This window comes from Pecten maximus, chromosome 8 (assembly GCF_902652985.1).
Source record: "Pecten maximus chromosome 8, xPecMax1.1, whole genome shotgun sequence".
Classification (NCBI taxonomy): domain Eukaryota; kingdom Metazoa; phylum Mollusca; class Bivalvia; order Pectinida; family Pectinidae; genus Pecten; species Pecten maximus.
Genome location: NC_047022.1, coordinates 29,986,179 through 30,044,623, shown reverse-complemented (window position 1 = coordinate 30,044,623; position 58,445 = coordinate 29,986,179). Strand labels below are relative to the sequence as shown.

The 58,445-nt window shown below is 35.3% G+C and overlaps 5 protein-coding genes across 7 annotated transcripts; 4 read left to right on the top strand and 1 right to left on the bottom strand.

Moving 5' to 3' along the window:
* The first annotated feature begins 701 nt into the window (after positions 1–701).
* On the top strand, positions 702–10,090 carry LOC117333156 (anti-sigma-I factor RsgI6-like). Of its 2 annotated transcripts, XM_033892309.1 has the most exons (12): positions 702–938; positions 3,012–3,169; positions 3,613–3,702; positions 4,028–4,184; positions 4,753–4,798; positions 5,066–5,230; positions 5,672–5,727; positions 6,065–6,206; positions 7,490–7,661; positions 8,023–8,130; positions 8,843–9,061; positions 9,228–9,432. In XM_033892309.1, the coding sequence occupies exons 1-8, from the start codon at positions 748–750 to the stop codon at positions 6,177–6,179; spliced, it is 978 nt and encodes a 325-aa protein (XP_033748200.1). In that variant the 5' UTR covers positions 702–747; the 3' UTR covers positions 6,180–6,206; positions 7,490–7,661; positions 8,023–8,130; positions 8,843–9,061; positions 9,228–9,432. The 2 variants fall into 2 exon arrangements, with proteins under 2 accessions (XP_033748200.1, XP_033748201.1); XM_033892310.1 differs by lacking the exons at positions 702–938; positions 3,012–3,169; positions 3,613–3,702; ... (1 more) ...; positions 4,753–4,798; positions 5,066–5,230 and adding an exon at positions 9,905–10,090.
* A 2,292-nt stretch (positions 10,091–12,382) lies between these two features.
* Positions 12,383–17,232, top strand: LOC117332262 (endo-1,4-beta-xylanase 1-like). Its single transcript, XM_033891147.1, has 7 exons — positions 12,383–12,435; positions 13,235–13,392; positions 13,769–13,858; positions 14,245–14,401; positions 15,942–15,987; positions 16,831–16,995; positions 17,151–17,232. Exons 1-7 carry the CDS (start codon positions 12,383–12,385, stop codon positions 17,208–17,210), a joined length of 729 nt encoding a protein of 242 aa, XP_033747038.1. The 3' UTR covers positions 17,211–17,232.
* A 1,096-nt stretch (positions 17,233–18,328) lies between these two features.
* Positions 18,329–20,714, top strand: LOC117332261 (anti-sigma-I factor RsgI6-like). The gene is made up of 4 exons (XM_033891146.1): positions 18,329–18,475; positions 18,822–19,031; positions 19,922–20,131; positions 20,581–20,714. The coding sequence occupies exons 1-3, from the start codon at positions 18,329–18,331 to the stop codon at positions 20,078–20,080; spliced, it is 516 nt and encodes a 171-aa protein (XP_033747037.1). The 3' UTR covers positions 20,081–20,131; positions 20,581–20,714.
* Positions 20,715–25,073: 4,359 nt separating this feature from the next.
* On the bottom strand, positions 25,074–32,060 carry LOC117333155 (glyoxalase domain-containing protein 4-like). 2 transcript variants are annotated; one of them, XM_033892308.1, is made up of 11 exons: positions 31,874–32,060; positions 31,219–31,268; positions 30,556–30,676; positions 30,236–30,374; positions 29,694–29,744; positions 27,200–27,279; positions 26,942–27,028; positions 26,669–26,782; positions 26,196–26,282; positions 25,629–25,689; positions 25,074–25,588 (listed from the first exon to the last, which is right to left on the bottom strand). In XM_033892308.1, exons 1-11 carry the CDS (start codon positions 31,961–31,963, stop codon positions 25,584–25,586), a joined length of 885 nt encoding a protein of 294 aa, XP_033748199.1. In that variant the 5' UTR covers positions 31,964–32,060; the 3' UTR covers positions 25,074–25,583. The 2 variants fall into 2 exon arrangements, with proteins under 2 accessions (XP_033748199.1, XP_033748197.1); XM_033892306.1 differs by having other exon boundaries at positions 25,074–25,689.
* A 49-nt stretch (positions 32,061–32,109) lies between these two features.
* On the top strand, positions 32,110–55,563 carry LOC117333154 (rRNA methyltransferase 3, mitochondrial-like). The gene is made up of 4 exons (XM_033892305.1): positions 32,110–32,696; positions 33,434–33,678; positions 52,494–52,652; positions 54,812–55,563. The coding sequence occupies exons 1-4, from the start codon at positions 32,134–32,136 to the stop codon at positions 55,459–55,461; spliced, it is 1,617 nt and encodes a 538-aa protein (XP_033748196.1). The 5' UTR covers positions 32,110–32,133; the 3' UTR covers positions 55,462–55,563.
* The last annotated feature ends 2,882 nt before the right edge of the window (positions 55,564–58,445 follow it).

The following is a 58,445-nucleotide window of genomic DNA, read 5'->3' as shown; positions in this document are numbered from 1 at the left end:
TTAAAATTAGTATAGGCAGTTCAAATCCAAAATAAATTACATCAGAATGGTACATCGTTCGCATTGCTCCGTCTACCTTAGAAACACTCATGTTAGTCAGTATACGTGTAACTTTAAAGTAAGCCTATATTTAACCACGCGGCCAAGCTGCCCTTAAGATAGGATTATTCTCGGTGAAATTTTTTAATGGTGGAAATACTATACTGCCCTTCTAAGTTCTTGTGAGATCTTATTATTCAACTCTCAAAATATGCCGAATTCACTTGATAATATGGTTTGATTATAGTCCAGTATGATTAACCAACCTTGTTACAGTTTTATTGATAATTTATTCAGCATTTTATATTTAGACGTGCTTTTAGTTGGTCCGTTTGAGTACTGTCCGTCTTTTAATTCTAGTTTTTATGTTGGTTATAGAGTATAAAATGAAAATATTTTCAGGAATTGCTTACACAAACTACGGATTTGTTGCAATGCTGTATTGTGCTGGGCGACACGCATGATTCTTATGACGTACATTATCTTAATGGTACTAAGATATATGCCAATTTATTTTACTTTGCCCCCGAGGTCAAATGTATTTATTATGTGTGTATCCATTATTGTAAGAATGACCTATAACAGAGTTTACAATTATCAGTGAACCAATCAAAATTTAAACACGATGAGAAAGAATGTTAGGGTCAAATAAAAGGACGAGTCCTAGTGATATATAATCACATCACTGTCCGGTGGCAGGTTAGATCTATGGCGTCTTTACCTGCCTTCCTCCTCCTGTTGGGGACCTTCGTCCTGGGCGCGGCTGGGACTAACATACTAGGGAATGGAGACCTAGAGGATGTTACCCTAGGGACCTACTGGAGTAAATCGGGATGTTCCTGGACCATCAGTACCACGGAGAAACATGGCGGGGCGCAGAGTGTCCACATCACAGGGAGGTACAATGTACTACGTAATATCAATATGTTATAATTGAATACACGAACACATCTTAATGGAATAGAAAAGTATCGATATAAAAACCAGACAGGCAACAAATACAGAATGAGATCATAGATTCTGATTTAACACCTCCTCCGTTGGCACGTTAAATGTATCGGTCCAGAACATTACTACTGAACAAATGAATGGTAACTCATGTTAATTGATATACATGTACACACCATTCTTGCGTATGTGTATTTGGTACCATAGCGAGCAATAGTAATTGGACAATAGTACAGGTGGATGTCTACGAATGAACAGATCACGTTTCTATATGTATACGTTTCCTAACATTTAAAGATGCTACACCTCCGACAGAATGTAATAGATTGTTATTATTTTAACAATAAATGATATTTAGTCCAGATATGTATACCTTTTAGAGACCTACAAATAAAAAAACTATTTTATAACGTCAAATATTGTCGTAATGAAGCCAAGAAGTTACGAACTTTTAAACATTATAATCTACTTTGCATACACTTGATCTTGATCTCAGTGCATTCTGGGAGAGATTTACATACAGAAGAAAACAAATGTGATGGACTTATTGTTTTAGATTCACTGGGCTGGGGCAACTATACATTGCATGTCGCCTATCATAACTACAAATTTTAAATGCTGAGGTTTGGATGCAAACAGAAAATAAAAATTAAATAAACATTTCAATAATATCCGTTGCGAAAAATCACGATCCTCTGCAGCATGTTGCCGCCCACGAACCGAAACGCTTTCTTAGCGTTACCCCCTTCGGCCCCATTTCGTTGGTTTGATACACGTGTGATGTATCAACAGGTTTAACCTGGTAAGTATTATAATAGTGAATCTGCAATCACTACATATTACAAAAGAATCTTAGCCATTGATTCAATCGCATCATATGCTTACGGTTTTTAGTAAAGATGACAACAGACCGAACGTTCAACTACGTACGTGTGTACGTTACACACTTGCCTCTCCGACAAAAACTCAACTGTGTCATTTCCGCATGTGTTCCGATTCCATTCTCGTTTATAATCCCACCTGTCTGTGCAGTCTGCGATTGAAATCCTTCACTTGCTTTAATTTATGCTTCCTTCTTTATAGGAGATGTTAGGCTAGCACATGTTGCCTTCCTCGCTTCGCCATTTGGTTCCTGCTCGTTTGTGTTTGTTTTCGGCGCATGTGCAATCAGTATTTCATTCAATATGGAGGCGGAGCGAAGTGGAATTTCTTCGGGACGCAATTAATTATTTATATTTTTTGAATTTTAAAGATAAATAAGAAGAAGAAACTTTCCGAGGGTGGTAATAATGTGTGTAACTTTCATTGCTGAATAAAAAATACATACGAGACTATTCGTGTTTTTAATTGATAATAAATACTATCTGTTGGAGGTGTAGCACCTTTAAGTTCTTACCTGCTTTTAAACGAAGCAAATGCCAAGAAAACCTTCATGTAAATAGCAAATATTGTATTATTACGGGTAAAATCCTATATTACTACATTTTGTGTTATAAAATGTATTGTGTATATGAAGTTTAGATAGGTTGCAATGATACGATCGTGCATATATTAGTAACTTAATTTCCAGTAATTTCTTTGTATTATTTTTGTGCTATGAATATAAGATACTGAATAAATTTATCTATAGAGCTGCTAATAAAACATGCCAGGGCCATGTTTCTTTACCGTTGCTCGTTCTATACAGAATCATCATTGGTTTAAAGGAAACATTCTTGCTTAAGGATCTTTGTTAGGTTCTGTAATGCATTGCTATGGAAAACTGTAAGATAAGGATCCTTCTTAAGTTAAGTAATATTGATGGAAGCTGACGCAGTAATCAAGTAAAAACGAATGAAAACACAGGTTTTGGAAGCTCATACAGTCACCATGGAAAATGTCTGATTTTTATACGAAAGTGTACACTCGATCTCAATTCTCATACATCAAAATCTTTAAGGTAATTTGTTGTATAATTATGCTGAAATGAATGTTTGTTCTATCGAACTTAGCTGCTTCTTATTTTGTCTTTCTTTTGCCTTCAGATCAGCTAATTGGGCAGGACTTGGTTATTTGATTGGTTCACCCGATGTCACTTCCGGTAAAATGTACGCTTTTGTTGGTTACATCAAGTTACAAAACTTAGCGGCTGGCCACTTGTATCATGACGTGATTGTGAAGCTTAGGACAGAAACACTCGACGGTAGGTTCCGATCATTTGTTATGATACATCAGCACTTCGTATACGATGTATTTATAAGAATGTTTGTTTGATTGTTTTTTTTTGAATATTCTTTACTATCATAATTATTTATTTATTCATTTATTTATTGATTCTAATGTTCATGTTCTGAAATTTTACAAATCCGTATCATAGCACGTGACGATAGATGAACCAATCATAAACATACAACACTATATAACTAACGTTAGTGATGACAAGTGTATCAATTTCATAATTTTTTTATAGGTGACCTAACGATTACATCACGTGATGGTAGGTGAACAAATCACATACATGTTCTGGTAATAGTACTGTAGAAAGCAAAATCTACACACAGAAATCTGTACATTAAGATACTTACGTATATATTTTAAAGAATTCATAGACTATATTTAAGCTACTTTAATTAACACTTCTCGCAGGGACTAAGAAATACTCCAACATTGCTATTCATCCTCGTCTTCGACCGGGATCATGGCAGGAGGTAGGCGGAGACTTCAAACTCCCGGAAAGTAAGTAGGCTATCATTTCATAAAGGGTATAATGTGGGCGGGTACTTCAAACTCCCGGAAAGTAAGTAGGCTATCATTTCATAAAGGGAAAAATGTGAGTGGGGACTTCAAACTCCCAAAAAGTCGATACATAAAAATCTCTTGTGGAGCAACTATATTAACATGAATGCAATTTCTTTAAATTAAAATGTTTTGCTTTCTTGGCTCTTTTTGGGGTTGGCTAATAGTAAACGTATTAAACTTTCCTCTATATTCCAAACTTTCACTTCGACTTGAAATATACAGAATATGTATGCATTGCTCTTTCTGATTTGTGCATTTTCAGATATCAAAGAGATCAAAATTTATATTCAGATTGAGGAAAAGGATGTAAACTATTTTTTCGATGACGGAAGCCTTGTAGAACTCGTTCCGGACCCAAATTGGCGATCAAAGGCTGAATCCAATATTGATCTCTATCGCAAGGCCAAATTAAATATCATGTAAGATCAGATCAACGTTGAAATACGATACAATAAAATAATTTCATCGAGAATTGAATTTGAATATCTTATCTTGTTTTAATGTTACCCTTTATATTGATAAACGACTTTACCTCATCTATAATGGCGTCATTAATTTCACGTTGTCTTCGGTGACGTAATTAATCCATCATTCATGTATATGATTATAGGCTAGGACTAAATATTCATGTCGTCATTATTCATTTGATATGTATTTTTCATTCATTGCTAGATATTAAAATTTACTTGACCTCAACGTTTTCACAAACGACTAGACTTTCAATGTTCATCATGCTGTGTTCGAATTGTGGCTTATTGCGTCTGAGTAGTATGAATGCAATTGGGCACGGATATATTATATGGATTGAAGCGTTATTACTAGAAAATGTCTGTATCATTAAAACTACCGTAGATGCACTTAGGCCGCTGTTTAGTAGTTAATTTTATCATTAATAATTCGTTTTGTGATCGTTCTAACAGACATTTGCTGAGAGGAGCTTCTGTTTGTTTCTTTGTTGTTGACAATGTTTTCGTTTACTGTTTCAAGAGTACGAAAAGTCAAAGGAATTAAATTGAAGACTTTTACAATAGAGGTAAGAATGAATACGTTACTAAAACTTACAATAATTAAACACGAGGGAGGCTACTCTGGCACTGAAAATAAAACGAGCGCTATTTTATGGAAAACGTTGCAATGAGGAAAAGGCTGAATATAAACGTTAGCTTGACCCGAGTCCCTTAACATTGTCAGACAAGCTTTCTAAGCCTGCCAGAACTATAGTTTAATGGCAAACAACAAACATTTTACATGCAAGTCTTAAAGGATGCAATAATAAAATGAATTGTCGTTTTGTGTTCAGGTTGAGCAGAAGCGTAGCGAGTTCGCACACGGTACTGCAGTAAAGGCCAAACTTTGGACCAATTCAAGTTATTCTTTCTACAACGACTTTGTATACAATACTCTTAAACCAGAATGGGCCGTACTGGCAAACGCCCTCAAGTGGAAAGGCATGAGATGGACCGAGGTAGCTTTATAATAAAAACGTTATTTCTCCTTGTACATTTCCAGCAGTAACAGCATGTGTGGTTTATTTGATTTTGGAACTATTGTTTTTTTGTTTTTTTTTTATATTTATTTGATTTTTGCAAGAATTTTAACATAATACATAATAATGACATGACACCCACTTTCACCATACATTATCTAACACTTACATGTAATGTGTTTTTCTCTTTCATCATCAATCATGATTATTCATCATCACAAATATCAATATGTCCAAAAATAATTAATATTTTTTGGAACTTATATCTCCATTGCTATAGATAAATATATGGTCGATACATAGCCCCTTTTCCGTCATAATGCAATAATACAGTCAATAATCCTTATTACATAATGATCATTAACAAAGTATTATCAGCACCTTTGATATCATGAGTTTTTTTTATGATTATACCAACAGGGTAAATTAAGGTTTGACGATGCTAACGCAACGATCAATGACCTATTGGATAACGGGTATGTATATAAATTCTTATGGTCTCAAGAGCTTAACAATGTTATTTTAAACCAAATCGAATACGAGTATTCATCTGAATTATATTAACATAAAACAAGACATGAAATCAAATTTGCTTTATATTTTGTAATTTTACCTAGCAAACATAAGGAACGTTACCTACAACTATTGTTTCGGTTAAAACGGACTATAGGTGTGTTACTTGGGATATCTGAACGGGGAAATCCTCACCCAAATAAACGTGAGTGTGAAGTAAGCAACCCTTGAATAGTGGTGCCAATTTAGGTTCATTCCGATCCTCACATATATTAATCATGTTGTTTAATTGGATCTCAGATTGTCATTACGTGGACACAACGTCTTCTGGGGTGTAGAAGAATGGGTTCCTGATTGGGTAAAGAGTATTACCGGATCCGGCGGAGATGTTGACCAAGATCAAAGAGAGGATTAATGAAGCCGTCACACTCACAAAAGGGAGGTAATGCATTTTTATGTGTTTGTTTGTTTTCTAGGTTTATCGACCAGTGAACAACTAGGGAAAATTTTAAGGAGAAGATTCCTTGTAGTAGTTGGTGACTACTTCACTGAACAACATACGGGGGTCCCGTCGCATGCCATCCGGGGCGATTATGGTCAAGGGTCTGGCCAAAGGACCCAACCGCGGCAGCATCCCGAAAAACACAAGCCGACAACGGTAAGGAGCGTCCGACCTCGGATCTCCATTTGATATTAGGTGGCCGGGGTTCTAACTAACTGAGCTATCACGGCTAATGTGATACCTTTAAAACAATAAACAGAGATAAAACACAAGTCATTCTTGAAATGACGGGAATTACAAATTCACAATACTGATCTGCAGACTACTTGTCAATCAGATTGATTAGCTTGGTGAGTTAGGCATAAGTTAACTACAAGGGCTGATTTTAAGTTGTGAGCCTTGAATTAGGTGTTCAAGGATGTTCCTTTTCAAGTCCTACTATTCTCTGACTATATAGGGCTGTGTACCATGGACTTGTCTTATTTGGTTATTTTTATCGACGAGGTAGCACTCTAAAGTAAACAAGACAAGCGGCTTTTGCAAAATGGACAAAATCGGTTAGGGTTAGGGTGAAAGAGTCTATCATTGCCATGGCTGCCATTAACGATTGGCTTTTAATTGATTGAGCAGCCGCCTTATTACCTGATCTCGCTTCATCAGACTTTCATCTATTTCCAAAACTGAAAACAGCTGTTTCAGGCACCCTAATCCTAACCCTAGCCCTAGCATGCAATGGATGACTTTCTGAACAGCCAAAAAAGAAGTACTATAAAAGTGGCATTGAGGCCCTTAAACACCACTGGAAAAGTGTATAGATACTGAAGGGGACTATGTTGAAAAATAATACATAATGTTCGACAAAATTCAAATCCTTCAATAGGAGTCTCACAACTGATCAATCATCCCTCGTATAATGATAATGTTTTGATGTAAATAAAAGACGAAACATGTTTACTCTCATGAATAAATATAGCATAAATGGTGTAATACTCACGACATCAAGACTTCAGCATTTTTATCATTTTCATGTCACTGTGAAACAGTATTTGCCTTTACACGGTTGTGATTACTTTTATTTTTTTTATTATATTGGATCAGTGATTTTTCAATATGTATACCTTGTCAAAGAACACAGGACTATCATGAAATAATTATTTATAAGATGTGAGGCTATTCGAGGAATATAATTCTATTCCATTCTTCAAATATCTTATTTCCTTTAGGCTAGCCCATTGGGATGTCAACAACGAGGCTCTACATGACGACTTTTACGAGAGGAAGACCGGAAACGTAGATATCACCATGGATATATTCCGGGATATGAACTTGAAAGACCCAAGTGTTAAACTATTTCTTAACGACTTTGCTATTTTCAACAAAGGCGTATACACTACGGTATGTGTTTGTAATACCCGGCTGTGTCAATCTTTACAATGTTGTCAATATGTATTTTAAAATGCAAATAGTACAAAAATGGCATTAAAAATACTTAGTACCGCAAGAATGGAAATTGTTTGAATATTTAGTTTTACTTTCTTGATTTCTGTATACACTCTACTTAGAATACACAGGTACTGGTGGAAAGATAATGTGTGTGTATATATATATATAAGATAATAAAATATATGTGAAAACTTAACCTTACATATGTAATAAAGAAACGAGGGCAGTACGTATATCCAGGGACGTATGTATGTCCCTGGTATATTCTTAACATATCATTTGTGCTTATTGTCATAATATCTGTCGTAAACAGGCCATGATGAACCAAGCCAAGAGTTTTGTAGATTCACAAGTACCAATTCATGGTGTTGGAGTTCAAAGTCATTTTGCGTCCACAGAAATAGATATGACTCAACTTAAGGTACTCATTTTTAACACTGTCAGACATAACTGTCCTTGACTATTAGGCAGATATTCAAATTTAACTTAACGCTTTTTAATTACATGATAGCTGATGTGAGAAAATAAATCTTTGTAGAATTTCTTCAACTGTGCTCTTCCGTATGAAGTGCCTAACACTTGTTCATTATAGATCTTCAGATGAAAATGTTACGTACTATGCCACTAGTTCTGCTTAGTGTGAACTAATTTAAATATGACGATTTTTCTGAATTTAAAGAGTTTTGTATCAGATATACAAAAGATAATCATACTCTGGATAATTATACAAAAAGCATTATAGAGAAAAGAATATTGCATGGTATGAAAATATCAGACTTAAAATAGCTGCTGCATGGTGTTAATAATTTATCTTTCTTCGTAAATATCTTCGAAGTGGAAAGGATTTTTGTTTTATTCTTTCCTTTTTTCTAAACTTTTTTATGAGGATAATAATACAACATTACACAAATAAAATGTATAGCTATACGTAGGGCCTCTGAATCGCGAATCATATTCTTCATACACACATTCATCTGTTTAACTGATATACATTCTCTGTGTGTAGATGTCAAATCTTAAACCCAGCCTCGGCAAGACTTGGGTTAAGGCGTTAGGGACCTATAACCTAGGGATACGATTTTTGTTCTTGATGTTATATGGCGGATATTTGACACATCTTACTATCGTTGCAGTACCGTCTGGACAAGGTGGCCGAGGCTGGTCCGCCTATCTGGGTAACGGAGTTTTCCATTCGTGGCACTAACAATACAGAGAAAGCCGTGGCAATGGACGAGGCCATGACAATGTACTTTAGTCATGAGAAGGTGGCGGGCATCATTATATGGGGATTCTGGGGGCCTTCTATCCAGTGGCCAGATGATACTTTGACAACGGATACAATTCCAATTGTTGTAAGTAATAATGTTATAATCATGTCTCCATTTGAAATAACCGCTTCAAGGTAACATGCTATCTTTGGACCAAACACTAGTACTCGTCTTTGATTCAAAAGATTTATGAGAGTAAATAGTCATTATAAAGGTGCATGCAATTTGTTTTATTGTCATATGTTTTTAGCTGAACGAAGCCGGCGAGAAATACGTGGAACTTGTAAACGACAAATGGAGAACTAACTGGAGTGGGAAATTGAAAACCTACAAAAACCAGAGGTTCTTCAAGGGCGACTACTGCATCAAAGTCAAGAAGAGTGGAGTCACGCTGAAAACCATTAACTTCTCCTTATTAAAGGACCGGAAGCTGAAACTGAAAATCAAGGGAACAAGTGAGTAAGATTAAGATAGCATACGATAGTGGATGTAAACTAGCAGCACATATATGCAAAAGCATGCACTATCGCAAGCACGAGAAAAGTATTGATATTAATACACATAAACATACAAAAACACATAAACATCACATACACAATATCCTATATAGGATACACATTACCATCACAAAATATTCTATATAGGATACACATTAACATCACAAACAAAGTATAAACATCACATTCAAAATATACGAGATAAGATACATACAAAAAATATATTCCAACAGATATATATATATTACATGGAAAAACATAAATTTAAGAACAAAGATTACATATAAATTACACCTTTATGGATATATCCGACTAATAGCTGATCGACAGTAAGTATCGGCATTTCTTTTCTCTTCTTTTCTATTATAGAGTGAATGAACAACGGAACTATCTCAATCTCAGTCTAAAATTTCATCTTTTCTTGTTACAGCCGACTCTCCAAAGGTAACCGTAAGACTCAGTAAATGAGCATAAGTTACTAGATTCGTAGAGTCTATACATTTACCTTATGACACCTGCAGATACCAATGAAAATGAAGAAGACAGAAAACTGTGAAAAAAATTTCGTTCTACCTGGAATCATTTACTCATCAATAAAACGTAAATTATCCAAGGATACTCGTGTTTGTCGTTTATCAATGAAGAAATATGACTTGCTCGCATAAATTATTAGAAATTGTATATTTCCGTAATTAATAATGTAAAAGTGTTTTGATCACCATTAATCAATTGAACAAGTACATTTTCCTATGCAGTCTATTACATTTGTTTGTATTTGACTTTCATTGATAGCTTAATGTGTCTGGTTCATCACTACTTCTATATTAATACGGTTGTACACTTCAAATGTCCACGCGCCTTTCCTAACAAAAGTTAAAGCATTTAACTCCTGTATTACAGTAAAATAAAACCGAGATAAATTGTAGCTAACATTTATATCCAATCGAGAGAAAGTAATATACCGTACAGCGGTTATCTTTTTTTTTTTTTGCGATTTTCATAATATAAAACGAAACAATTAAATTCTAACCAAAATAAGTTTTCACGTTTTTTTTTTGTTTGTATACATTTATCCACCTATCAACTGACCACACACTGCTTTGGTCAACATGTACAACATACCGAGTAGCCTAATCACAGTGCAATATCATATTACGACAAACTTAATCGTAATTAAGTTAGCGGTTAATATTTACAGGTATATGTGTCTTATAATTGCAATGATCATATTTTCACAACCACTACCTTACCCGCGAAATAGTGAAAATATCATCACCTTGAAAATAACCGGCTATACAGTATGTTCATGATTCATAACATATCGCGTTAATATACCAAGTCTTACTTGGTTAAGATGGTAAGATGCTAATTAATGAGTTGCCTGGGTGGATTCATGGAAGGTGGCTCCTTGCAAAGGACTAACGTTTAATACCTACTTTATCCAAAGCTGTGACACTAAATAATGTTAAAAAGATCGGTTTGCATATGTAAAACTTTTCAAATTTGAACAAGCCGATGTGTTTCCTATCAGATATTTATGGCATTAAAACATGCAATTATTACCTGGTATTATGTCAAACTATTAATTGAGTTTGATTTTCCTCATACATTTCATTCCTGGTTACTCAACATTTCGGTCGTTTTAGTCCCATTGTTTAGTTCTAGTACGGAGACCAAAACAGCGTGTAACACAATTGCCTTTCACCCAGGCAGTCGGGACTCGAAACCTCGATCTGACGTTAAAAAGTATGGGTCCCCTGCCCGAGCACATGGGTTCTCTCGGATACTTCTGTTTTTCCCCACAGTATTTCGCAATTGTTGTAAAACAAATAAAATTGACCTTTTAAAAAATCTTTTTTCATCAAACTAGCTTCATGGTGTAGTTGTATGCATGATTCGGCATTGAATACTTACTAATCTACTTATAGCGAGTTGTTAAAGGTAAAACAGGTTTTTGTACCGCCATTTAATGGATGTTTAGATACTTTAATTGCGACCCTTAGACATGCTGAAGATAGAATTCCAATTATATAGTTAAGCTAATGCGTGTTTGTACTGGAAATGCTTATTGATGCAAAGGTTCTCTGAACCTATACATAACTCTACGATTATCAGTTTGAAAGAAATTCCTAACCCCATTCATTTCTTGTTGAGGTGAATGTACCGCTTGTGCTCATACATTACATGGTGGTATGTATGTAATGTAAGAATCGGCATTAAACAAATGCAATTAGATAAGGGATGGTTCGAGGCAATAAACATTATATGACTACTTACAGCTGCACAGACGACATTTAACATTTAACTCAGGACAGAAGGATTTACTGACTATCGGCTGACGATGTGGGTGGGTTGATAATGAAAACTTAATAGATAACGCTTTAGTAAACACACTGATATAGTCATCCAATTCAAAGATATTTACAGGGGAATTTGAAAAGATGCAAAATACGAATCCCTGATTTATTATTTTCACTTACAATTTTTATAAAACAGTTTGCTATGAATGGTTTCAATTAACTTATTGTTGTCATTGTTTTATGGAGACAGAAGGCGAACAAAAGACAACGAACAAACACACACAAACACACACAAAAGGTGGCATCTTTAAATATCAATTCTGTAACCGATAAAAATACACTATGCAGCTGTTTCCTCCTTCTGGGTAGTCAGTGATGCTAAGGTCCAAAGGTGATTCTTAAGTTAAATTTGAAAATATAATTTTTCCCATATCATTTGCATTGAGACCATTGACAAAGTGCAATGAGAATGAGACGGCGGTCCGATAGCCACATTCTCAAATGAGAAAAGGGTGATGACAACGGAACGACTGAACATCAATAAACACCTAACACGCATGACATCATACAGCACAATAAAATAGAATATAATTCATAATGAGATCATAATGCCAACGATAGACCTTCCCAAAATTTCAATGAAGCAAAATAATGATATTGGGTAATTCTCAAACAACCTCAAAACCCGTAACATATGAATCTAGACGTAGTAACCAGGGTTAGACAAACATCTCGAGGACTAAAATCACATCCTTCAATGCAGTTAATCACACACGAATCGTTGATTGTACAAGAGACACAGTAAATGAAAGAGAAAAGAAACTATAGTCTAAATCTGCTTTCGCATTGACCATTTTCGCACTAAGTTGATCAGGTTAGAGGTACGTGTTATGCGAAGTGAATTATGACACATGGTATCGTAATGGTATTACCAGATATGTCAATTTACACATACCCTCGAGATAAGTTGTCTAAAAGAATTCAATAAGCTATAACATTACATTCACTCCTGACCTCAGACCTCAAATGCCGACAATGTACAGCTTGCTGTCAACCAATCAAACGTTGAACCTGAGAATAAGTGATCTTGTTTGACAAACAGAAATAGGCATTTATATATACCGATACACATACATTCAAATCAGAGTTAGATAAGAACATGTCTTCTCTTACTTACTTCCTCCTATTGGGTACTGGTGTACTTGGAGTTGTAGGAACTAACCTCCTGGGGAATGGTGGCCTAGAAGCGGTACATATTTAAGTCTATATTACCCTCATTAGTATTTACACATACTTTGTTGACCATCTTATTATTGTGTTGTATCAGTGTCTCAATCTTGTCGATTGACAACGTTGTATATGTTTGACTTGGTGATTCAAACTGTAGCATCATTTCATTATTTGTGATGAATAAAACATTTCAATTGTTTTATTCACATCCATTATTTTCTCGTTGCTAGGTCAAATAAATGGGCAGGACTTGGCTATTTTATCCAGCCTCCTGACGTCACTTCAGGCAAATTGTACGCTTTTGTTGGCCATTTCAAGCTAGAGAACCCTGTTACTGGTTTCCTGTATCATGAAGTGATAGTGAAGTTAAGAATTGAAAAACTAGACGGTAGGTACTATCAAATAAAACCAATAAAGTAAAAAAAAAATTACATTAGATAATCACACTTATATAGTCAAGTAAGACATCTTTGTTATGAGAAGGTTTAATCTTATTTCATTCATTTGATAATGTAGCCGTTACATGAGTCTATAGTTACGCCGTACAATCAACATAAAACACTTAATCAAGGCACGTTTATGACACACACTTCGCTTTCATATTGTAACATATTAAAGTCAAAATACCTTCTGCGTAAAGATTTATATTTAATCAGGGAATCACATATGTTTAAGCTTACTGCGTGTATTTTTGAAGCATACTTGAATGTTAAAGCTATCAATTCATCATACATGTAATGTTCAATTATTTACATTATCAACAGGCAAAAAAAGTTACTCCAACCTCAGTATACACCCTCGTCTCCGACCAGGGTCCTGGCATGAGGTGGGCGGGGACTTCAAACTCCCAGAAAGTAAGTGCATGGTCGTTTATCATAGGGCTGGTGGTGTGCAGGGTGTTTTAACTCCCAGAAAGTACATGGTCGTTAATATAGGGTTAGTGGTGGGCTGTGACATCAAATGTCCAGAAAGTAAAAACCTGGGCGTCTATTGTAGGGTTAGTGGTGTGCGTTGTCAATCTCCAAGGAAGATTAAGAATCAAGCAGGGATTTCATATGGTCAAAAATAAATTGCCGATTGTCTGTTAGAAGATAACAAGTGTCCAGAATTCCCTATAGTGTAGGTGAGTTATTGTCGATTAATTAACTTCAAACCTATCATCAAGCTATTGTTTTGTTTGTAGTGGCAAAATCAAATATATAACGAACTTGTCTTAAAATGCACAATTATTGTGTTTTAGATTTCAAGGAAGTAAAAATATATATCCAAATCGATGAAGCAGGAGTCAACTATCACTTTGATGACGCAAGTCTTTTCGAACTCTTACCGGATCCAAACTGGAAGACTAATGCTCAATCTGACATTGACCAGAACCGAAAAGTGAAAATGAATATCATGTAAGATAACATCTTACTTCATCTCAACACCACCCAGAGTTATTGTTGGTGTTAGTGATGTACACTCCGTCAAGGTCTCGTATACCTTTACTGATCAATAGTTTAATATTTCTATATCAATTCAATTACCTGTATTATTCACAGATTTATTAGTAAAGAAATGATTTATATTCGAGAGAAAAAAAATGTATCTTTGAATTATGCGGTTGATAACATATAGTGACGCTTTGAATGGTAGTGCAAAATTTGATACCAATATGAATTGAAACGTTTGCACTTAAGAATACTATAAACGGAATCTCTGTGACGTCACTGATGTTGTCAGTATGTCTCTTCGAGTTGGATACACTCTGCAAAATGACACTTCAGAAGGTACCCGCTATGTGTACCTCTTAGACGAATTCATAAGGACGCTAATTCACCTCAACGAACGGTATGTTGTTACATTCGTCTGTCAATGTTGTCAACTAAGCAATGCTGGTTTTGACATCCCAAAGGTGTTCAAAGGGAGACAAGTCGGGCTATATTGAGATCATTCTAGAGACTAGACTTAAGAAAAGCACGGCAAACTCTGGCAACATATGGTCGAACATGGTCTTTAATCGCTGTAAGTGCAAGGACATGTTGTTGGTGAGTTGATCGCGTTCATCCACGCATGCGTAGGCGAAGCTCTCACCATTTTCTTTGGTATACTATTATACTCCAGTCTAATCGATACAGAGATAATCCGGACTTGTTGGCAAACCTCACATACCTCACAGACGCATCTCAAATGTCTGCGCATCCCGCCTACTTGGTGTCAGATATGGGCCAATGACATAAGGTCGGCGTGCGATATTATGTCGGCACGCAAGCGATCCATGACAGATTGAACACTGATTGGGGTACCATGAGTGCCTTAAGTACGGGATGTAGTCTCTGCAGCAATCTGTCGGACAAATGCAACAATCAAATTGTCTTATCTTCTCGAACTGTCGTTGTATGCGGAAGACAGCTCCTGAGACGACAAGCAACTGTGATTACCCCACATGGAATCGCCAAAAGGTTCTATCTGTGGGAGGAAGCAGAAACCCAGGTGGTCGAGCAGGTGACCCCATAACTTTTCACATTAGATCGACGATTAGAACACTTCGTTACGCTTGGTTGATTTGAAGGTATTAGCTTGTCAAGAAATGTGACGATCAAAGCTGTACTACCTGACCAAACGTTTCATTTATCCATTACCGGATGTTCTGCAGGGGAAGACTATGCGTTGCTGTTTTTGTCAATTATATATCTAGGCCATTGTACAATCGTTTTCAAGTTTTGGCTTCCTACAATATTTTAGATATAGATTTCGTTTAAGTTCTTATAAAGGTTTTTAGCTGTGGTTGATTTGAACCAGATTATTGTAGATTAATGTAAATACGTACGTTAAGTAACAAAGCATTCGTAACACCATTTTAGGTTCATCTGATGGCATTCATGTCAATATTGTTCTTGATGATGAACTTTTATGATTTTATTTATTTATTTATGTTTACTTTTGTCATGTTTCAAGTGTTCGGAAGGTCAAGGGGATTAAATTGAAAGGATTTACAATTGAGGTAAGACATTAAGAAATGCCCATCCTATTAAATGTATCAAACAAGAGATACAACCAGTGACGCAAGTCACTGATGAACCGTCTATTCAGATTCTATGGCTCAACGGGCATTCTAATGCATGTTTAGACCTATTATATTGCCATAATATTCGATACCATCTACTATGGCGGTCAAGATTAGGACTCTTCTCCAGAGACATAATACAATGTCAGACAAGAGTAGGACACTTCTCCTGACAGAGAAATACTGCAATGTAAGAAAAGAATAGGACATTTCTCCTGACAGAGAAATACTGCAATGTAAGAAAAGAATAGGACACTTCTCCTGACAGAAAAATACTGCAATGTAAGAAAAGAATAAGACACTTCTCCTGACAGAGAAATACTGCAATGTAAGAAAAGAATCGGACACTTCTCCTGACAGAGAAATACTGCAATGTAAGAAAAGAATAGGGACACTTCTCCTGACAGAGAAATACTGCAATGTAAGAAAAGAATAGGACACTTCTCCTGACAGAGAAATACTGCAATGTAAGTAAAGAATAGGACACTTCTCCTGACAGAGAAATACTGCAATGTAAGAAAAGAATAGGACACTTCTCCTGACAAAAACCTAATACAATGTAAGACAGGAGTAACTTCTCCTGACAGGGACCTTATGCAAAGCTTAACGAATCTACTTCATGCTATTTAACAAATAACAAATAATGTCGTTTGATCAACATATTATCTGCTTTAAAATGTGTATTGCTTTACATACTATAAAATAATTTTGAATGGTTTGCTTTTTTCAAATCACCAAGTCAAGAGTTTTTTTTATTTTTTTGTTTTTGTTTTTGTCCAGGTTGAACAAAAACGAAGTGAGTTTGGACACGGTACAGCAGTTCAGGCCAAGTTATGGACAAATTCAAGTTATTCTGTCTTCAAGGACTTCGTACACAATACTCTCAAACCAGAGTGGGGCGTACTTATAAACGCCCTCAAGTGGAAGGGAATGAGATGGACCGAGGTAATTCCAACACAGTTCCCTATCAAAGTGTTATTTTTTATAATACTTAAAACCAAAATCTCAACACGACCTAAATAGAAAAAAGGGAAACATGTTTTGAACACGCGTGTATGGAAACATAATCGGTGTAATAAATACTTGTTTTATATTAACAGAATAATCTGAGATTTGAAGATGCTAACGCGACCATCAATGACCTTCTAGACCACGGGTAAGATACACGTATTTATTACTGACATGTATGATGTTAGCAATTAAAATGTTCGTGTTTTCCATTTATCTCTCGTTACATGCTAACTTAATTAGTAATGATATCAACTGAGAATTTCTTTGAAATTAACAAAATTTAAATAAGGAAGAATACATATTGGACATAAGTGTGAATTTATTTCTCTATGTAAGCATGAGATTTGTGGAGTAACGATTCTACTGATGTTAACATAATCACTTTACCTTTCATCTGACACGGCTACATGTTCAACTACGTTAAAAATCAGACACTACAGAACAAAAATGTGTTTCTTCCGCATGATGTCAATACGTGGACACAACGTGTTTTGGAGTGTAGAAGAATGGGTTCCTGATTGAGTACGGAGCATTACGGATCAGTCCGAGATGTTGACTAAGATTAGTGAAAGGATAAACGAAGCTGTCGCTCTAACCAAAGGGAGGTAACTATCTTTATTAGACACAATACTTACATTCTGATATGTCAATACGCATGTACAAGACTGTCATTGGGATGGCACGGATCCTCCGAGTATCAAACAATGATACCAATGGCCACTAGACTGTTACACTACACTGATAATGTCCACTAAACTATTACATTACGCTGTCAATGTCCACTGAACTATTACATTTCGTTGTTCACAGCCACTGAACTATTACACTTCGTTGTTCATGTCCACTAAACTATTACACTCCGTTGTTCATGTCCACTGAACTATTACACTTCGTTGTTCATGTCCACTGAACTATTACACTTCGTTGTTCATGTCCACTGAACTATTACACTACGATGTCAATGTCTACTGAACCAATACACTGCATGCATATTGTTAGTGTCACTATGTTTAGTTAAGTACTTACTCAATCTTATTAAAATTAGAGTTGTAATGTCAGACTCTGTTCCTTTACGATTCATAGCAGTATTGCATTACATTGTATAAGTTACTATCATCGAATAGTTATGGGGCTTATGAAAATTCTTCACTCAAGTAAACCGTTTTGGGGTCAGAACCCAGCAAATCCTCGCTTTGATAGACTCTATCTCTATATGGCATCTCATCTTATACGACGGATAACACTTTCATTAATACAGCCCTTACAAATGATTTCTGTTAAGATTGGTCACATTTATCATCGACAGACCCTGAAGAACCAGGCCAAGAGTTTTGTAGATTCTCAAGTATCAATTCATGGTATTGGAGTTCAAAGTCATTTCGGGTCCACAGATATAGATATGACTCAACTCAAGGTATGTTAGGAGTTATGAGGAGATATCAAGCAGTATATGACTATATATATATATATATATATATCAATTCATAATTCTATTGTAAGTTATATTAATACATTAATTAGTTTAATATGTCATATCTGGTAGTGACACTTATTGATGATTACACAAAAATAACATATCTAGCTGATTTTACATTAATTAAACGTGGGGATTAACCCTCGGTAGGCGTGAATTCTCAATTACATATGGATATTTGATACCCTGAATGTACTTTTTTAAGAGCATAAAACACAATAGTGACACATACTATCAGGATACAGCTAATGGTCTTGATATATGTTTTGTTTGATTGCTGTAACAGTATCGCCTGGACAAGGTAGCCGAGGCAGGTCCTCCGATCTGGGTGACAGAATTATCTATTAAGGGCAGTAACTTCACGGCAAAGGCTCAGGCCCTGGAAGACGTCTTGACAATGTACTTCAGTCACAAAAAGGTGGCGGGCGTCATTCTATGGGGTTTCTGGGGAGCGTCCCTCAAGTGGCAAGCTAATGCCGCGACACCGACGGTTGTTGTAAGTGTAACAGAAAAATGTGATATTGAAGGGTACAATAGAAAAAACAATTGTGGTTTGCTACAGTTTCATTGTTAGAATCAAAGGCCCAATGACCCAGAGAAACGTCAGGGTTCGCGAAAATAAGAATCTACAATTATAAGCCCTGGTAAATTAATCCATAAATAGAGTTTATGTTGATTAAAGCATGCATACATCAAATGATTTTTCATAATTTGTGTAACATTGTTGTCCGATTGAAAGGCTGTAACACCATCAGATAACTAGATATCAATCACACGTGGCTAGCGAAGATGGGATATTTTTCAGCCCTTCAAATTCTTTCCGATTTACAATTTTCTTCACATTGCTTTTTCTTCTCAATTTCCTTCGAGATCATATCCTTACTTTGACTGCTTTCCTTGAAATCACGATCTCAGTGCCTTACTCTTTAGTTTAACTGGCTTGACCTATGTCCATTAGAGCCGCAGGTGAACATATCAAACAGAAAGGATGTGCATCTCCCCACACGACTAGTATCATGAAGGACAAAAAGGTTATAATTCGAAACGTTCATTTCAGAGCCTATATATGCAGTACCACAACGACTATCTTAGCTTTACTCGTCCTATAAACCTCATTCTCACGCCATAGTCACGCCGATTAATATGCCGCAAGCGGTATGTTTATATAAAATTAATTAATTGAACACGAGGATGTAGGAAACCAGAAATAAAGAATAAAGAAATAAAACCAGAGAAATTATCCGTTCTCATATGACCCTGGCTGCTGCGAGGAAGTTAAACTCTAATAAAACAAGAGGTTGCAGCTGAGCATTGCGATGGTGTTATAAACAAGCATCTAGTTTAATCCTCCTCACATGGCTACACATGTTTACTGCTTTATTTCAGGTGAACAAAGCTGGGAATAAATACATGGAACTTGTAAACTCCGAATGGAGAACTAACTGGACAGAAAAGCTGAAAACGTACAAGAACCGCAGATATTTCAAGGGACAATACTCCATCAAAATCAAGAAGGACGGGGTGACCTTGAAAACCATTGCATGACTTTGAATTATTGAAAGACCGTAAGATGGAAACTAAAAATAAAAGGAACAAGTAAGTAAGATAAACCTAAAGGTAAAAGAATCGATATATCAAATATTCTCAGGCAACAAATTCGGAAATAACATCATTGTAAACAGATCCAGCACAAAAACAAAATAAATAATAATAGACATCAACATCAGTGACAGCTAATAAAACCCACACAAACATTAATAACAAACAATAACACTCTCATATATATCATAACTAAAAGGGAAAATGTATAGATCTGCATGGTGTCATAGGACGCGCAAGGAACCTCACTCCACAGATATTGAATGATACATCCTACCAGAAAATTTACTTTTTACTTGATTTACCCATCAGAAAATTGACCTTTTACCCGATTTACCGATCAGAAAATTTACCTTTTACCTGATTTACCTATCAGAAAAAATAGATAATGACTATCTAAAGACGTTAATCGCCGTTAATAGTTGTATGCATTTATATTTCCACAGCTGCCTCTCCAACGATATCAGCGAGGCTGAACTGAACAGACTCCTCCAATATTGAGATGCATGTTTCCACTGAGACTGATATTTAAATAAGAACATTTGCTCTTATTTTGAAATAGAAATATTTCATCCCAAAAGTGGGGTTTCAAGCAATGTTGATTTTCCATATGGGTCGGCCTATAGAGTATTTCATCATTAGAGATCACTCACCGATACATTGCCTTGTGCCATCAAAGTAGGTTCCCTTGACTATACATTTAACCTAAATTAATCAATGATACACTTGCCATATCAACTTATCACGTAAAAAAAATTACCAAACCAAGAAGAAGTCAAATTATTGTGATCAAATGATATGTTGAATGTCTCCCAAATTCTGTCCAGTCAAAGTTATATAGCGTATAGAGAGCTTCATCACTTAAATTACCTTAACCCTGACCAAAGATCAAAACTTTACCTTTTGTGCAAAGTGTGGATTTTTGCTTTTGATGTGTTTCTCCCGAACAACTTGTTGAATGAAAGCGGGCATAACAGACCATTCTATTACACTCCAAACCTTAAAGTACACAGGTGTTTTCTTACAACCCGTATCATGCATACAAGCAATGCCAACGTGTGTAGACCACGTCCATCAATGACCATCGCTGTTAATCATTATTAGGACGTTAAATACGATGCATAACATGACGTATTGCATAGTCATTAAACAAATCTTTCGACAATACACCCTATGTATCCCAATCTCATTGTTCTTTTGACATTACTTTAAACACCTAAATGTAAAGTTGTCTTTAGGAAAGACATTAAAACCGAGAAATCTGCTAGAAACATTAGACTTCCCCAGCACAATTGGTTGATAGATGTTTTAAAAGTAGATGGCAATAACTTTACTGATGATAAAGAAATTGGCATGTGTGCGAAGTATTTAAAGAATTATCAGAAACGAAGCCGCCACCTGAAGATCAAAACGTTGGCGTTGATGAGGATACGTGACGGAACATCCAATTATTATCATAAAGGATCTATTTTATCACAGCCCCGGCCAGTCTTCTCACGCCAAATGCACACTATGTATGACCATTTTGCCAAAGCGCGGAAATCTTTCATCATAAACTGTGGTACCCTTGGTCATTGAGCATTCGTTCACATCACCTCATAGGGAATTATCTTGGCCCTAACGTTGAAATTCGTACTATGAAAAAGAAATATAGACATATCAGCCGCCACCTTCAAAATCAAAGGAAATCATCAATGATCTTTTGTAGAAATCAAGTATGCTATCAAAGCAGGAGTCTTTCTTTACTCTGCGTTTCTTCTTTCTGTATAATGTAGGTTGTAAATCCTGGACAGGTTAGACAAGGATATGGTTCCTAGGAACTCTTTTACATTGTTCGTCCTCTACTAACACTGATATTTACACTCCAAGCCACGAAGATGCACTCGGCTGTTCGGGGTCAAAGTGAAGACGGACATATCGTGGAAGCAGTGTTCCATTCTTTATAACATGTCCGTTTCAACTACGTGTACATTTATGTATATCGAAAACATACCATTCAATAGTAAAAGCATTAGACATAACTATTGCTCCAGTGGTCCGTTGGACGTGAACATCTTATAAGAACAAATATTCAGGATGATAACAGTGTTCTCCGAAGCAGTTTTGGCAAGCGGTACATATGTCTTTATTTTAATGTTGCCATAAGAAGTGGAACTATTTGAAGTTGATGATGGCTACAATCTCGATAAAGTAGGACCGTTTCCTGGAGGTGATCATGATGCGAAGGTTACAAAAGCCATCATTGATAGTCTCTCCTGGCCGGAGAAAGATGACAAGGTTGTTGATCTAGAGTCGATGGATATTTTGCCAGATTTGGAATCACGTGGTTTGACAAAGATGCCGTCTTATCTAAAACCTTGGCAGCTCAACACGAGGACCTACAAGTTAACCATGATAGATCGAGAACTAAATCCGTATGGGTAGTGGAGTCATATCACGGACGATTCCATAAGTGGCTGTTTTTTTTTTCAAAACACAACTTGCCTCGAATCATTTCATTGGTGACGTCGAAGCACTCGTTAGAATAAACGTAGTGACTTTACACAAACCCCCTTTTATTATATATTTTGGGGCAATCTACATGTACTTTGTGCTGGTTGTTTTTAGCTCATAATTCACATTTTTATCTCCTGTTCTAATGTATTCAAAATGTGACTTATTTCAAAATAGCAATGCCATGTATTGTTTATGTATGGACCAAGGCGGAAGGGAAGTTTAATGATAGTGGGCTAAAAGTCTGATATTAAGTAAAGCAAGAGGCCAAATGGGTCTATATTGCTCACTTGGCACTACAGCAACTTAGAAGTTGATTGAGGTAATTTCTGGAGATACTATTCTGATTACCACTTTATTCAAATATCAGAGTAGGCGAGGTTTATTCATGTCAATAAGTTTTTAAGTCATTCATTCAAGCATACCATTGGCCTAATATCAGGTCTCGGAGACTCTTTGCTATCGCAAATCATTGTTTACAGATTTAAGCCTATTTCACCCTTGTGACCTTGAATGTAGGTCAAGGTCATTCATTTGAACAAACTTTGAAGCACTTCACCCTAGCATGTTATAGGCCTGATATCACGTCCCTGGGCCTCTTAGTTGTTGAAAAGAAGTCGTTTGAAGATTTTAACCTATTTTACCTGTGTAACCCTGAATGAAGGTCAAGATAATTCATTTGAACAAACTTGGAAGCACTTCACCCTAGCATGTTACAGGCCTAACATCAAGTCCCTTCGCCTCTTGGTTGTTGAAAAGAAGCCGTTTGAAGATGTTAGCCTATTTGACCCATGTGACCTTTAATATAGGTCAAGGTCATTCATTTGAACAAATTTGATAACCCTTCACCTCAGCATGCTATCTCGATTCACTGGGCCTCTTGGTAATTGAGAAGAAGTCGTTTGAAGAGTTTAGTCTATTTGACCCATGTCACCTTAGATGAAGGTCAAGGTCAATTATTTGAACAAACATGGAAGCACTTCACCCTAGCATGTTACAGGCCTAATATAAAGTCACTGGGCCTCTTGGTTATTGAAAAGAAGTCGTTTGAAGATTTTAACATATTTGACCCTGAGTGAAGGTCAAGATCATTCATTTGAACAAACTTGGAAGCACTTCACCCTAGCATGTTACAGGCCTAATATCAAGTCCCTGGGCCTCTTGTTTGTTGAAGAAGCCGTTTGAAGATGTTAGCCTATTTGACCCATGTGACCTTTAATATAGGTCAAGGTAATTCATTTGAACAAACTTGATAACCCTTCACCCTAGCATGCTATCTCAATTCACTCAATTCACTGGGCCTCTTGGTTATTGAGATGAGGTCGTTTGAAGATTTAAGTCTATTTGACCCATGTGACCTTAGATGAGGGTCAAGGTCAATTATTTGAACAAACATGGTAGCCCTTCACCCTAGATATGCTACAGACCAAATATCAAGTCCTTGAGCCTCTTGCTTATTGAGAGAAAGTCGTATGTAGTCTATTTGACCAATAAGACCTTGAATGAAGGTCAATGTCATTCATTTGAACAAACTTATTAGCCCTTCACCAGCGCATGCTAAAGGCCCAATATGAAGTCCCTGGGCCTCTTGGTTATTTAGAAGAAGTTGTATGAAGATTTTAGCCTGTTTGACCCATGTGACCTTGAATGAAGGTCAAGGTCATTCATTTGAACAAATTCGGTAGCCCTCCGCCCCAGGATGCTACAAGCCTAATATCAAGTCCCTGAGCCTCTTGGTTATTGAGGAGAAGTTGTTTAAATGAAAAAGTTGATGCCGACCGACAGACAGACAGCCGGATGACGGAAGCCGCAATACGGCATAAGCTCCCTTGTCCTTCGGGCAGGCAAGCTAATAAATTGGATCAACTTGATCCTACATAGAAACAACACAGTACTTTTTGCTTCATTAATCAGAACACTACCTGCAGAGGTTTTTTTATTTTCATTGAGTACAATCCGATAGGAAAAGCTGCTAGCATATTGTTACATGTTGTTTTAAAATGCCTAATCAAAGATTACAATTTAATTAGAATTTGAACATGGCTATACTATTACAAATGAGATTATGACTAGAGCATGATCAGAATTGGTCGAGAACATAAAGCTTTTCAATATTATATTTTCAAACATTGATTTGTTTAATTAGAAAACTTGAACAAAGAGCTACAGCTCTGTATCCACGATGAAAATCACTGTACATTTGCATATTTACGTATGGATACTTTTATAGTTAATTAATATACTTCAGTTAATTATCTTAGTTTTCAAATTATATGAATATCAATGACTTTGAATCAACCATTATAACAAGTATTAAAGTCATAGAATCTACATTATTTACAAAGAAAATATTCATTATTTGTATTATATATGTCCAGTTTTCATTGAAGCGACTCTCAAGAAAAATACACGAATTAAAAAAAACAAAAACAAAAACAAAAAGAAGTAAAAAACATGACATTGTTTTATTTTCACTGTCACTGTCATAACTGTAATTCAGGAAATAATACCAACAATTGTTTTATCCCAATTCATTATTACCAAACCAATGATGATTACCAACCGATTTCTAACATACAAATTTGCATTTCTCGTAAAATAAACTAGGTAAAGAAAGTTTCCTATGTTTTTTCATTGCAAATTAAATAGGTATATCAATGAGAACAAATGATGTTTTTTGTGAGTAAATATTGTAGATCCTATGCATTGAAGTACATACATTGTATACAGTATTAAGTATTTGAAGTCGGAATATATTACTACCTAGTCCCTCGTCCACTGCTACTCTAAGTTAACTGGTTATAGCACCAAAAGTATATTTTACAACAGAAGTTCAAATGGCACAACCAATGATATATTTAGTGTTTACATGTAACGTTTAAACAACTAGTACAATGTAATCACATGATAATACTATCAAGTATTCGAACAGACAATGTCAATATGTGGGGAATCATCATGATACGTGGGGAATCATCATGATACGTGGAGAATCATCATGCTGTGCCCTTAGTTAGTCCTTTCTTTTTGAACCACTCATCACTTTTGTCTGCTGCTACTCCCTGAAATCAAAATTCATCAAAAGGTTTGTGTTTTTTTACTTTAATAAGATTTTGCACAAATTGGTGTTTATATATGCATGTATTGCTACAAAATAATATGTACACACCAAATGTTACATCCCATAGTTCCAAACTATATATTTTTACTGTTTAATTTTTTCACTCTCATTGAAATTTATTGAGCATACTTAGCTAATTGTAAAGGTTACAATTTAAAGTCATCCTCACTTTGGTCTGAGATTCTCATATCACTATATCTGATAAAATGGCCTTTTCGAGAACAAATTAGAATAAGTTCTTAGACTAGATAAGCAAGTATATCCTACATTCTAAAGCATTTTAAAGACATCAGAAGCAACTCTTTCTATATCAATATTTTAATAGTTTCATAATTTTAATACAATGAATCTGATTTCACCTTTAATCTTGCCCACTTTTCCTTATCCTTGGTAAAATCATCAGTAAAATATCAGCCTTTTTAGTGATAGTGTGACAGTGAGACTTACCTGATCAAGTAACTTGTCAGCTTTATCATCTACCTGAGACAGCTCACGGAATGCTTCATCGCCAACAAAACATATCTCATGGCCGTCCTGAAGTAAAGAAGAGACAGTTCATTAAAATACAAATTTTCATTTCACCATGTGCCTTTAGATGTTTGACTTTTTACTTTTTGAGTAAGGTTATTGGCAAAAGTAAGAAACTTATAATTAAACCATACGTTTGTTCATATGCAGTCTAGTGATGATATTTGTTTCATTGATAATTAAATCATTGGCTGAAAGTCAACCTCTTCATCCAAGGTTACTTAATGACCAAAAGTAGATCTAGAAAATGCCAGATGACCTGATCTTTCATATGATATTGCTATGTCATCAATACCATATTACATTCATGTAATTATAAAATCAGTGAAATGTCAATCAAAATTAAATGCTCATGCCAAAAACATTGTATATTCCTTAGGTTAGACACTTACTGGGTCAGCCAGGATGACAACTTCCACAGTAGCCTTTCCTGGTGTGTCCAGACTAATCAGAGGTGTGAGAATAGTCTGCTCAGCTTCCTTCATCTTCTTCTCTATATCTGGCAACTGTATTCAGTATATAGAAAGTTAAAATAACATCTCTAGATAACACAGTCAAAATTATTTATATTTCTAAATCTTGCTTATTACTTATTTTGAAGCATTAAACTCACGTTCGGATACTACTATTCAACGGGTTTTAAAAGTTCATGTTTGAAAACTCACCTCTGTACGAGGACAGGAAAAAGCAATCCGTCCAAAGGCAGTGGCATGGTCAACATCTGTACCGATATCTTGGAGTTCAAGTTTACACTGAAAATAAGTCCACATGCAAGATCCTTTGATGAGAAAATATAATGCATCCATACTTATTATTTTAAATGTTTATGATGTAGTGTGATAACATTTTTATCACAGGAATATATTTTTTTAACTTTGGCCGAAGGCATAATTTACTAAACAGGTGTTCATCAACATCTTTACCTGGTTGTCATCAAATCCTAACAGTGCTGACTTGTTTTCTTGTCTGTAAATCTTCATACCACACAGTCGAGACCAGAAATCTGAAATGCCAAAACCATTTTTTGATAATTTTTTTTCATTTTTCATTGGAGGATTGCTTTAACAATTTATTACTTTAGAGCTGGAGTGTTTCTGTTTGAATCAGTGTATTACTGTTGGAGAGACGAGTACCGAGTAATTTACATTTGGAGCCAGACTATTACTTTTGGAGTTGATTAATTGCTTTCCTTTCGATATATTGCTTAAGGAGTTAGTATGTTTAATTTTTGGAGTTTGTATTGCTTTTGACGTCATTGTATTGCTTAAGAATATCTTAATTATGTCATTAAATATAAACATTATATAGTCCTGTAGGTGCAAGTTGGTAGATGTTTCTGTGAAGGAATCGAAGAGGATGCTGGAGTATTCTAACAGAGGTCCATAGACGATAGGACAAGTAGGTAAGAGATGGAGCATCAACACCAGGAATTATGTCAGCTAGTAGACTTTATTTGTTGATGTTTTGGATGACTAGGCCACCTGTCATCAGATCAATGGATGGTCGGGTGACAAAGTGCTAACACACTTGCCTTTCACCTATGTGGCCGTGGTTCGATTCCCTGATCAGACGTGAAAAGGTATTGGGTCACCTACCAGACCCCGGGTACTCCAGTTTCCTCCCATCGCAAGACTCCTCCCGCGTTTCCATCCGGGCCAACAAGCGTGATTAAAAGAAGTTGATATAACTTGTTTCGCAATTATTGTAAAATAAATAAAGTTTACATTACAACAATTTTACATTGATTGTGTGATGGCCAAGGATTGTTATGTAATCACAAGAAATAAAACAGTTGGAATTTTGACAGGAAATAAAACTAGACATGCTAGTACATAAAACTGATGAATGAAATATATGTAAATTTATAAATGATCAGTTATTTATACAGAGTCATTTATTCCATATACCCTATAGACATGCATAGACTATCGTGCTTCTCTGATGTGCTGGTTTTTTCATCTAGGTAGAACTGTAGAGTCAATAAAAATGTGTATCAGTAGGTTTGGTTTACAGTGATATTTGAAGAGTTTCATCTTCCAGTTGGTAACAGTGTATCTAGGAAGTTAATCTGGGTTTCACTGGCCTGATGGGTAAACTTGATGGTAGGGTGGAACTCGTTTAGGTTTCCCAAGGTGTCAAATGACTTGCTGTTATGGGTCGATCCAAAAAAAGACATATCATCAATGTACAGCCACCACAAGAAAAGACATATCATCAATATACAGCCACCACAAGAGGTGTACCATTTCAGTCTGTTCACTGTTTTCCTTGAGAAGTTTGTCAATTCAGGGATCAAGCAGTAGCCAAGGTGTCCCGACACTTTATCACTAGCCCTCAACCTCTGGGTTGCGAGTACGAAACTCACATTGGGCATTTGCCAGGTATTGACCATAGGCCAGTGTTTTTTCTCCGGGTACTCCTGCTTTCCTCCACCTCCAAAACCATGCATGTCCTTAAATGACCTGGCTGTTATTCAGATGCTAAACAAAATAAACCAAATAAACCAAATTGTTAATGGCTTCAACTAATCAAGTAATCTTTCAGATGTGCATTCTCCCACTTTAGAAGGAATGCTAGTTTAATGTCCAGTAATTGTGGTTGGATGTGGACTCTAAAGGTTTTCAGTGCTGTTTCTTTGAGATAGCATTGTGAAAGGTAATCAAGATGATGATGTGTCCTAGTAAACTTGATGGTAAGTTTCCTCCAAGCCTGGTAATATGTGACATTTTTCTCAGACACTCGAATGACGGGATTGGTGTATGTCGTGCCTGGTGTACTGGTCTCTCCTGATAAGTGGGCTGGAGATGAGTTCATTCTAGCTCTTTTTTAGGCTTGGAATCGGGCACTTAAGTCCACTAGCTCACGGAATACCTGGTGTTGATACTCTTACCAACATGTTCAATACATGTATAAATATATGATTATCTGAGTAGAGCCAGAAAATTCCTGTCATTGTTGAGTACGGTTATGTTAAACCAATTAAGCTGGTCAATCAAAGTCACAAACCCTTTACAAAATCAACTTGTAATTTTTTCTTCTGTTTTTAAAAAAGGAAATGAAAACAAATATCTCCAAACAGAGAATGACAAAAAATATTTTCTTAAATCAATTGGTTTCTGTGCAACTTTTTGGCAGTTTCATTCAATAGATTAAGTGCTTTATTTGGTCTTTTCATATAAATAAGATTTAGATATCACACTTTTAAAAGTTTGCTGAATATCGTTATTACATTTTTGGTTTATTCTTATTTCTGTTATACATCAAAATAAATCGACCATTGTGAAACATTACCTTCTTTGATAAAAGTTAATGTTCTGAAACATAATACCTTCTCCTGAGATACTGTCATATACTATATTATTATTGTTGGTAATTGGAAACTTTCCACAATTGGGATAATAAGTTATGATAACTTACCAACAGACTTTGACAGATCAGAACACCCTAGACACACACTTTGTACTGGGTCTGTAACAGAAACAGCTCATATCAACTCCAACACTTTAAGGCACAGACTCTGTCTTCACTTACTGCCATATTGTTTTCTCACTTTAAACATCACCTTAGTCAAATAAACTTTTTTCTAGACTAAGTAATAACAACACCTACCTCCCTGACATTGTCTGTCCTCCAATGTAACAACATACTTCCCTCTCATTCTGTATCCTTCATTATAAACATTTGTGACACCTACCTCTCTGATATTTTTGTCCTCAATATTTACAACACCTACCTCCCTGACATTGCCTATCCTCAAATATAAATAACACCTACATATACTTCTCTGATATTTTCTGTCCTTCACTATATATCAAATACCTACCTCCCTGATATTCTCTCTCTCTCTCTCTCTCTCTCTTCCACTTATAAACAACACTCTTGACATTTTCTGCCCTCCACTATAAACAACCTATTCTTCAATATTTTGTTATTTGTTTCTCACCATAATAAACTCTCACCTCCTGGACAATCCCTGTCTTCTACTATAAAGCTGTACCCATCAGGAGACTTCACCTCTTGTTTTCCACCAGCTACTGCTACAGCATCGCCACAATTACTCACTTTCTTGAACATTTCTTTAGAAGAAATATTGATTCCCTGAAAAATGTTTTTCAAAACCTGATCATTCCAATCCCGGAGAATTCTAAGCATTTTGTGCAAGACAATTAAACTTTACCAATCATATTTTATTCGAAAGAAAAAAAAAATGTAACATTTCCGTCAATTAAAGATTTAAATGTTTTTTTATGGATGCGCCTAAAATAACAACACTGCTCACTCTGAAGTCTGTTCCCAGTCTGTATGTACCGATGCCGTAGTTATAAGTCAGCTCTACAACAAAATGCTTGTCCTCTGGACCATACCCCACCATCGACTTACTCCACTTGCCATCATAAGGTCTACAACACACATATTGTTCCCATTGAGCTGTTGGCTATTTGGGAGATGACATCATCAATTGATTACAAGTCATGACATTTGCTGGAGACCTTTCTTAAGACTGATATGATGCAAAAATCTGATATCCGTTTTATAGCAGAATGAAACGCAATTCCAACACCTATTTACAGAGAATTTATAAGGTACTTAGAACAGTGACGGAACTTTTGCACAATTCGTACTTACATTATTATGATGTATATGCTTTCATGACTGTACAATACTGAAATTATAAACTGGAGCTTAATAAAAAAATTGTGAACTTAATTTATATTTAATATCATATTTAATATTAAATCAAGTGTCACAGAGGGATAAATAGGGCAGATATATACTTCATTATGCCTGTATATACTTCATTATGCCTGTATATAATGCATGTATCCGCTTACAATAGAACACATTCACCTGGTGTACATTGTACTTAATACACACTTTCAACATTGCACACATTCTCTCAGTTAACCAATGCATCTGATCTCTACAATAGATAATGAATTACCCATTACATGCCGCTTCACATCCTTTTTCAAATTCTTCATGTCTCAGAAACTGAAAAAAACATATATCAATAATCAGAAACACTTCACAAGATATACATATCAACAGTGCTTTACACACAAAAACATACAGTGTACATTAATTTTGTATGTGTGTGCAGCACCTATGAACTAATTGCCACTCTATACCTATTAAGTAAAGGGAAATTCTCCTGAGCACAAAGCTAGAAGGCAACCCTATCACAATGTACTACAGTACATTGTGATATGGTTGCCTTCTTCACTACTTAAAATTAAAACCTGTCATGTCTACATTATTATGTAAACTTTTTGTTTATCCGGCATGCAAACCAGACACATCCTAATGGAAACTTGAGGAATATAAATTATTTCACATATAGGTCTCTGATGACACCAAATCATATACAAGATAGAATTTTTTTTCACATAATGTATTTTTTTTTCAGATTAAAGTAGCATTTTGCTCTGTATAGTTATTCTTTACGACTATAAGCAAAGAAGTTATGTTAAAATATCATATATATATATATAACATCCATCTACTGAACTAGGTGTTCTTCATGCGTTACGTGTAGCTGACATGTGTAGTGATCATGTAACTAGATCTATAACTTGACCTCTCTTATAGCTTATTACTTTCATGCCAAGAACATCTCTGTAAAATTTAGCAGTTTCCGTCCTGTTTCCAACTTTGAACACAAAATGCAGTGCCCTTCTTGTAGACATCTTTTGGAATTCTGTACAGAAGACGTTCGAGTGAAAAATTAGGACTGTCAATATTTGCAAACGGAAAGTGCAAGTTGACAGCTGTTGTCGGTATCTGGTAAACGTTTGGTAAGAACGAACGAAATTAACCGAACTTAAGCACTTCGATAACGTTGTTTACATATTTCAAGATGGCTGCCTTCACGAGAACATGCGGATTGGAATTGAAATTACTATCAAGAACTAAAATATCGTATGTCAGCATCATCAACAAACAATATAGGGAATATGCAAGAGGTTATAGAAGGACTCCAGTCCGTGTGCTAACTGCTGATGAGGAAAAACAGAAATTTATTGACAATAAAGTGGCATTTCGAGATAGAATTCAGGATGTTGATAGACGGGATCCAGTACTGAATAATCTTACCCAATCGAACGACTTAGATCAATTGAAGTCCCTTCCAAGAATACATAAGGCAGCGGTTGATAATGCCATGTCATACGACTTGAAGGGAAATTCAAGACCAGGGAGATATACAAAGAATGCAGACTGGAAACATAATCCCATGCGCAATATTAAAGATAATGTCAAGTCTGGAGGTGACACGAAGAAAACACAGAAGAAGCAGATTACACAAAGCCAGCAACCTTATGGGAAAGGCTCACTGAATGAGAGACGTCCAGTCGAAGAAATCATACGGAACTTTTCTGGTGTGAAATATACAGTTCTTGGGTCAAAAGACAAAAAAGTTGGGTAAGAACATATCTCGTATGTGCATGATGTATCATGTTCATTCAGAAGAGAAATGTTCAAGTAATATAAGTTATCCTGTGTATTTATCTGCACCAAAATCTTAGCGCCAACAAACGGTTTTCGGAAAGTTCCACGTTTTCAATATAGTAGTGTGCTCTGTTCCTACGCCAGACATATGGTGTCAGGAGGGCAAGAAAAAACTAGGGCTTATATATTTACTTTTGATGCTTAGTTTGGGAGATGATGTCTATCCCAAGATTCCTTTAATTGATACCAATACTACACATTTTATATTAGATGAACAGATGTATAGTTGAACCACAGATATGTGATGTGATGTAAAATGTTTAAGTTTGGTGATGTGCGATTATAGTGTCCCGTCTTGTACATAAAACAGTGTCCTCCCCAATACCCATTAAGACCCTTTCCATACTATGCCAGTGGTCAATAGACAAAAGATGTGTGTGAAGAACATGGATGATCTTGTTGGATAAGACAAAAATGGAAATATTTTAGACTTTTTTAAGTATTCTGGAATTATTTTATCCTGTACATGTTATAGATATATAGATATATCCAGAAATTGTATATGTCATTGGTATAGTGTTGAGATTGAGTAAATTAATTATCCTGATCTTCATACTCTATGCTTCAAAGATAATTTTCTGACAAAGTATTCAAAAAATGGCTGAGCTATATTGCATTTTGATACTGATTTGTTTTGTTAACAATTTCAGTGTCCTGATGAGGGCAGCTAGGTCAAAGAAGCATAGAGAAATTGACAGAACTATTCTACTCGAAGGGAGCAGATTGATCAAGGATGCTTTGCAAGCTGGCGGAACACCAAAATCTATATATTTTAAAGAATTTGATGCATTGCAGAGATTACCAAAAGAATATATTCAGGAAGTTCCGATATACAAATGTGACGAAAAGCATATGAACAATTGGTCAGACATTGCCTCAGTTCCTGATGTCATGGGTAAGTTTCTCACAAGCAATATACACATATATACATGATATAACAGGGACAATAACCAAATATTTTATAACAGGTTGTGTTTGACCTCAGATTTCCATAAGTGTACATTGAAGTGCCAACTCTGCTTCCATTTCAGTTAATTCAGTGGTATATGTTTCCTGTCTTAATCTTAAAAAGTCAGCAAGTTGTCAATTAATGGTTAATGGGAAATGGTTAATATAATGTACACACTGATTAGTTATACCAAAAGAATTTCAAAATATACTGAAACGAAAAAGAAACGCAACATGGAAAATTGTGATTAATTTTGTATTAAATATACATATCTGTATAAAAATCGCGGAAATAAACATGCACCCTGCCTAACACCCATACCAATCTTCAAAATCACCCAAGTGTGACTAGAGACCTATGCACTTCCGGCGCGGTAAAAACATCAAAAACCGTGCCTGTACAAACATATGCGTTCTTTTTTCATTCAAACTAGTATCAATTCATCACTAACATTGAGCCACATCATCGCCAATACTTTTGCAAACAATAATTCCTTTTACAATTATGCCACGGTTATCAAAGGCAGAGACCTATATACTAGGGACTCGCAACAACCGCTTTTCTCGCAGAGTCACGACCTCACCTTTTGTTCTCATGACCGGAAGTATATTTAGCACGAGATCTAGCGAGACCAAGCGCTGCGGCTGCGCAATAGGTGGATATCGGAGTTGTTTATATTAGTGACATGTGCCGTGCCAAGAGATGGCGACGGACGACTGTCTGTCTGAGATAACTTCACACTGGCGATAGTTATACCTATTCACTGTAATGTATATCGGCAGATGTGAACAACGATATTTAACGTAGTGTCCGCCGAAAAAAGCACCATTTTCCGTTAAAGATTCATATAAATGTCGTTCGATTTTCTGCCATTAGCCGATGATCTAAATTTAGATGTATAGAGAAATATACTGACGACGATTCTTATATTTTCGATAGTGATACTGACTTCAGTCAGTGCTTCCCTAATTATACCGGACTCTCACAAGGGGAAATATAATCACCTGTTATTTTCTTTGTATCTAAATACACTTTATTAATGACAACTGTCCAAGTATTGAATTACAGATGCTTGATCTTTTCTTGCTAATGTATATATACCGACGACATGGCTTTATTTGTTAACTGCCCAGAAGATTTACAAATTATGTTGGATTCTTTATATGCATATACCATAAAATGGAATCTGGAGGTCAATGTTGATATAACTAAAATCATGGTGTTTAGAAATTGTGGACAAATAAGGAATAATGAGCCATGGAAATATAATAATGAATAATAATGACAATATAGAAATTGTTGACAGTTTTGAATTATTGGGTATGCTGTTCAACTACAATGGGAAGTTTTACAAAACACAAAAACATTTTGCAGAACAAGGCAGAAAAGCTTTATTTTCTCTGACTTCTCTTAGAAATCATAGCTTGAATGTAGAAACTTATTGTTCTAATTTTGATTCGTATGTAAATAGTATTTTACGTTATGCATCGGAAATATGGGGATTTCATAAAGCACCGGATGTCGAAAGCGTACAATAGAAATTCTGTAAAAAAAATACTTAACTTAATAAGGTGCCTAAATCAACTTGCAATGACTTCGTTTACTGTGAATTGGGTAGATTACCATTAACTATTATGAGAAAATTAAGAGTGTTCAAATATTGGTGAAACAGTCGGATAATCTGGTATTGAAAACATCTCTTGATGAAATGGTAAATGAGAATGATGTGTGGATATGTGACATTAAGAATGAATTTGCTGCTTTAGGTATTGAGTACATGTTTTATTCTTATTCACCAGTAGACTATGCTTTTAAAAGCATTGAGCAGATATTGACTGATGTTTCAAAACAAAACATGTTAACAGATATCTAGTTCGTCGAAAGGTATATTATATATCGATATCTGATAGATAGCCACTGTGTACAGTTTTAAACCTATAGAAACTAAATATAAATGTATGTGGAGCATCCTCACACAAATTAAATATAGAAATAGATAGACATAATAATATTACCCAAAGAAATAGAACCTGTAACAATTGTGATTTGGGCGACATTGAGGATGAGTTTCATTTTATTTTGATATGTCCATTATATACAGGTCTGAGGGTAAAATGTATGAAACAATATTACTACAAAAGACATTCTGTTTTTAAATTAATCCAACTATTATCTTTTAATAATATTTAATTAATGTTAGAGAGTTGTCAAATTTAGGTTATTATCTATACTTGGCTTGCAAAAGACAAAATTTATTAGTGTAGATAATTTTATATTGAACAGTTTTCATGTACATGTACAGTTTATGTAACACTCTCCTGTACACATCTGTAGTTGTTTAATGTTATATATCTTGTATACCTATAGGCCTTAGAGCTCATCTGCACCCACCACTAGACCAGTGATTCGTTGATTTATTTCACCAGCAGTTTTACAGTATAAAAACCAGCATTAAAACTATGCCTTTTATCTTTTTTTTAGAGATATTTCTTGTTTATTAGACAAATGCTATAGCAAAAGTCTTAAGTAAAATGAAAAAAAAAAAACAACAACACTGTCATGTTTGATGATTGATAATATTTTATTATTTAGTATTGAAAACTTTGATAGTACTTAGGTCATGTACCAATGGTAGATCTTTTCTTCTTTGGCATTCTGAAAAAAAAATCAAGTTTAATAAGTATTGATACATTATGGTATATGGTAAGATTTAAATTTGAAACATTCAAATTTCAAATACCCTGCAGTAAATTCATATACCCCAAATGTTGATTAAACAGATTCGTACATTCAAAATTAACCTAAAAACATATATATCTAAATATGAATGGACCCATTTAAGTTTAATTAGGAAATGAGGACACACCTGAGGGATTTTTGTCTTCCAGAGTACAGGTAAATATTTAGATTGTATACTGCACAGCATGCCTTTAGTGAACTCTAGTATTTTGGGGAGATGGACATGGCCAGCCTCAGGGCAGGTGTTGACAATGAGACACACCTGTTGATTGATGTATATCTCAAAGGTAATAAAGGTGTGGCCAATGTCCTTATGGTTTGGATGGATTGGGGGAGCCCAGGTGATCACCATGACAATATTTTTTTCTGTAGACCCAGAAGTACAGGTACATACAGGTACATGCTCTACATATATTCTGAATGGACCCCCTTTGAGTTTATTAGGAGATGCCCCATGACTAGGTGTTAATGTTTTTATCAAAGGTGAGGTGTGATCAATGCCCCAAAGGTTGGGGGGGGGGTGTATATATGTGTGTATATATATCGGTCATAATGGGGAAAAAATATATAACATTTTGATTTTATTAATTTCCCACACAATACAATAAAATATATACCGCAGTATTTAATGTTTTGCTATGTGCAAAAGATATCATAGCTATTATATTCCAACACACTCATTCCTCGATCAATCCCTGCAATTCTGTATCAAATATCTGTTTTGAAACACTAAATAATTTACAAAAAGTATAATATTTTATTTTATTTACATTAGACTGATTTATGCTTTTTTCGATTAGTTTCAATTAATGCATTTCTTTCAATAATGGCTTAATTATTCATGAGATCAATGTTAACAGAAGTCATGATTATACTATATAAAATTCCACAGATTATAGCTATCAAACCACTAATCTAATCATAAATATGATATTAAAGTTGAATTGAATATAATTAATGGATAGTTTAAATTATATACACCTTCCAGTTAAAAACAAAATAGACGATAGTATACCAGCCATCTTTTTCTCTTGTTTTGTTTACCAATTTTCACCGGGCAATAACTAAATATTCACAATGAATTACACAACAAATTTGACTAAACGCGATAGAGTAACTATCGAGCAACAATTATTTGAAAACCATTTTGAAATTGGTCAATAAATAAAAAAGGAGTTAAACTGAAACCATGTAGCACTGTCCTTAACATGTACACCAGCCATTCACGATTTATAACCATAATTTGTTTTGTTTACTTATTTTCACTGGGCATTAACTAAATATTCACAATGAATTACACAACAAATTTGACTAAACGCGATAAAGTAACTATGGAGCAACAATTATTTGAAAACCGTTTTAAAATTGGTCAATAAATAAAAAAGGAGTTAAACTGAAACCATGTAGCACTGTCCTTAACACCAGACATAAGCGGCCCGACATGGGTGTGCCTAATGAGTGTCCTGTGAGGAATGAGTGTCCTGTGAGAGTTTTTTCACGCCCCGCAATTCGTTAAGTGATATTTTTAAATATTTTTTTCTGTATCATACAGATGAACATCGAACCCATTAACATGCCAAATTTGACTTTGATTGGACGTGTGCATATTATGCATTTTTAACGACATAGTTACGGTGCAATGCACATGCGAGTGTCCTGTGAGGTTTTTGCACGCCTCGCAATTCATTAAACGATATTTTAAAATTATTTTTTCTGTATCATACAGATGAATATTAAACCTAATAACATGCAAAATTTGACTTTGATTGGACGGGTGCATAACATGCAAATGTAACGGCGAACACGAAGTTACGGTGCCATAAACATACGAGTGTCCTGTGAGGAATGAGTGTACTGTGATTGTTTTTGCACGCCCCGCAACTCATTAAATAATATTTTAGAATTATTTTTTCTGTATCATACAAATGCACATTGAGCCTATTACCATGCAAAAGTTGACCTTGATTGCACGAGTGCATATTATATAAATGCACCGTCAAAGTTACATTGCAGGGTGTCCCGCGAGGTGTTCGCACGCCCCGTGATTTTGTTTACCTTTCGAATACATGTACAGTGTGTACTAGGCTAACTAGTGAGTGTCCTGTGGCGCCGTGCCAACCTCGGGTACCTTGCCGCAGGCATGGTCACTGGTGATTGAACTGCTCAAACTTCAAAACTATGTCCGTTATATAAGAAATACAAATACACCTATTTTCTCCCAAAGTCCGTTTATAAGAATTATACAATAAATAACTTTATTACGCCTGAAATATACGTATTTTATCCCCAAGTCCGTATATAATAATTATTCAAAAAATTAACTTTATCATGCTCGAAATATACGTACATTTATGTATTTTCTCCCAAAGTACGTTTATAAGAATTCTACAAGAAACAACTTTATTACGCCTGCAATATACGTATTTTCTCCCTAAGTCCGTTTATAAGAATTATACAATAAATAACTTTATCATGCTCGAAATATACGTATTTTCTCCCAAAGTCCGTTTATAAGAATTCTACAAGAATTAACTTTATTACGCCTACAATATACGTATTTTCTCCCTAAGTCCGTTTATAAGAATTCTACAAGAATTATCTTTATTTGATTTAAACATATTTTATTTGTCATTTACAATGTGTTACAAAGGGATTGGGCACAAGTTTTCCAACTTATATTAAGCCCTCTCCCGATACAATTTTACATTGAGAAAAAATTCACATGATGGTAGTTTTATTTACATATTTACAATCTAATTTTATAAGAAATAGAGAGAAAGAGAGAGAGAGAGAGACAGAAGGGGAGGGAGACGGAGAGAAAGGGGAAGAGAGGGGGAGTTGGAGGGGGGAAGGAAGAGAGAGACAGAAAGAGATTTTATAAGATATTGATACAAATAATCTTATATATATGGGATATACATGTATATCTAAATACTTCAAAAAGACAAATAGTTTTGTGGTAGACCTAAGCGGACTCGGGCAACAATCACTTTGGTACACAATTCGACTTTCCTTTCGTTCAAACTTGTCTAATGTCTATGATAATCCATGCCAGTGGTGTCTTCCTCCTTTTCTTTTCTGGTCCTTCATTTATAACATTTCACACACACCCGAATGTCACCCGAGTCCGCAAAGACAAAAATACAATGTACATTAATTTCCAATTAAGATATTTTTAAAATCTATTTGTATTTTTAATAAATAGTTGGGTTGATTGGCATATAGTTACATTTTCTTGATGAGAAAGTTCATTTTTTCCGAATAGCAGAAGTTGCAGGTCTAGTGGGATGAAATAATTTAGATCACGAAACAGTTGCAAACGCTGAACAGAGTAATTATTACATTCAAAAAAGAAATGATATGCATCTTCAACAGGGTGTCCACATTGGCAGTGTTTAAAATTAATCAAATTTGCATGAAATAAATCGTTGTTAAGAGTACTAGATCTGTTTCTTAATCTTGCATGCATAATGTTATGTTTTCTGTCACCAATTTGATAGTAGAAGGGAACTTTTGTGTCTGTAAAATTTTGAAGAGAATGTTTAAAGGCCGAGTACGTAACACTTTGTCGGATTTCGTTATCTAAATGATTCCATAGTTGGATAGTAGAGGGAAAGAAAGATGAATTAGTAAGATGTAAACGGTAATTTGGTAACGAGTAATTATTGGCATTTCTAAGGTTATATTGAGAATTTTCTGATACTAATGGTGGGAGAAGTGATGTTAGGTAATTTGGAGATAATTTATGTTTAATTTTATAAAAAAGCTGCAATTTTCGCCTAGAGCGTCTAATAGCAAGAGGTTCTAAACCACTTTCAGAATATAATGACTGTATACTAGTGTAAGATGGTAATCCCGTAATCACACGTGCAGCTTCTAGTTGAAGTTTTTCTAGTTTATCTGAGTCACCGAGACTACACCCATCCCATACCTCACAACAATATTCTAATAATGGTATAATATACGAAGTATATATTCTATATAAAGTGTGGCGATTTAATATATATTTAAGTTTACGCAAAACACTTATCTGTTTCGATACCTTTTTACAAATACCATCAATATGACTGGTCCATTTACAATTTCCGTCCAATATAACTCCCAAGTGCCTATGATTTTCTACGAAGTTCACACTAACATTATCAAATTTAATATCAATTACATAATCTAGCTCAGAATTATGGATAAGCAGTGCCTCTGTTTTGGAAGGATTAAACTTTACTAACCATTTATTTGCCCAATTTTGAATGTGCTCTAAATCGTTGTTGATTACAGATTCAACATTTTGAGGGGATGGATTTGAATATAATAATGACGTATCGTCTGCAAACAACTTTGAAAGACTTTGTAGATTATCGGAAATGTCATTAATGTATAAAATAAATAACAAGGGACCAAGTACAGAACCTTGTGGAACGCCAGCGTTAGTAGTTTTAACAAGTGATTTAGAGTCACCCACACAAACTTGTTGTTTCCTTTCACTTATATAATTTAAAAGCCAATTTAAAAGTTTGCCGCTAATACCATAGTTTGCTAGTTTCACCCCCAGTCCCTTGTGCCACACACGATCAAAAGCTTTCGATATATCACAGAAAACTAAACATGTAGGATGTCTTTTTTCTAGATTTTCACACAAAGTGTGATAAATTTCAATAAGTTGATGAACTGTCGAATGGCCAGGTTGAAAACCAGACTGAAACTTATATATTAATGAATGATCTAGCAAGTAATTATTTAAATATTTAACAATTAACCTTTCAAAAACTTTCCCAACCGTACTGAGTAGTGAAATTGGCCTGTAATTCGAAAAAATATGTTTGTCCCCAGATTTAAATAAAGGTGTAACTAATGCATGTTTCCACAATTTAGGAAAAACTCCAGTTTCCAGAGAAGCTCTAAAAATAATACTCAATGGTAAAGCTACTGAATTTGCTGTATTTTTTAACATATTGTGACTGATTGTATCATTCCCAACAGCTTTATTTATATTTAATGATTTCAGTATGTCAGTTATGTCACTCGTTTCAAATTGTATGTCAGAAATAGTGGAGCCAGTCCGTAATTCAACTGTCGGTACATCAAAATTATTGTCGTCAATAGTAGAAATTGAAACAAAGTAATCATTTAAAATATTAGCTTTATTATCATCAGACATTTCAATGTTACCGTGTATATCTCTAATAGGTGGGATAATGTTCGAATCATGAGGTGTTTTTATTAATTTACGAATAATTTTCCAAAAATTTCTAGGATTTGAACTTGAATATCTATCTAAGATACCATTTATATCAGCATAAAAAAGTTCTTTTGTTCGTTTCTTCAGGTTATTTACATGATTACGTTGCTTCCGGAAGTTAGATAAGTTTCTGTCTGAACGGTCTGATTTATATAATTTCAACAGTCTATTTCTTTTCCTAATTTCCTTACGTAAAGTTGAGTCAAACCAAGGTTTGTCATTTGATCTGATCGTCACAGTCCGGGTCGGTATACATTCTCTGGCTATGTCGAGGTATCTAGTCGTAAAAAGATTACACATATCATCTGGTGAATTAGCATTCGCAAAAAAGTCAACCCAGTCCGTCTCGTCTAATATACTATTGAATAAATCATAATTTGCATTATTATAGCATCTAATCTCCCTGTCAAACGTCCTTCTGAAATTCGTTCTAACAGTCAATTCAGCAGTTGTCGCCTTATGGTCCGAAATGTCACTTTCAACGTCAATAATATCTGCATAAGTAAAGTTACACGTGTCGGACAGTATAATGGGGTCAAGTAAGGTCGAGCTAGTGCGACCTACACGTGTCGGTCTATCTATAATATTCGAAAGGTGAAAGGAGTCGAGAATATCAACAATTGCATGATTTCTACTAACAGTTAAAAGATCTACGTTTATGTCACCAACAATTACTACCCGTGAAGTTTCATTAAGAGCAGTTTCAATAGAGTGTCGGAAATAATTCCAAAAAGTAAGAGCACATTGTGGAGGTCTATACACTGTACATAGAAGGTATTTTTGCTCTGGAAACTGGAGTTCTGTCCAAATCAACTCCCCCTCCTGGAATTCTAGATCAACTCTACGACGAGTGCACAAGAGACTGGACGTGTAAACAGCTACGCCCCCTCCCGGTGTTTCACGGTCTTTTCGGTATAAATCATAGCCACTCAGGAGTATATCAGCATCTACAGTTGAAGTATCAAGGTGAGTCTCAGTGACACAAACTACATCGTAATCTGACGCTATATTTTCCAGAAACGATATTTTGTTTTTCAGACTACGAATGTTTAAATGAAATACAGAAATGTCATTTATTTTATTCGGACCAGGGTTAGGATGAACGTCGTTACAGGATAGGATGAGGAGTTGTAATAAAAGTAGAAAACAGGAATTATTAGTAATGGCAGACAAAGTAGTTTGAATGGCTAATAATAATGTAGTAATGCTATGCATCAACCTAGACCTGCATCTTTTTAGAATTTTACCTATAGAATTAAATATGACAAAATGTAGTGTAGTTAATATACCATGTGTACGCTGGTAGAAACAACCAATAGCTACTCTATATTGTACTAAATCATTACCCATAATCATCGAAAATTAAGTATCGACAGGAGTAGTCATCAGTTGCACCCACCAACGTTTTATACTGCGAGAGACTATAGCCAACATACCCAACCATAAGAGTAACATAGGGAAAAGGAGGAAAGGAAATACTTGAAAAAAGACATAAATGAAGGTACAAAAGGAAAATGTAAAGAAAGCACATAGATTTCATAGGAGGTAATGGGTTTGTGTGGTGTAGAAAAGATATATAAATATATAACAGAAGGCATATGTTACAAGTTGTAATGGAAGTTAAACATATGTATACTAAAAAGTGAATGCATTCGAATAACATCAAAAAGTATTCGAAAATTGTGTTACAACCATCAGACATGCAGATACTATACATAAAACGTTAGATATATACCAGATTTGTTTTTATACTAATCAGAAATTATCTAATATTATAGCATCAGCACCAGGTATGTACCAGATTATACTCATCAAACTGGTAATATAAATACTATAACATCACATATCTCAGGTTTGTTTTTATACCCATCAGCATAGTACTATAAAAAGTATAACAGCATACATATATCAGGTTTGTTTTTATACCCATCAGCATAGTACTATAAATAGTATAACATCACATATATCAGGTTTGGTTTTATACCCATCAGCATAGTACTATAAAAAGTATAACAGCATACATATATCAGGTTTGTTTTATACTCATCAGCATAGTACTATAAAAGTATAACAGCATACATCTATCAGGTTACTTTTTATACTCATCAAAATGATACTATAAATAGTATGACATCTCAGGTTTGTTTTTATAGCCATCAGCATAGTACTGTAAAAAGTATAACATCATACATATATCAGGTTTGTTTTATACTCATCAGAAACTGGTACTATAAATAGTTTGACAACAGGTATGTTACTATACCCAACAAACTGGTAATATAAGCAGTTTAGCATCAGACATATCAGGTTTGTTATAATAATCATCAGAAGTGGTACTGTAATTAATAGACATATACCAGGTTTGTGTTATAACTTAATGCGAACTAAAAGTAGTCCAAGCATAGTGCTAGTCAATAGACCTAGCTTATTTTGAATTTGTGCATAAACAAAAATATATTTGAGGCACAGCTATGGTGTATTCGTCATTGACAGAGGAAAACAACACGCATACGTGCATTTGTGTACATTTGCGTGTCTTCAACGACGTTCGAGCTAACTTATGACGGGTAATATTTTTTTCTCTAATTCAGAGAATGAAAACACGCGTATGAAATATAGACAATAAAAAGAAACATGGTACAATGTATATAAACTTTCAATGACGTCCGAGTATTTAGTCTTTCAATCATAAACAAGTAGAAAATTAACCCATTTCTATTTCCAACACGACATATTTTTTTTTTTTTTTTTTTTTAGTACCGTAATTTAAGCATATACCTATAAGTATACAACAACCGTTAAACAGGCGGTCGTACACGTACATATACGTGTCTTATATTAAACTGATTTTGCTGAAGATATTGACAATCAGTCTAACAAAAAATAATATTGTACAATTTGTGTACATCCAAATAAAGAAAACTTGAGGTACACAACAGCATAGAACATTAAACCAAGCAACCTTTGATGTGGGAAATACACAGATATACGTGTACGTGCGTAAATTTTCGTGTTTTCAACGAATTTCAAGCAAACTGGTCTATGTACACGTGTGTGTACTGAGAATTATTATTATTATTATTTTTTTTTTTTTTTTTTTTTGGCAATATAACATAGAAATATAGCAAAAATAAAGCAAAACTTAAACACAGATTATGAGGTTGATAGACAATAAGATGTACTTGTCGGAAAAGTCTGTTTTGTGTTCATGACGGGTAGTATTTTTTTTCTAATTCAAGGACCATTATCTTTATTACGCCTACAATATACGTATTTTCTCCCTAAGTCCGTTTATAAGAATTATACAATAAATAACTTTATTACGCCTGAAATATACGTATTTTATCCCCAAGTCCGTATATAATAATTATACAAAAATTAACTTTATCATGCTCGAAATATACGTATTTTCTCCCAAAGTCCGTTTATAAGAATTCTACAAGAATTAACTTTATTACGCCTACAATATACGTATTTTCTCCCTAAGTCCGTTTATAAGAATTCTACAAGAATTAACTTTATTACGCCTACAATATACGTATTTTCTCCCCAAGTCCGTATATAATAATTATACATGTATATGTATATAAAGTGAGTTAGTTGGCATCACCAATCAATTCATATAAAAAAAATATTTTAAAATATCACTTAACGAATTGCGGGGCGTGAAAAATTTTTCACAGGACACTCATCCTCACGGGACACTCATTCCTCTCAGGACGCTCACATCGTAACTTTGGCGGTACATTAGCATAATATGCACACGTCCCATCTAAGTTAAATTTGGCATATTAATCGGTTAGATGTTTTTCTGTATGATACAGAAAAAAAAATTAAAAATATCACTTAACGAATTGCGGGGCAGATCAATCGATTAGATGTCCATCTTTATTATACAGCAAACATAATTTTAAAACATCAGATAATGAATTGCGGGGCGTGAACAAAAACGCTCAAATTTTATTAACATGACAATATATCACCTGTCGACCTGTTTGTGATTGTACATTACAAGTTTTCAGACTGAGATTAACAAATTCTATGTATTAATAACAGTTTACCATTATATTTGGTTATATATTATGTATAAGTTATATTGTTCAATTCTATATTAATACGTCTAACTCAAGTAGCTTAAACAATGCATTAAGTTATCATATGTGCGTAAATTACATGTAAAAGGAGCAGCACAAACCGGCCCGCACATTTAAGAAAAAAAGGTTTCAGCAGTTTAATTAATAGTGATCCATGCCTGCGGCAAGGATATATAACTAACACGTCAAGGTACCCGAGGTTGGCACGGCGCCACAGGACACTCAATGGGTGGTACATGTGTACAGCCAAATTCTAGGGATTTCTGGCGAGATATTGGAAAAATTGGAATTGTAAATGAACGGATCGCGCCAATACCACTAAAAGTCAAGGATCCCGACGGAAACACCGTAAATGATACAAATGCTGTTCTGGAACGCTGGCGATTTGATTACGAAAGCCTTTACGCGACGGACAGCGAGGACAGTACTTCATATAATGAGGAACACTTCCGAACGGTGAAAGAGCGTATCGCTAATGATACTGTTCCGATAAAGCATGATTTCAATATATCTGAGCTTAACGCGCCAATTCAACGCCAAGAGATTATGGACGCTATATGTCGTGCTAAGATCGGTAAAGCTGCGGGAATCGACAGTATACCGGCGGAAGCATTGAAAAATGATACGTGTGTTGACATAATGTTTTCTCTGATTAGTCATTGTTTTACCCACGGAGTTGTGCCGGATAAATGGAAACAGGGAATTATTAACCCGATTGTGAAGCCGAACAGTACGGAGCCAGGAAACCCACTTACATATCGTGGTATTACATTGTTATCCGTTCCATGCAAGGTGTATTGCGACATCCTCAATCGTCGTCTTTCCTCTTGGCTAGAGAAACATAACATCCTTCATGACGCGCAGAACGGATTTCGCAAGGACAGAAGTTGTCAAGATCATGTCTACTCGCTTTATAGTGTTGTAAAGAACCGCATAAATGCCAAAAAATCGACGTACTCGTGTTTCATAGACCTACGTAAAGCATTTGACACGGTCGACAGGGAATGCTTATGGTATAAGCTTTTACAATCGGGAAAAAAGGGCCCCTTGTATAACGCTGTGTTCGCACTTTATAACGGCGTCACCTGTTGCGTACGTGTTAACAACTTACATACGGATTGGCTATCTGTGTCCCGTGGCGTAAAACAAGGATGTTTAGCCTCACCGACGCTATTCGCGCTGTATATAAACGATTTAATTGAGGAGCTGAACTCCTCTGGTGAAGGAATCGACATAGACGGCGTTAGTCTGAGTTGCCTTTTTTACGCTGACGATATTGTGCTAATGACGTCATCAGAAGACAAGTTACAATCGCTTTTGAACATAGTGTCATCATGGTGCGCACGCTGGCGGTTATCCGTGAATTCTGGGAAGACAAAGATAGTACATTTTAGACCTCGGAGCTTACCTGCTACCCAGTATGCATTTAATTGTAACGGCCATTCTTTGGAACGCATGGATCGATATAAATATTTAGGCCTCTGGTTTGACGAACATGCTGATATGAAGCTAGCAGTGCAAGAACTATCAAAATCTGCAAGTCGAGCCCTTGGACTTCTTATTTCAAAGTTTTACCGTGCCGGTGGAATGACGTACTCGGTATTCACAAAACTTTATGAAAGTCTAGTACAGCCAGTGCTACTGTATTGCTCTGCAATTTGGGGTCAGGCTGAACGTAGAGAAATCAACAACGTCCAAAACAGAGCAATCAAGGTGTTTCTTGGAGCGACAAAGAATACGTCAAACGCCGGCGTCATTGGTGACATGGGCTGGTTGTCTACCCTTAGCAAACAGAGGATTGAAGTGTTCAGGTTCTACTGTCGTGTGAAGTCTGCTAACCCTGACAAGTTACTAAGAAAGATTCACAACTGGTCCATGCGAAGGCGTGATTCGTGGGACGCGCGGGTAGTGAAACTCGGGAAAAAATACAGAATCGAAAACTTATTGGAATCTGCCGTCAGACCCACTTATCACACTGTAAACGCCATTAAACTTAAAGTTCAACAAAAAGACGAAAGTGACTGGTTCGGACAAATTTGGAACGATCGTGGTATTGTGTACGGTAATAAGTTACGGACTTACCGGAAGTTTAAGAAAGACCGCAAACCAGAACATTATGCTAAACAGTACATGCCTAGACCTTACCGTAGCGTTCTAACCAAGTTACGTTGTGGAAGTGCTCCTTTAAGGATCGAGACTGGTCGTTTCAGTATACCTCAAACTCCTTTAAACGAACGATTTTGTGTATTTTGTACAAACAATGTAGAAAATGAAATTCACTTTTTGTGTGAATGTCCTATGTACAGCGATCTAAGACTTAATCTTTTTCATTCTATGGAAAGCGTCTGCGAAAATTTTAAAGAATGTGATATCAATAACAAGTTTAATTTATTAATGGATAATTCAGATATTCAGTATTTATTAGGTAAAACAATATTTTTAATGCTTCGTAGAAGAAGAGTGTTTTTAAAATAATGCGTCTTCTTATCTATTCAAATGTACATGTATATTAGTAGTATTCTATGCTTTTAGTCTATGTAATATTTTTAGATGCATGTCCCTGTGTATTTGATGAAATATAGTTTTAATGACACAAAGTGTCTCATAAGCCAGTAATGGCTGGATGTTGATATAGTTTTATGTATTTTGAAAAGTTGTAATTGATATGTGTATATTTTAACATGTGACACTATAATAAAATATTTTATTGATTGATTTATTGATTGTGTATAACCGGTGTCTTCCCACTCAGCCAACATATCCTATTTTAACATTGGGGGTAGGAACAATAGAGAACAATAGGCACTAATTACAGGTAAGTTATAGCCTGTTTTGGAGAAGTACTTGATTCTCAGGTTACCTGTGTTACCGGTATTACCTGTGCTACATGCTGTTATCAGTTTGTAGATAATGTATACGAAATGTATATGTATCACAAATACTTTTATTATATTAAAAAATTAAAATAAAATAACTCAAATTTTCATAAATTACTGAAAATAATTCATTTTTCTATATCTTTCATTGTTAAAAATTTCACACTTTATCATAATTATTATGTTTTATAAATAAAACAGAAAATACGTTTGTTCAATTTTAACCTTTACATTGAAAGGTCACATTATCAATACGTTTAAGTCAACGTTACCTGTTTCATTGTAATATATAACAGGTATATATAATGTACTTAAGAGAAAACGATTAAAAACAAAACACTTTAAATCACATTTTAATAGTTCAAGTAAAACAAATCATGTATAATAGTGAAACTGATTGAATAATAAAGCACAAATCAGTATAATCCTAGAAAGCACGGATAAAGTTCACAATATCACCAAAGTCAATTAATCATATCGGCGGTTCTCATATATGCAGTCTTCACATACGAAATTATTCACGTAATAAATAGTTCAATCTTATTATTACAAAGAAATACTAGTCTATATAATTGTCACTTCCTTTAACACGAGTATATGGTAATCATAACCCTTGCAAGTTCAAGTTGCTTTATGAAATTGAATGTTAAATTACGCTTGTATATAATGTTTAGAATACACAAGTTCCATTTCTCAAAGTATATCATAAACACTTAGGTCCCTTTATGAAATTGAATGTTAATGTTCAGGAAACAGTAAGTGTTCAGAGAAAAATAACTAATGGATCTGGTAAAATGATTGGACCAAGGTGTATACTGTTTATTGTAATTTTGAGGGAATAACAATTGGTTGTTTTTGTGTTGGTTACATACACATACTCTTGTAAACAGTTTTGACTACATATCATTAAGTTTATGCCGTTAACTCTTTATGTGATTTTAACAAAATGCACCTTTATTTTTGTTGAAACAATAATTCCATTTGTAAGAATTAGTTGCTTATTATAAGATAGTAATCATATCTAATTGAAAGGGGAAAAAGAACAAGGGAAAAAATGATTGAAAGTACACTGTATATCATTGTTACCTGTATATGGTGCATTTTTAATTATGAAAGATTTTTCCGTTATTTCATTTTTGAAGTGTTGTGTACTATCATTATTAATATAAGTAATAAATTATCAGTATATGTATTCTGTTATTAATACGTACACATGAATGTATATTTTTAAAGGTATTCTTAAACATTTTCATCACTTTTATTGTTAGTCACCTTTGAGTCCCATGTATACGTATACTGAAACAGACTATACCTACATTTTCCACAGGTAAACTCAGGTAATGTTTATATAGCAAAAACAACATGTTGGCTGAGTGGGAATGAACCGTATAACCATCGGTAAATGGGGCGTGCGAACAAATCGATCAGCACCGTAACTTTGTCGTAAAAAATGCATCATATGCACACGTCCAATCGAAGTCAAATTTGGCATGGTTATGGGTTAGATGTTCATCTGTATGAAACAGAATTTTTTTTAAAATATCACTTAACGAATTGCGGGGCGTGTAAAATCACTCACAGGACACTCATTCCTCACAGGACACTCGCGTGTGTAGTGCACCGTAACTTCGCCGATAGATTTGCATATATTTGCATTATATGCCCTTGTCCAATCATAGTCAAATTTTGCGTGCTAATATGTTCTATGTTCATCTGTATGCTAGAGAAAAAATAATTTTAAAATGTCTATTAATGAATCGCGGGGCGTGAAAAAACTCTCACAGGACACTCATTCCTCGCAGGACGCTCACATGTGTAATGCATCGTAACTTTGCCGGTACATTAGCATAATATGCACTCGTTCAATCAAGAAAATTTGGCAAATTAATCGGTTAGATGTTCATCTGTATGATACAGAAAAAAATATTCGAAAATGTCACTTAAAGAATTGCGGGGCGTGAAAAAACCTCACAGGACACTCGCATGTGCGCTGCACCGTAACTTTGTCGTAAAAAATGCATAATATGCACACGTCCAATCAAAGTGAAATTTGGCATGGTAATGGGTTCGACGTTCATCTGTATGATACAGAAAAAATTATTTGAAAATATTACTTAACGAATTGCGGGGCGTGAAAAAACTCTCACAGGACACTCATTCCCCACAGGTCACTCATTAGGTGGACCGGCCCGACATAAGCTAACCAGCGCGGTAATCGCCGTGAAAAGAAGTTGAACGGTCACATGTGCAGTCTTCCGAACATAAAGTACGACGGAATACGTTTGAAACACTAGTTTACATAAAAAAAATGCACTTACGTTTGATTCCCGTGATTTGTTATCGGACAAGAGTCTTCTATGAGCTGTGATAAAGCTGACCGTGTTTCAGGCGTACTTTCAATATGGCGTCTAAACAGTAGGAGCAGCAATGCACTCTGGGATAAATCACCCGAACTTCCGCTCGGCGGTGACGTTTGGTAAGCCAATGAGCTTGTTACGAATCCCTAGTATATAGGTCTCTGTCAAAGGTTGATAGAGGACGTGCTATAGCGATGCTTCTGGCAGGGAACACGCAACTTCACGTCGCTCGACAATTCAGAGTTCACAAATCGACTATTAGTCGATTAGTTTCACGTCTTAACGCAACAGGAAGAGTCGATGACCAGCCGAGATCAGGACGTCCACGCGTAACGTCGCGACGTCAAGACCGGGTTCTTAGGTTGGCACACCTGCGTAACAGGAGATTAACGGCCGCTGAAACGGCAATGAATACGATTGGTAATCATAACCGTCGAATTCATCCCCAAACAGTGATCAACAGACTGCGTGAGGCTAATTTGCGTGCAAGGCGACAGTACGTTGGTTTACCACTAACACCGCAACGTCGAGCACGTCGTATGCAATGGGCAACGGCACATATGCCCAGACGTTTTCCTATGAGACGTTGGAGGTCTATGCTCTTCACCGATGAATCTCGATTCACGTTATTTCGAGCAGATGGCCGTCAACGTGTGTACCGGCGTCGAGGCGAACGTTTTGCTGACGCCTGTGTTTTGGAACACGACCGATTTGGGGGTGGATCAGTTATGGTTTGGGCGAGAATCTCCCATGGTTTGAAGACGCCTTTGGTGATAGTCAATGGGAATTTAACGGCCGTACGCTATCGGGATGAGATCCTTAGGCCCCATGTTGTGCCGTTTGTTAGGCAGCATCATCTAACCTTTCAGCAAGATAACGCGAGACCACACGTTGCAAGAGTCTGTAGAGACTTTCTTGCGACACAGAACATTGTTCCTATAGATTGGCCTCCATATAGCCCTGACCTGTCCCCAATCGAGCATTTGTGGGATGAATTAGACAGAAGAATTCGAAATCGCTGTAACCCCCCAAATACCCTCCCTCAGTTAGCAAATGCACTCGTCCAAGAATGGAATAACATTCCAATACGGAAAGTCAATGCCCTGATGAACTCAATGCAACAAAGAATTAGAGATGTGATAACTGTTCGAGGAGGACACACACGATATTAGGGCACGGTTTCAAAACTGCTGCCATTTCAACTTGGATTCACGTAGGGTATTACCAATCATGACCTTCTAGCAAAGTGACCTGTTCTTAAAAATCTCTAAACATTTAAAGGATGTTACATCAATATTCAATATTAACTATTACATATGAAATTTAAACATAATGCTCACAAGTATTATTTTATTAAACCTACAATTTGAAGTTGCGTTTCTTTTTCGTTTCAGTATATATTACATAATTCAATATTCATGCATATACTGCAGATTACAACTCACTATGTCTGTTCCAGCATTGTTTCACATGCCTGAAGATGGACAGGTGTTTGTACAACCTCGGACTACCATTCCACTTACCATTATCCTGGACCAGATACGGGATCCTGGAAACATGGGTACACTCATTCGATCAGCAGCAGCTGTAGGCTGTGAGAGAATCATTGCTATGCAAGGTAAACATTGTGATGATACAAAACTGCTACAATTACAGTCCAACCCACTAAAACTCTTGATAATACAAAATCTAACTTAATACTAAAGAAAATTCAATCCACTGCAAACTGTGTTCATTATTCTTATATTGTTTATCCACTTAATACGAATGGGTTATGACGAAAACTTGGGTATTACAAAAACATGTCAGAGTGCCTTGGACACTGTTTGTCTTGTTTTAAACCCAAAGTCAGGTATGTTTTCATTACCTTTGTCATGTACCGAAGCAACAAAGAATGGTGTCGGCATATTCTATCAACAAATGCTTCGGGAAGGCGGGCTTACTGTCAATCAACTGAAGATGGACAGCAACCCGGTTGACAACCTTCCTTTGCCCGGCTACGACTTCTCCTGCATAAGGACAATACTATCATGGCTGAGCAATATCTTGATATTGACAGTAGTATTGTCACATCAGAAAATACTACTGAGACTGATCACTAGGCCCATGAATTCCTTGACAAAATCAAAATCACTCATAGAAAGCCAAAATGATGTTGCCAATTGTGTTTTCAAAGGTCTAAATGTTTTATTTATGATATTAATCAAATAATCAAATTAACATGTGATTTGATTATTTTTGAGCATAAAAAATGTAATGTGTAACTTGTGTATAAAGTGTACATGTGTTGTTCATGCATGCGACTCCACATAATAAGAAACCCTGTATAGGACGAAAGTATTTGAGTGATCCCTAGAAATTCGTCATAACCGAGTTGGACTGTATTGATTTAAATATAATAGTACAAACAATTCTTCAATTTGCATGCATCCTTCTTCTGTACCATAGCTTCACTCTTTATATCCTAAAAGAAAATTTGTACAATAAAGTATTTGATGCCTCATCCTGTGAATTTTTACCTGATATACCCCACCATGAAATGTCCAGGGATATATATATATATTTATATGTTTGACCTGTTTGTCAGCTCTTTAATCTGTGTATCTGGCATATGACTGGCTCTTAGTCCCTTACTGAACATTAGTCTATATCCAGCACAGGTTCTGTCTGTTGGTCCAATTTTCTGTCTATCTAACACAATGATATCTTTTTGTTGGTTCATTTGTCTGGCACATGTTCTTTTTATTGGTTTGTTTGTCTTTCTGTCTGGCCCATGTTCTTTTTGTTGGTTAGATTGTCTTTCTATCTGGCCCATGTTCTTTTTGTTAGTTGTTTGTCTGTCTATCTGGCCCATGTTCTTTTTATTGGTTTGTTTGTCTTTCTGTCTGGCCCGTATTATTTTTGTTGGTTGTTTGTCTGTCTATCTGGCCCATGTTCTTTTTGTTGGTTGTTTGTCTATCTGGCCCATGTTCTCTTTGTTGGTCGTTTGTCTGTCTATCTGGCCCATGTTCTTTTTGTTGGTTTGTTTGTCTGTCTATCTGGCCCATGTTCTTTTTGTTGGTTTGTTTGTCTGTCTATCTGGCCCATGTTCTTTTTGTTGGTCGTTTGTCTGTCTATCTGGCCCGTATTATTTTTGTTGGTCGTTTGTCCGTCTATCTTGCCCATGTTCTTTTTGTTGGTTGTTTGTCTGTCTATCTGGCCCATGTTCTCTTTGTTGGTTGTTTGTCTGTCTATCTGGTACGTATGTCTGTCACTTCATTTGGGTCTATATATATCTTGCTAATATCCCATCTTTCAATCTCCTTAATTTTGTCTGTCTAAATCATATGAATGGTTTTAGATGCTGCTTTAGTTTGCATTGGGGTTTTTTCCGGTGTAATATTTGTAAATGCACATTTTGTACATGTATTCATGTAAGAAATAAATATGTGTAAACAATTCTAATTTAACTTTTCTGACTTGTTTTGGGCCAAAATCTACTCTGACATCAATTTTTTCACCAGACTTTCATTTTGACCCAATTTCAAGTCCAACATTCATAAAGCCTTATATAACGGTATATATGATAACATCTTAGCTGGTACTATGCAGATAAAGTAAAATCGGTAACAGGGATCTACACTTTCTATATGGATATGATTCCTTATGCTTTGTATTTAGCTGTTTCTCAGGTACAATGCATTGCCCAACTATGATAATCAGATTTGATATGTGGGTGAATTGAGGACTTCTATATATTGCAGGGTTAATAACCACAATTAAAATTTTTGTTGGCAGAATGTGTTGATTTATGGGAACCCAAGGTGTTGAGGTCAGGGACAGGCTGTCATTTCCGAGTGCCATTTTATCGAAACATCACCTGGAACAATGTGGAAAACTACATACCTGTAGGATCACGCATTTATCTGGCAGACAAGCGACGACCTACGGATAAAAGAGTGGGAAAATATACAGACCCCGAGGACGATGACAATGTTATTGATACACTTGGAAATGATCAAAATGACTATGAAGATGACCTAGAAACAAATTTGATTTCAAACACAAGTTTTAATGACCTAGAACAAGTGAAACAATATAAACATGCACCTTTACCTGTGAGTAGTTTCTCTGATATGAACTACTGCAAGAATGACCACACTGTGCTAGTGATTGGTGGGGAGAGTTATGGTGTCAGTCTGCAAGCCCATAAATTAGCCTACGATATGTATGGCCAGTGTATCATGATACCAATGACTAATGGAGTAGAAAGTGTAAATGCAGCAGTGGCTGGAAGTGTGATAATGTTTGAGATCTTCAATCAACTACATAAACCCTCCCCTGTGGAGAATATGTCAGAACCAACAGGTGTGTCAGTGAGTGAAGATGGTACAGAGTATGAGGCTGAACCAACAGGTGTGTCAGTGAGTGTGGACAATACAGTGTAGGGGACTTAAACAACAGGTGTGTCAGTGAGTGGAGACAATACAGTGTAGGGGACTTAACCAACAGTTGTGTCAGTGAGTGGAGACAATACAGTGTAGGGGACTGAACCAACAGGTGTGTCAGTGAGTGGAGACAATACAGTATAGGGGACTTAACCAACAGGTGTATCAGTGAGTGGAGACAATACAGTGTAGGGGACTGAATCGACAGGTTGAATTACTGCAGCATTATCACGACGTACTCATTGAAAATTATTATTTGGATTTTTTTCAGAAAAAATATGTATTCCTACTACAGACCTACATTATATAGAATTTCTGATAAATTAAAAGGGAGTCAATTGTATATAACTGATTGATTTCTTATTATGCTTTTAATATCAAAGTGTGTGAATCAAATGTTTTGCTAATGATATGACAGACAAGTCCACTTCATACAAAATGTATTGTGAAATAAAATGAATTGGGACAATCCTGTTATGTTTTTGGGTTTTAACTGGTAAATCATGTAACTGATGTATGGTATGTTGTAAATATTTCTCATGGCTCTGCCCAATACCACCAGCAAAACTGCTATATAGTCACAATATATATATATAAATAATAAAGTCGCAAAAAATCTAAAAAAAAAAACCAACTATAAAGTAATACTAAACCTGATCATACAGCGATGCCATATCAGTGGATGACCGTTATAAAGTTGTTATTATGTACATATATATACTGTGGTCTAGATGTTAACCGTTATAAAGTTGTTATTATGTACATATATATACTGTGGTCTAGATGTTGACCGTTATAAAGTTGTTATTATGTATATATATACTGTGGTCTAGATGTACAGTACAGTTGTTATTATGTATATATATATATATACTGTGGTCTAGATGTTGACCGTTATAAAGTTGTTATTATGTACATATATATATACTGTGGTCTAGATGTTGACCGTTATCAAGTTGTTATTATGTATATATATATACTGTGGTCTAGATGTACAGTACAGTTGTTATTATGTACATATATATACTGTGGTCTAGATGTACAGTACAGTTATTATTATGTACATGTATATATATATACTGTGGTCTAGATGTACAGTACACAATTTACATAAAACTGTACAAAGCAGCATTGTATGAAGTTTGAGTGAAATTGACTTGCTCTTAAACCATTTTATACATCCATCAAAGTTTTCATAAATAATCACCGTTTTGCCCTAGTGATCATCAGTATCAGTTTAGAAAGTAACTTGTATAATGATGGTAACTTGAACATGTAGGTACTTTGTGCAACTAAATGATGCTTCTTCAAAATGTGATATTGCATGGTTATTCCTTATCTCCTAACACAGAGTACACAAAATAGTTACTTAATTCATTTAACTTTTTCCGAGCATTTCATAATGTACTTTGTATTCACACACATAATACATATGTAACAGGAAATAATATAAAAAAAAATGCCTGCACTGGGGCTCGAAATAGCGACCTCTCATTCTCAAGGTAAACATATCCTTTTTTTGACAGTTTGAATTAATATAGATATCAACTTTTACAATATCGTCTTCTTCAGATATGTAGCTATATTATCACTAACAGTATATTTTCGAAAAGTTTATTGTTATTATGATGTTAATGATAAACATAATAAATGTATTGGGACATATTCCCTTCACTGAACGAGCAACATCATATGTTTCTTCGTTCATAAAATCAAAATCTTTCTACCACTAAGCTAAAGGGAAATTCCCACTGCAGCCCAAGCTATTAAGGTGACCTATATATACTCTATTTTTACACACAGGAACTTGGGTAGCAGTGTACAGTAAAAATGCCAAATTCTGAAAAATATGGCACATGTTTTAGATATGTAAACATTGCCAGTTAACCTTACATATAACCTCTAATAAAGTATATATATTTGAAATCTGTACAACATTTGCAATTTTAATAGAGCTCTGAAGGATAAGTAAACTGATATTTTCTGTGATTTTTAGAGCTGTGAATACCATGGTAACAGCTTAAAAAATAAATGGCACAATTCTCTACACAATTTTTTTTCTGAAACCTATTTAAAATTAAATATCTCTATCCCAAAGACAGAATTAATCTTGTTTGGACATATGTTGTAAATTAAGTTTTTCCGCTATCTTACCTTTTCTGTGGGCTTCCATTTTGCGCTGTAGGCAAAACTAAATTTCCTGTGTAAACACACGTTCGGAAAATCCGGATATTTAAAATCCGGAACCAATTTATTGATTTTTGTTTTAATAAATGTGAAGCCTGTATGTACTAATTCATTCTGAATATACCAATTATAGTGTACAGTTATTTTTTCATTTTTTATGCATATCATAATACAGGAGTTATTTTCTTAACAAAAAAATTGCCCATGGCCAGGCTGTCTTACTGTGGTGTGCTACCTTGGCACAAATTCCTAACCTATGGTCCACATTATACATATAACAACACTGGACTGTGGGTTGAGAATTTGCCAAGTCCCTATATGCTTTTACACTACTCTCAAGCTCTCCTTCACAAAGTCTTGGTACGGACAACAACCACAACCCAGGTTCTTCAGCTTCAAGGAGGCCTCTCAAGCTCCTATAGCTTTCACTTGGAATGGTCAATAGCACCAAATCTGTAACATGAAGGAGTAATAAAAAATACCCTGCCCATGCTCAGGGACTCCAACCAGCAATCTCTTGCTCTCAAGGCAAACATCTTACCACTAGGCTAAATGGAAATTTCCACTAGCCTGAGCTAATAAATAACCTATACTTTGCACTTTTACACGTGACAAATGCATCTTCATTTTGTACCATGCTTTAATTTACCTTTAGAAGGACAGCGGAAAGTAGAAGTTGCCCCAGAATAATTTGGCGGATTATAAAAACAAGTGCAATGAATGATTGCGAAAGCTCACCCGCGGCAGCAATCACACTATGCATTCATTTTTAGCTCACCTGGACCGAAGGTCCGGTA

Bases quoted from the DNA above. Each gene is read 5' to 3' on its own strand.
- LOC117333156 (XM_033892309.1), top strand. From the start codon at position 748: ATGGCGTCTTTACCTGCCTTCCTCCTCCTGTTGGGGACCTTCGTCCTG. The intron at 4,799-5,065 runs GTAAGAATGAAT...TTTTGTGTTCAG, and splicing joins TGAAGACTTTTACAATAGAG to GTTGAGCAGAAGCGTAGCGA. The intron at 5,231-5,671 runs GTAGCTTTATAA...TTATACCAACAG, and splicing joins AAGGCATGAGATGGACCGAG to GGTAAATTAAGGTTTGACGA.
- LOC117333154 (XM_033892305.1), top strand. From the start codon at position 32,134: ATGGCTGCCTTCACGAGAACATGCGGATTGGAATTGAAATTACTATCA. The intron at 33,679-52,493 runs GTAAGTTTCTCA...TGTCTGTTCCAG, and splicing joins CTCAGTTCCTGATGTCATGG to CATTGTTTCACATGCCTGAA. The intron at 52,653-54,811 runs GTAAACATTGTG...TTTTGTTGGCAG, and splicing joins GAGAATCATTGCTATGCAAG to AATGTGTTGATTTATGGGAA.
- LOC117332262 (XM_033891147.1), top strand. From the start codon at position 12,383: ATGCCAACGATAGACCTTCCCAAAATTTCAATGAAGCAAAATAATGAT. The intron at 12,436-13,234 runs GTAATTCTCAAA...TCTCGTTGCTAG, and splicing joins AAGCAAAATAATGATATTGG to GTCAAATAAATGGGCAGGAC. The intron at 13,393-13,768 runs GTAGGTACTATC...CATTATCAACAG, and splicing joins AAGAATTGAAAAACTAGACG to GCAAAAAAAGTTACTCCAAC.
- LOC117332261 (XM_033891146.1), top strand. From the start codon at position 18,329: ATGATTTCTGTTAAGATTGGTCACATTTATCATCGACAGACCCTGAAG. The intron at 18,476-18,821 runs GTATGTTAGGAG...TTGCTGTAACAG, and splicing joins TAGATATGACTCAACTCAAG to TATCGCCTGGACAAGGTAGC. The intron at 19,032-19,921 runs GTAAGTGTAACA...GCTTTATTTCAG, and splicing joins CCGCGACACCGACGGTTGTT to GTGAACAAAGCTGGGAATAA.
- LOC117333155 (XM_033892306.1), bottom strand. From the start codon at position 31,963: ATGTCTACAAGAAGGGCACTGCATTTTGTGTTCAAAGTTGGAAACAGG. The intron at 29,745-30,235 runs GTGAGAGTTTAT...TTTCTGTTACAG, and splicing joins AGACAGGGATTGTCCAGGAG to ACCCAGTACAAAGTGTGTGT. The intron at 25,690-26,195 runs GTAAGTCTCACT...TTTTGATTTCAG, and splicing joins CTGACAAGTTACTTGATCAG to GGAGTAGCAGCAGACAAAAG.